The 72,089-nt window shown below is 48.3% G+C and overlaps 1 protein-coding gene across 4 annotated transcripts; it reads right to left on the bottom strand.

The window, feature by feature from the left end:
* Positions 1-60,233: 60,233 nt before the first annotated feature.
* On the bottom strand, positions 60,234-68,534 carry LOC123147218 (alpha/beta hydrolase domain-containing protein 17B). 4 transcript variants are annotated; one of them, XR_006473133.1, is made up of 6 exons: positions 67,566-68,534; positions 67,045-67,081; positions 65,665-65,901; positions 65,524-65,571; positions 64,172-64,364; positions 60,693-60,918 (listed from the first exon to the last, which is right to left on the bottom strand). XR_006473133.1 is itself a non-coding variant. In XM_044566463.1 (5 exons), exons 1-5 carry the CDS (start codon positions 67,871-67,873, stop codon positions 60,508-60,510), a joined length of 1,041 nt encoding a protein of 346 aa, XP_044422398.1. In that variant the 5' UTR covers positions 67,874-68,521; the 3' UTR covers positions 60,234-60,507. The 4 variants fall into 4 exon arrangements, 3 of the variants coding, with proteins under 3 accessions (XP_044422398.1, XP_044422399.1, XP_044422400.1); XM_044566463.1 differs by lacking the exon at positions 64,172-64,364 and having other exon boundaries at positions 60,234-60,918; positions 67,566-68,521; XM_044566464.1 differs by lacking the exon at positions 64,172-64,364 and having other exon boundaries at positions 60,234-60,918; positions 67,580-67,826.
* Positions 68,535-72,089: the final 3,555 nt, after the last annotated feature.

The raw sequence follows: 72,089 nt of genomic DNA, 5'->3' as shown, positions 1-72,089 counted from the left end.
AACACCACAACATAATGGTGTGTCCGAACGTCGTAACCGCACTTTATTAGATATGGTGCGATCTATAATGTCTCTCACTGATTTACCGCTATCATTTTGGGGTTATGCTTTAGAGACAGCTGCATTCACGTTAAATAGGGCACCATCTAAATCCGTTGAGACGACACCTTATGAACTGTGGTTTGGCAAGAAACCCAAGTTGTCGTTTCTTAAAGTTTGGGGCTGCGATGCTTATGTGAAAAAGCTTCAACCTGATAAGCTCGAACCCAAATCGGAGAAATGTGTCTTCATAGGATACCCAAAGGAGACTGTTGGGTACACCTTCTATCACAGATCCGAAGGCAAGATATTCGTTGCTAAGAATGGATCCTTTCTAGAGAAGGAGTTTCTCTCGAAAGAAGTGAGTGGGAGGAAATTAGAACTTGACGAGGTAATTGTACCTTCTCCCTTATTGGAAAGTAGTTCATCACTGAAATCAGTTCCAGTGATTCCTACACCAGTAAGTGAGGAAGCTAATGATGATGATCATGAAACTTCTGATCAAGTTACTACCGAACCTCGTAGGTCAACCAGAGTAAGATCTGCACCAGAGTGGTACGGTAATCCTGTTCTGGAAGTCATGTTACTTGACCATGACGAACCTACGAACTATGAGGAAGCGATGATGAGCCCAGATTCCGCAAAATGGCTTGAGGCCATGAAATCTGAGATGGGATCCATGTATGAAAACAAAGTGTGGACTTTGGTTGACTTGCCCGATGATCGGCAGGCCATAGAAAATAAATGGATCTTCAAGAAGAAGACTAACGCTGACGGTAATATTACTGTCTACAAAGCTCGACTTGTTGCAAAAGGTTTTCGACAAGTTCAAGGAGTTGACTATGATGAGACCTTCTCACCCGTAGCTATGCTTAAGTCCGTCCGAATCATGTTAGCAATTGCCGCATTTTATGATTATGAAATTTGGCAAATGGATGTCAAAACTGCATTCCTTATTGGATATCTTAAAGAAGAGTTGTATATGATGCAACCAGAAGGTTTTTTTGATCCAAAAGGTGCTAACAAAGCGTGCAAGCTCCAGCGATCCATTTATGGACTGGTGCAAGCCTCTCGGAGTTGGAATATACGCTTTGATAGTGTGATTAAAGCATATGGTTTTATACAGACTTTTGGAGAAGCCTGTATTTACAAGAAAGTGAGTGGGAGCTCCGTAGCATTTCTGATATTATACGTAGATGACATATTGTTGATTGGAAATGATACTGAATTTCTGAATAGCATAAAAGGATACTTGAATAATAATTTTTCAATGAAAGACCTTGGTGAAGCTGCTTATATATTGGGCATCAAGATCTATAGAGATAGATCAAGACGCTTAATTGGACTTTCACAAACCACATACCTTGATAAAGTTTTGAAGAAGTTCAAAATGGATCAGGCAAAGAAAGGGTTTTCTCCTGTATGACAAGGTGTGAAGTTGAGTCGGACTCAATGCTCGACCCCTGCAGAAGATAGAGAGAAAATGAAAGGTGTTCCCTATGCTTCAGCCATAGGATCTATCATGTATGCAATGTTGTGTACGAGACCTGATGTGTGCCTTGCTATTAGTTTAGCAGGGAGGTACCAAAGTAATCCAGGAGTGGATCATTGGACAGCGGTCAAGAATATCCTAAAATACCAGAAAAGGACTAAGGATATGTTTCTCGTATATGGAGGTGACAAAGAGCTCATCGTAAATGGTTACGTCGATGCAAGCTTTGGCACTGATCCAGATGACTCTAAATCACAATCCAGATACGTGTTTTTATTAAATGGTGGAGCTGTCAGTTGGTGCAGTTCCAAGCAGAGCATCGTGGCGGGATCTACGTGTGAAGCAGAATACATAGCTGCTTCGGAAGCAGCAAATGAAGGATTCTAGATGAAGGATTTCATATTCGATCTAGGTGTCATACCTAGTGCATCGGGTCCAATGAAAATCTTTTGTGACAATACTGGTGCAATTGCCTTGGCAAAGGAATCTGGATTTCACAAGAGAACCAAGCACATCAAGAGACGCTTCAATTCCATCCGTGATCAAGTCAAGGAGGGAGACATAGAGATTTGCAAGATACATACGGATCTGAATGTTGCAGACCCGTTGACTAAGCCTCTCTCACGAGCAAAACATGATCAGCACCAAGACTCCATGGGTGTTAGAATCATTAGAATGTAATCTAGAGTTTTGACTCTAGTGCAAGTGGGATACTGGAGGAAATATGCCCTAGAGGCAATAATAAAGTTGTTATTTATATTTCCTTATATCATGATAAATGTTTATTATTCATGCTAGAATTGTATTAACCGGAAACTTAGTACATGTGTGAATACATAGACAAACAGAGTGTCACTAGTTTGCCTCTACTTGACTAGCTCGTTGAATCAATGATGGTTATCTTTCCTAACCATAGACATGAGTTGTCATTTGATTAACGGGATCACATCATTAGAAAATGATGTGATTGACTTGACCCCTCTGTTAGCTTGGCACGATGATCATTTAGTTTGTTGCTATTGCTTTCTCCATAACTTATACATGTTCCTATGACTATGAGATCATGCAACTCCCGAATACTTGAGGAACACTGGGTGATTATAAAGGTGCTCTATAGGTGTCTCCGATGGTGTTTGTTGAGTTGGCATAGATCTAGATTAGGATTTGTCACTCCGATTGTCGGAGAGGTATCTCTGGGCCCTCTCGGTAATGTACATCACTATAAGCCTTGCAAGCAATGTAGCTAATGAGTTAGTTACAGGATGTAGCATCACGGAATGAGTGAAGAGACTTGCCGGTAACGAGATTGAACTAGGTATTGATATACCGACGATCAAATCTCGGGCAAGTAACATACCAATGACAAAGGGAACGACGTATATCGTTATGTGGTTTGACCGGTAACGATCTTCATAGAATATGTAGGAACCAATATGAGCATCCAGGTTCCGTTATTGGTTATTGACCGGAGACGTGTCTTGGTCATGTCCTCTATGTTCTCGAAACCGTAGGGTCCGCACGCTTAACGTTCGGTGACGATCGTATTATGAGTTTATGTGTTTTGATGTACCGAAGGTAGTTCGGAGTCCCGGATATGATCACGGACATGACGAGGAGTCTCGAAATGGTCGAGACATAAAGATCGATATATTGGACGACTATATTTGGACATCGGAATGGTTTCGGGTGAGATCGGACATTTACCGATGTACCGGGAGGTTACCGGAACCCCCCGGGAGGTATATGGGCCTTACGGGGCCATAGTGAGAGAGAGGAGAAGGGAGAAAAGGAGGGGTCCCCCCAAGCCCAATCCGAATTGGGAAGGGGGTCGGGCCCCCCTTTCCTTCCTCCTTCCTTCTCTCCTAATCCAAATAGGGAAGGGGGAATCCTACTCCCGGTGGGAGTAGGACTCCCCTTGGGGCGCGCCTACGAGGCCGGCCCTCTCCCACTCCTCCACTCCTTTATATATGGGGGAGGGGGAACCCCATAGACACACAAGTTGATCATTGATCTCTTAGCCGTGTGCGGTGCCCCCTCCACCATAATCCACCTCGATCATATCGTAGCAGTGCTTAGGCGAAGCCCTGTTCCGGTAGCATCATCCTCATCCTCATCAGCCGTCGTGCTGACGAAGCTCTCCCTCGACACTCTACTGGATCGTGAGTTTGTGGGACATCACCGAGCCGAACGTGTGCAGATCGCGGAGGTGCCGTACCTTTGGTGCTAGGATCGATCGATCATGAAGACGTATGACTACATCAACAGCGTTGTCATAACGCTTCCGCTTACGGTCTACGAGGGTACATAGACAACACTCTTCCCTCTCGTTGCTATGCATCACCATGATCTTGCGTGTGCGTAGGATTTTTTTTTTGAAATTACTACGTTCCCCAACACGTTTGGTATTGATTTTCTGCGATGTAAAGAACATGCAAAAAATAGCAACTGGCACTTGGCACTATGTCAATAGGTTAGTACCAAAAAATGATATAAAATGACTAAAAAATGATTATAGAACATCCAAGATTGGTAATATAACAGCATGGAACAATCAACAATTATAGATACGTTGGAGACGTATCAGTGGCGGAGGGAGGGAAGAGGCGGATGTGCTAGGGCTGGGGGCGCTAGCCGGCGTAAATAGCCGGTTACGGCCTCAGGCGGCGACCAGGAACGGGGCCACGCGGCGGTCACACCACGTCGACGGACGAGACGCCTGTCGGACCGTCAGGTTTCCCAGCAAGTCCGTGTGGAGCCACGCCGTCAGGCTGACGTGGCGGGCATGTCTGGGCGCCCCCATATCCGCTCCATATTTGGGCTGGATATAGAGGGTGTCGGTCAGCCCAGATGTTTGAGGAGGTCGTCTGGATCAAAGAATCATGGCTGGGCAGTGACCGGGCGGCTCGTCCAGGTGTATGAGGCGGGTTTGAGAGGTCTGGTTGTAGATACTCTGACGTTCGCAAAACAAATGCATGGGCGTCCGTGTACTTGGTGTGAGTGATCTACACGTGTGTGCGTGTGTCGTGTGAGTGAGCTGCGTGCATGGGCACCCTGCATGGTGTACGCTGTACGCGGGCAACCGTTGTTGTATTTGTACATGGACGGTCGATCTTGTACGCTTGTGGGCGGTTGTATTTGTGGGCGGACGGCCGATGTTGTACATCCATACGCGGTGCACGCGGGTGGCTGTATTCTATGTATGCGGCCGGCCAATGTTATACGCTGTATACGAGGAGGTGAGCATGGTGTACATGTTGAGCGTGTTTGGTTACATTGCCAATCGAGCATGGCTCTAGTGAGCTGGTTTGAGGGGATGCAGGCAAAAAGACCACAGATGCACATAGTTTGGTGTCCTGCATGTATCTTAGTTGTATGAGACAACCATTTTTGGCCCGGTGTTTGGTTGCCCGCATTGCATTAGGCGCACATATGAAATGGTGTTTGGTTGCAACCTGCATAAGGTGTTGTCATCACTTCTAACTACTGGTGACCTTACCACACACAATTTGAACATATAGTACCAGCTAGTTAAACAAATGATAGTTCATCCTAACTACTATCAAATGATAGAACAAATTATTAAGAGCCATTCACTAAATAGGGTATAGTCCATCGGTGTTCCTGCTACCAGATCTTCCTCTTCATCTTCCTCTTATTCTATTTTTGCTTCTGCTTCTGTTGTTGCTGCTACTTCTTCCTCTTCTTCAAATCCTGCACAGACCTCTGTTAAGCCACATTGCCTCTGCCCACTCCAACTTTTTGTTCTTCCAAGCGTCATTATCAAATGCCTCCACACCATGGCCGAAGCTAACTGTAAGTGCATCTAGTGCCCATTAGTGATTTTGGTGTATTGAAGACCTATAGGTTAAGGGACTAATGCGTTTGTTAGTGTACACAGGTCTATAAGTCTATGAGGAGTTAGATATTTCCAGAGAAAGTCTACCCCTAAAAACGAATGTCTTCAACTGAATACTTTGGCTTTCTGAAGACTTTGAAAGTGAAGAATTTGGTGTGATCCTGAAGACTTGATATTTATTCGAGGAATATGAAGCGTGAAGACTTTTGTTTTTGTAGTTTCAATTTCTCTTTCTTGAGTCATAAGAAACACCGTACTGTTAAAGGGGGTCGAGGTAAAACTAAGGAAAAGTTTCCAAGTAATGCTCATATCAAAATCCTACGCCTACCCAATCCTTTCGAGTGAAGCCATTGGAAATCTCATACAGTTCAGTAAATTTCTTCAGTGACAGAGACGAAGATCTTCTGCTCTCTGAGAAAATTGTTCTGACTAAGGAGTTACGAATTCGCCAGTGTGAATTGCCTACAAGTGAGGAACATGATAGCCCTAAGGAATTTGATAGTCAAATTTCCGATCGTTGTTGTGCTATGTGCCAGCTGTCCCAAAATATCTACCCACCTAACAGTCATATCATTGAAGGGCATTTATGTCTTATCATGTCGGCCTGATCCCTAGGCTATAAATAGCCCCCCCTACAACCAGTAGCTGGTTGGCTGCTCCGAGAGAAACTGGCACTTGTCATTGAGAGCATCCCATCCTCCGAGGACTTTGAGCCAAAATCATCAAGTGAGGACAACCCAAAACCCAAAAATCTACAAACCCAAAGTGATTGAGTGTCACTAAAGAGATTGTTCCTGTGTGGAACCGATGCTTGTTACCTTTGAGGACCGTGCATCCTCCAGATGGTTAGGCGTCATGGTGTAGAGCATCCAAGAGGAAATTGTGGATTGCCAAGTGACCGAGTCTATGAAGGTTTGGAAGTCACTTGAAGACTTACCACGAGTGATTGGGCGAGGTTTGTGCGACCTTAGCTCAAGGAGGATACGGTGAGGACTGTGTGTCCGGGACTGTGTGTCATCAGGTTTAAATACCTAGCCGCTCCAACCAGACGTACAACTGTCACAGTAGTTGGAACTGGTCTACCAAATCACTGTCTTCACCGAGCTACTGGTTCTATTTCCTCAACCCTTTCATTTCCTCATTCATATGCTGAAGTACTTGATCATTACCATTTGAAGACTTTGACTCGAGACTTTCTCAATTTCCTCAATCCTATTTCTTCAGTCACCTTGTCTTCAGCCTTCTTATCATGTGTTTACGCTACTTGTACTCTATGCTTGTTTTCATTTCATCATGATGACTGTGCTACTACTCTGTTATGCTTGCATCTGAGTACTTATTCCGCTGCTAAGTAGTTCGTTGCTTAGGAATTTCCTCACCCTGAAATTCCTGAGTGACGAATTTGTAGAAATCGCCTATTCACCCCCCTCTAGTCGATATAACGCACTTTCAGTTGGTATCAGAGCAAGGTACTCCCTTGTAGTGTGTGATCTTGGTTTAACCGCCTGGAGTTTTAGTTATGTCGACCGCAGAAATGAAGAAAGTGGCTTGCCCCATCTTTGACGGTCATGATTATCCCCAATGGAAGGCCATGATGAAGAAGCGTCTCATGGCAATTGGCAGCGAGCTGTGGACGATCACTGAGATTGGTGTTACTGATCTCCACAAGATGGCGGAAGCTGATGGTATTCACAAGTACACTCGACTTGACATCATAGCGAAGGATCTCATCTGCTCCTGCTTATCCCGAAACCAGTTCAGGAATTTTTGTTCTAAGTATCGAGTTGTAATTTTTGAGTTGTAAGTAAATAAAAGTGTGATGATCATCATTAGAGCATTGTCCCATGTGAGGAAAGGATGATGGAGACTATGATTCCCCCACAAGTCGGGATGAGACTCTGGACGAAAAAAAGAGGCCATAAAAAAGGAAAAGAAGGCCCAAAGTAGCACCATGATCTTCATGATAGAGAGTCTCTTATTTTGTCACTTTCATATACTAGTGGAAATTTTTCATTATAGGACTTGGCTTGTATATTCCAATGATGGACTTTCTCAAATGCCCTAGGTCTTCGTGAGCAAGCAAGTTGGATGCACACCCACTTGGTTTCTTTGATGAGCTTTCATATATTTATAGCTCTAGTGCATCCTTTGCATGGCAATCCCTACTCCTTGCATTGACATCAATCGGTGAGCATCTCCATAGCCCATTGATTAGCCGCGTCAATGTGAGACTTTCTCCCTTTTTGTCTTCTCACACAACCTCAATCATCATATTCTATTCCACCTATAGTGCTATGTCCATGGCTCGCGCTCATATATTGCGTAAAAGTTGAAAGAGTTTGAAAAGGCTAAGTATGAAACAATTGCTTGGCTTGTCATCGGGGTTTGTGCATGATGGGAGCATTTTGTGTGACGAAAATGAAGCATGGCCAAACTATATAATTTTGTAGGGATAAGTTTTCTTTGGCTATGGTATTTTGATAAGACATAATTGCTTGATTAGCATACTTGGAGTATTACTATTTCAATGTCAACAATAATCTTGAATCGTGAATCTTTCGAATCTGAACATTCATGCCACAATAGAGAAAAATACATTGAAGAACTTGCTAGAAAGCATTCCACATCAAAAATTCTGTTTTTATCATTTACCTACTCAAGGACGAGTAGGAATTAAGCTTGGGGATGCTTGATACGTCTCCAACGTATCTATAATTTTTTATTGTTCCATGCTATTATATATTCTATTTTGGATGTTTAATGGTCTTTATTTTACACTTTTATATTACTTTTGGGACTAACCTATTAACCCAAGGCCCAGTGCAAATTGCTGTTTTTTGCCTATTTAAGTGTTTCGCAGAAAAGGAATATCAAACGGAGTCCAAACGGAATGAAACCTTTGGGGACGTGATTTTTGGAACAAACGTGATCCAGAGAACTTGGAGTGGACATCAAGAAACGAACGAGGCGTCCATGAGGCAGGGGGCGCGCCTACCCCTCTGGGCGCGCCCTCCCCCTCGTGGGCCCCTCGTGGCTCAACCGACCTACTTCTTCCTCCTATATATGTTCATATACCCCGAAAACATCCAGGAGCACCACGAAACCCTATTTCCACCGCCGCAACCTTCTGTACCCAAGAGATCCCATCTTGGCACCTGAGCTCCGTCGGAGGGGGCAACAATCACAGAGGGCCTCTACATCAACTCCATGACCCCTCCGATGATGTGTGAGTAGTTTACTGCAGACCTTTGGGTCCATAGTTAGTAGCTAGATGGCTTCTTCTCTCTCTTTGAATCTCAATACAAAGTTCTCCTCGATCTTCTTGGAGATCTATTCGATGTAACTCTTTTTGTGGTGTGTTTGTCGAGATTCGATGAATTGTGGGTTTATGATCAAGTCTATCTATGAACAATATTTGATTCTTCTCTGAAATCTTTTATGCATGATTGGTTATCTTTGCAAGTCTCTTCGAATTATCAGTTTGGTTTGGCCTACTAGATTGATCTTTCTTGCAATGGGAGAAGTGCTTAGCTTTGGGTTCAATCTTGCGGTGCTCGATCCCAGTGACAGAAAGGAAAATGACACGTATTGTATTGTTGCCATCGAGGATAAAAAGATGGGGTTTATATCCTATTGCTTGAGTTTATCCCTCTACATCATGTCATCTTACCTAATGTGTTACTCTGTTCTTATGAAATTAATACTCTAGATGCATGCTGGATAGCGGTCGATGTGTGGAGTAATAGTAGTAGATGCAGACAGGAGGCGGTCTACTTGTCGCGGACGTGATGCCTATATACATGATCATGCCTAGATATTCTCATAATTATTCGCTTTGCTATCAATTGCTCGACAGTAATTCATTCACCCACCGTAATACTTATGCTATCTTGAGAGAAGCCACTAGTGAAACCTATGGCCCCCGGGTCTATTTTCCATCATATAAGTTTCCAATCTATTTTATTTTGCAATCTTTACTTTGAATCTATATCATAAAAATACCAAAAATATTTATCTTATCATTATTATCTCTATCAGATCTCACTCTCGTAAGTGATCGTGAAGAGATTGACAACCCCTTTATCGCGTTGGTTGCGAGGTTCTTATTTGTTTGTGTAGGTACGAGGGACTTGCGTGTGGCCTCCTACTGGATTGATACCTTGGTTCTCAAAAACTGAGGGAAATACTTACGCTACTTTGCTGCATCACCCTTTCCTCTTCAAGGGAAAACCAACACAGTGCTCAAGAGGTAGCAATGGACTCCTAATCATCTTTCCTCTAAGCTCCCCAACAGCAAAAACACCTGCTTGAAGTACCTAGAGATGGTCTCCATTGATCTCCTGAACATGTTGTGAATGACCCTGAACCTCTGGTTATGGCCAACAACATGGAGAAGCATGGCCACTTGCTCTTCCAAAGTGGTGTTGATGTTATCGTGTAGCAGCACTCTGCTCCTGAAGGTCTCGACTCTTTTTATTCGAAGCATCCACAAAGCCTCGACGTCATTGCAGTTGTAGATGTAGTTCAGATTTTCGATCCTCTCCTGTTCCCGGATAAACATTGGACCATAGCGGATCGAAGGTCTCCCAACACGATGAACAGCTCTTTGGTGCATGAACATGACCCATGCCTGAATCACACTTATCAGTGTCGCTGCCTGAATTATCAGCCTCATCCGTGCGTCCATAACCTAGTCGACATCGACAGTTCATTTAGTGGGAAATCGATCCTACACCTTGCCTAATGGCCTAACCACCGACCTAACAAAGGGAGGAGGGGTGCTTCTTACCGGCATCCGAGACGAGGACGGCGTAGGGGGAGCCATGGCACAGACAAGGTTGACCATATGGTGGCCAATAGCAAGGGAAGCACCAGATCTACCGCAAACGCCGCCGCTGCCTCTTGCCCAGATCTGAAATCGCAGCCGCTGCCGGTGGTGAGGCAGTAGGGAAGAAAGTGGCTATGGGTGAGCGAGTAGAAAGGGGGTGAGACTAGTTTTGCCGCCTGGACGGTGCACCAGATTTCCCATCCCCCTCGCCCGTGCGACCTCACGCTGCTCTCAGCTTGGCTCGCGAGAAACTGCCGATCCGAGCATTTTCAGCGAGCCATGCTCTGGGCTGCTTTGAGAAGCGTGCGATACAGACCCAACAGTGAAACCAGGCAACCAAACAGACCTCTTCCTTCCCGCGCGGGCCTGGTAGGGCTCGACGCGGGCAACCAAACACGCCCGCTGTGTACGTGAGTCGCATGGTGCTGGGAGTTGCATATGCCCCAATTGATGGAAGAGATATGATGAAAAGAACGTATTTTGATAGCAAAGTATACAAAAATGGCTATGCAAAAAAAAACATGATACATTCTTCAAACCAAACAAAATATGGGCTAACATCATCCTCCAACCAAACATAAAAAATGGCTATCCTTAGCCAGCTGGATGGGATACCCATAACCATCCTACCATGTCCCTCAAACCAAACACAGCCTTAGTTGTCAACTTGTGTTCGGATCACAGCACAAATCGATGGCCAGAGATGTTTCTGTACCTGTGTGCCTCTACGATTTTGTAGGTTCACACGATTGACTGGGGCACATGACAACTCTATTAGAGCGGTCTTTTCAATCAAAATCGTAATATTAATCATTATTTATACTGATTAAGCCGATACGGCGACTCTAGTTGGTCTGTGTGCCCTACAGAAGAATGATGGTAGTATAGATCATGAGAAGTATGTGGGGTCAGAAATGATTTCGACAGAAGAAGGTAAAAACGGTTAACCCAGTCGCCGATTACATAGGAAAGTGTTTGCAGCCGGTGCGCCGGCCGAACGCCGCACCGGACTCGCGCAAGCCGCGCGCGGGATCGATCCAAATCCTGTGGCGCACAACTAACCCCTCGTGATGCACAGGCTAGTCAGGCCACATCTTTTTTTAGAATCATTTAGGCCACGTCTAGGACCCACCCACGCTCCCCATCGCTCACTTTTTTTTATCGATGACCACCAATTCATTGTAGACTTTTCTGCCTTTTTCATGCATCTCTTCTCTCTCTCCTGTTCATCTGCTACCTCGCACCGCATCGCCGGCAATGGCCATCCAATCACCTCCCTGACCGATGACGAGAATTTGCTAGAACCGGCTGATTGATTTTTGCTGGAAGAACCACGGCCGTGTTGTTGCATAGATGAACCATGCATGCCAAATAGATGATGGAACACACGAACATAACTTTTTGCTGGAACCACCTAAGTTTTTTGCTGCAATAGTTGGCGTTTTTGCTCCGGCCGGCATCGATGATTGTGACAACCATTGATGACGAATCGAGACATATGACGGCTGTGTTGGGCCTTTTGCTGCAACTGGTGTCATTTTTTGCTGCTACCATGTTGACAATTGCTACAACCATTCACGAGGACACTGACTGCAGCAATGCCATTTTTGTTGCAAGTGTTGTCGTGTTTTGCTACTACCGATGTTGATATTTGTTACAACCACTCTCAAGGACACAGACGGCGGCGACGGCGAAGATGTCCTTGTTTTTGCTACTAGCAGTGTTGACGTGTTGCATCCGGCATGATATCGAGCTACAACCGGCAAGTCATTTTGCTGGGACCGGTGTGAATTTTTGCTACTATCTGTAACAGCAGGACATTTTTGCTACAACCGGCGAGTTGTTTTATTAGGACCAGTGTGAATTTTTGCTACAACCTGCGATGGCAGGGCATTTTTGCTACAACAGTGAGTAGTTTTGCTGGGACCTGTGTGTATTTTTTATGCTACCGGCAACAACAAATTTTTTTTTGCTACAACAGACAAATCGTTTGTTGTGACCACCCTGATTTTTTGCTACGCACGATGGCGAACTTATTTTGCTACAAATGACGAGTTGTTTTGCTTGGACCAGCGAGAATATTTGCTACGCCGCTGGAACCGGTGATCAGTTTTGTTGGAACCGGCGAGAATTTTCATTGTGACGGGCGACCGGTGAGATTTTTTGTTGCGTCCCGGCGATGGTGAGCCATTTTTTTTGCTGGGACCGACGACATTTTTGCTGCGACCGGCGTGATTGTTTGTCGCTGAGAATTTCTGGTGATTATTTGCTGGGATCGGGGAGATGATTTGCTGGGACTGGCGAGACGGCAAGCTGCGACCGGCAAGACGATTTGCTGGGACCAGCACGGGCCATGTTACAATGAGCTTTTTGTGGGAGGCAACAACGGCGAGTTGCAACAATGATGCATGGCGGCGACGGCGAGCTGGGACGGTGGACGGGCATTCACGGGAGCCGGGGCACCGCGAGTCGACGAGCAAAGCATCGACGCATGGCGACAACAGCGTGTTTGCCGGATGACGAAGTGCTCGCGAGGCGACGATGGCAAGTTTCCACGGCGATGCAAGGCAGCTACGATGAACTGCAAGGTGGACAGGGCATTCATGGAAGCTGGGTGTTGCGAGTCAACGAGCAAAGCTATGAGGCATGGGCATGGCAATGACAGCCCGTTCCATGCGGGCTGAGCACACAGGTTCAGTTTTTGCATGTGTTCAGCGGGTTCAGTTTTATACACGTTCAGTGGGTTCAATTTTGCATGACGAAACCAGATCCAATGTTTACGGAGATGGACGCATCCAATGGACAAGGAAGGACCGGCGGAGCGACTCGGCCGGTCGACCGGCGCAGAGCAGCTCCCGATTACATGGACAAGGAAGGACCGGCGGAGCGACTCGGCCGGTCGACCGGCGCAGAGCAGCGCCCGATTACATAAGACTGATGTTGATAGTTATGTGTAGACTCCTAACAGAGTGAAAAAAGCCAAAAATCTAAAGGCAAAAAATAAAAGAAACTCCAGGATTGAAAGGCTTTGGGGAGATGCCACCACCGACAGTTTGGTGGACCTACTGTGGTAGCAAAAAGGAGGAAATATTTAAGTGGTTGACGACATTGAAGAAAAAAGAGTTTGATAATCTCTAGAAGATGAGCGCAATTAGCGGAGCCCCCGATGGGGCGATTGCGAGGCGACAGAGTACCCCTCGCGGCGATCTCAATCTCGTGAGGGGGGAGGGGTCGGAATCAGTGAAGGGGAGTGGATTTGAGGATCGTGTGGAGGGACAAGGAGATCGTGAAGATCCGCTAGGGCTCCGGGAAGCATGGATCAAAGCGAGGACCGCGGTAAAAAGATACGCGGAAGGGAGAATCGCCAGTAAGAAAAATCGGCAGTGTGGCACAGAAAATCAGGGATTAACATCTGAAGAGGGGCTAGTAAGAATCAAAGAGAAGATTGGGAGGATGCGTTTGGACCTTGGGAACAGATTTCTGGAAGGAAATCATGGCGCAGCGGCAAAAGGTTCAGGTGTGCGGATGCTATCTGATCCTCCAGACAAAGGCAGGGGATGGGATCCATTCTCTGATTCAAATTCGAGGCCAGGTAAAGAAAGAGATCAGGATGTCTCAATCCCCAGGGAGGAAATTCCATGTCCTGACGATGCATCGGGGAGTATAAAGGATCTGGCCGAGGACAAGGACAACAGACACCATACACCTGAAACTTTGTCAACAGAGCACCCATCTGCAATGGCTGGGCAGGATCTCCGCAAGAACAAGGGCCTGATGCACAGTGGCGAAGAGGTCGACTCCAACAGCAAGCTGGGGCTGGGCAGGAGGCCTATGCTCCGTGGGGGATCCTCGTCGGACCATGGTGATCCCTACCGCACTCCTGTCGCCCAAGGAGTGGGAGGCGGCAGGGATGTGAGATATGGACAGCGTGACCAGGTGGTGGCGCCAAGCTTCCCTGTCAACAGGGAGGAACAAGCTCCGAATGTGGTGGAGCTGAACCTGTCCAGGGAAAGGGCGTCCATGCGCTCAAGGTGGATCGCCGTTGGACTGTTCTTCTCGGTGCAAATCTTTGGCATCGGGGGGCTGTTTAACGAGCTCAAAAGCAAGTGGGGCTTGAGGGGGCGCCTCAATTACACCCCGCTCAAGAACAACCGGTTTCTCCTCGAGTTCGAGCGCGAGGGGGACTTCCGGTTCATCCTCAACAATGGTCCCTGGACACATAAAGGTGATGCCTTTCTGATGGTGGAGGTGGACGGGAGCACTAACCCGGAAGCTGTTGAGGTCGCCCACATGCCGATATGGGCGCGAATCTATGACGCCCCACCAATCATGTTCTTCGAGTCGGTGGCCAGGAAGCTGGGCGCAGAGCTAGGTGAGGTCCTAGAGGTGGATGCAGATAGAGAGGGCAGGATTTGGGGCACGTATATGAGGGTCCGAATCAGTCATGATGTTGATGAACCCATACGTAGTAAGCTAGAGTCCCATGATTTTGCCGAGGATAAGTTGTATCGCCTGAATGTAAAATATGAGAGGCTGCCTAGGTTTTGTAGTTACTGTGGCCACTTAGGACACGGTCAGCGCGATTGTAAGCTGCCCGAGGATCTCCAAGAGATGAGGTTCTCGGCAGCAATGCGCTCATCACCTTTTAAGAGGAGTGGTAGTAGAGGTGGAGTCGTAGTTCCTGAGGCTGCCAGCGCACGTCGCTTTCTCCACTTCGATTCAGAGAACCTTGGGACTGCTTGCACAGCCCCTCCAAGACTCGCGGTGGAGAAATACCGCAGTGTGCCTGCGGACGTGCTGGCCGATCCGCTGGTGCAGGAAGCAATCGCGGCAGTGAGCGCGATCAGGTTGGATGCGGGACGGCGTGACTCTGCTGATGGGGGTCCGAAAGCACCCAAAGCTAGGATCCCGAGTGTCACAAATCCAGAGATGGCTGAGGTAAACAGTGACATGGATGGAGTAGGGGTCGTCACCAACAATTCCCCTCTTGGCCATGCTTCTGACACTCCTCTGGAGAAACTCAAGATAGGGGGTGATGAGGTGGACCTCGAGTTTCCACCGGGCTTTGGCCCCAACGCCCTCTTCGCCTTGGGTCCGGCTGTCAACCCTGCACCAACCCAAGCGAACGCGCTGGCGAAGGAACAAACTGCTACTGTTTCTGAATGTGGGAAAGATAGGAACCTGGCAATCACTTCTGACGGCGCCGCGACTGGAGGTGGGCGCGACAAGGTGACCTTTGTGCCTTCAGAAGCAGAGAACATGGCAAAGGGTGGAGATCAGATACAGAGTAGTGAGAGAGTGTCAACACAACAGGGTAAGAGCCAGGGTAAGCTTGCTGCAGCACAAAATACAATCCTAGGTAAGAGGACAGGCAGAGGGAACATAGCATCTACTGAAGAACAGGGGAGGAACGCAAGTACTGAAAATGAGCAGAAAAAGAAAGCAAAAGGACAGCAGGGGGGAACAGGGGAGGAGGAAAAGGGTGGTTTGGATGACCAGGAAGCAGCCGGCCCAGGGGCTACCGGCAAACTGACGGGCGCTAATGGCGGCGCCCGTCAGGTGCCATGACGACCCTAAGCTGGAACTGCCGGGGGCTCGGGCAACCCCGGACAGTTCAAGAGTTAGTATGCCTTGTGCATACATACCAGCCCAAGATCGTCTTCATCACTGAAACTAGGCAATGTGAGAATAAAGTAAAAGCACTGAAGTGGCGGTTAGGATTGAGGCACTGTTTGACACATGATGGGAAGGGTAAAGGTGCTGGAATCGCATTGTACTGGGATGAATCAATAAAAATAAAAGTGTTATCGTATGGACCGAGGTATTTTGATGTGATTATCACTGAACCCCATGGTCCGAAGTGGCGGGGAACCTTTGTGTACGGCGAACCAAGAGGCCAAGATAGGCATCTCTTATGGAATCTGCTCCAAAGTATTGCTCCTAGCTCAAGTGAACCTTGGATGATGATCGGTGACTTTAACGAGACCATGTGGCAACACGAACACAAGTCTCGTGCAATGAGATCTGAAAGGAAAATGTCAAATTTCAGAGATATGCTATCCAGGTGTGATCTCCATGACTTAGGTTACTCTGGCCCAGACTGGACATACGACAACAGACAGCAAGGGGATAGGAATGTCCGAGCTAGACTGGACAGGGCAGTGGCCTCACCATCTTGGTCTGACCTCTTTATAGACCATTGTGTAACTCATGTTTGCTCCACGAGATCGGATCACTTCCCACTGCTACTACAACTGAGCAAACAAAGTGGTTATAAAAATAGACGGCATATGTTCCAGTACGAACAAATGTGGGAGAGGGTACCTTCGTTTCAGCACACGGTTGAGGAAAACTGGAACAGCTCTCGCACAGCAAAAAATCTGGGTGATGTATCAGCAAAACTTGTTGGCATGCGGGAAAAACTGTCAAGATGGAGTCGGAACAGCTTTGGGTCGGTTATACAGAAGTCAAAAATAATCAGAGATAAGGTAAGCAAACTTTTGGAAGAACCTGTGTCCGCTGATCGCGAAAGACGACATAAGGCGCTCGCTTTGGAGCTAGACGAGCTTCTACTGAGAGAGGAGATTATGTGGAAGCAGAGATCAAGGGTAATGTGGCTCAGAGAGGGTGACAGGAACACAAAATTCTTCCAACGTAGAGCCACATGGCGACGGAAAAAGAACTCCATTAGAAAACTGAAGAAAGAGGATGGAAGTTGGGTGGAGAATGTAAAGGATATGCAGCAAATGGCCACGGAATTCTTCAGAAATCTCTATAAGGCGGATGACGGGGTGCAGCCAAACGACATACTTGAACTCCTCAGTTCACGAGTCACTGCTGATATGAACCGCGCCCTGACCAAAGAATTTACAAATGAGGAAATTTCAAATGCACTGTTCCAGATCGGTCCTCTAAAAGCTCCGGGGGCCGACGGATTTCATGCTAGGTTTTTTCAGAGGAACTGGGAGTTAGTGCAAGAAGATGTTATACAAGCTGTGAAAGAATTCTTTAAGTCAGGGATTATGCCACCAGGTACAAATGATACGGTTATCTGTCTCATCCCCAAGGGGAGTGACCCACAAGATCTGAAGGATTATAGACCGATCAGCCTATGCAATGTACTTTACAAGGTGGTGTCAAAATGTCTGGTAAACAGACTAAGGCCTCTTTTGGATGAGATCATCTCAGAGACGCAGAGCGCCTTCATTCCCGGCAGGATGATTACTGATAATGCAACCATTGCCTTCGAGTGCTTCCATAAGATTCAACATAGCAAGAATGGATCGAATACTCACTGTGCGTACAAACTGGATCTTGCCAAAGCTTACGACAAAGTTGACTGGAGGTTTCTTGAGGGAGCAATGCACAAACTGGGCTTCTGCCAAACATGGATTGGGTGGATAATGAGCTGTGTCAAATCGGTGTCATATGCTGTCAAGTGGAATGGCCAACTCCTTGAATCCTTTATTCCTACAAGAGGGCTTCGGCAGGGTGATCCCCTAAGTCCATATTTGTTTCTGCTAGTAGCAGATGGACTAGTTAGTGCCCTCCGTAAGGAGATTGCAGCTAAAAGAATAACCCCCATAAAGGTGGCTAGGGGAAGCCCGGGGATTTCCAACTTGTTGTTTGCTGATGACAGTTTGCTATTTTTTAAAGCTTCACATGAGGAGGCTTTAGTGATAAAGGAGGTCCTTGAAAAGTTCCAACGAGGCACGGGGCAGCTACTGAGTCAAGCGAAGTGTTCCTTACTGTTTAGTGAACACTGCCCAGTGCATGTCCAGGAAAGTATTAAGGATACACTAGGGGTAGTGGCATCATCCTTTGAGAGCAAGTACCTGGGCCTCCCAACTCCGGAGGGTAGGATGAAGGGTGAAAAGTTTCAACCTATTATGGAGAGGTTTGTGAAGAGATGCTCGGATTGGAATGAAAGGTACATGTCTCACGCAGCAAAAGAGGTCCATGTAAAATCGGTTGCTCAAGCATTACCCACCTACCCAATGGGAATTTTCAAGATGAACAAAAGTTTCTGTGAAAAGTATGAGAAACTTATTAGGGACTTTTGGTGGGGTGATGAAGAGGGACACAGGAAGGTGCACTGGATGTCATGGGAACAAATGGTGAAACCGAAGCGGGGAGGTGGAATTGGTTTCCGTGATATGATGTCCTTTAACCAAGCTTTGCTTGCGAGGCAAGGATGGAGATTACTCCAGTATCCGGACAGCCTGTGTGCTAGGGTTCTAAAGTCCAAATATTACCCGAATGGGGAGTTACTAGATACAGTCTTTGCGACTGACGCATCGCCGGTATGGAGAGGAATTGAATTTGGGCTTGAACTCCTAAAAGAAGGAGTCATTTGGAGGATCGGTGATGGCCGGAAAATTAGGATACAGAGAGACAATTGGATCCCCAGGCTTAATGGATTAAAGGCGGCCACATTGATAAGGAATTCACGCCTTCGTTGGGTGAACCAGCTCATTAAACCGGACAGTAATGAATGGAATTCAGAACTCATTCACCAAATCTTCCCTGTTTACGATGCAGAGGCAATCTGTAGGATAAAACTGCCCACCAGGAGGTCTACGGACATCATTGCTTGGCATCATGAAAATACGGGTATTTTCTCTGTAAGAAGTGCGTATAAACTGTCCGAGGAAATCAAAGTGAGGGATAAGGCCCAAGCATCTAGCTCTTCAGGCTCAGCAAATAATAGGAACAGCTGGGACTTGATTTGGAAGTCCAAAATACCCCAGAAAATAAAGATAAATGCTTGGAGAATTGCAACAAATTCTCTGGCCACCATCAAAAATAAAGTCAGGCGCACCTTGGGGAAGATCGCAACTTGTACCATCTGCGGTCAGGAGGATGAAGATGAGTTCCACGCAGTGGTGGCGTGCACAAAAGCTAAAGCTCTCCGGAGTGAGATGAGAAAAGTTTGGGCCTTACCCAAAGAGAAAGAATTCAGGTACACAGGGAGGGACTGGCTCCAATGCCTCTTAGCGAAGTGCGATGAAGACACAAGGGAGAAGCTAATGTTACTGTTCTGGAGAGCTTGGTTCCTACGCGATGACTGCGTTCATGGAGAAGGAAAAGCAAGAGTTTCTGTATCGGTTCACTTCTTGGAGAGGTACAAGGAAGAGATCCACCAGTCAATGTGCGAACTGACAGATGACCGAGGGAAAGGTAGTCTGTTCCCTGAAAAATTAAACACTCCCTCCCAGACTCCGAAGATGATCTGCAATTGGAACCCCCCTCCGGTCGGAGTTTGGAAACTAAATACAGATGCGTCGTTCGTCGGCAATTCAGAGGATACCTGTCTTGGAACGGTAGTCAGAGATCACAGGGGAGATGTGGTCTTGTCAGTCTGCAGGAAGATCAAGGCAAGTGCAGGCCCTGAAGAAGCAGAAGCAGAGGCAATCAAGTTGGGGATGAGCGAGCTATCAAGCTTGTACCAAGGCAAATTAATCATTGAATCTGACTGCCTAACCATGGTGAATCGACTGAAAGCGGAAGGAGTGGACAAATCACAATTACACCACATTGTCCAAGACATCAGGGATCAGATGGGGCTCTTTGAATCCGTCTCCTGGTCGGCAACCAAACGAGAGGGCAATCAGCTAGCACATTCGCTGGCTGCTTGGGCAAGGAAGAACGGCGGATGCAGAGTCATTGCCGGTGTCCCAAGTCAATTAGTTGATCTGTCTCTATCTGAATGTAACCCTGTCTAAAGCCATTAGCTTTGGACTAGCTTTTGGCTTGCCTCAAAAAAAAAAAAAAGGAGGAAATATTTAAGTGTTTTCTAGAAAGGAAAAAAGAAGATAGCATTGCATTAGGGGATGCTTTCAGTCAATCATTGGAGTGGCAAGGGAGTGAAAATACGCTCCTCCGTCTCAGTGTAAGCCGTTCTTGTTGATTGCTTGTTAGTAGTTTATTACCCATAAATTGACCGATGCGTTCCCACCATGCAGCACCAAACACAATCAAATGCCCGTAGTGCCATCATCACGTCAAATCACAATATGACTGGTCCAAGCTAGTACCACGAGACACCTGCTACCTCCGTCCTGACTTATCGGTACCCTTCATATTTTATGTTAAATTTTTTTATCATAAATTTAACTAATAAAATATTAATATATGTTATCAAAAGTAATATGATCGGAAACTATATGTAAATATGAATGCAATGATATAATTTTTTATGACATGAATTAACATTTTATTGGTTAAATCTTTGATAAAATTTGGCACGAAATATAATGAGGACTAATGAAATAGGACAGGATGGTAGTTAGGGATGCAGAGCGGACCGACACGCACGAATCGAAAAAAAGAATGCAAAGTGGACGGCATGCACAAGACCCGTTTGCTTGCATCCCAGCATGTAGCTCAAAACACTTGGGATTGCTTCCTCGGGTTACGATTTTGACCTCTTTGGTTGTCTTGTCTGCACTGAAATCATGGTTTATACGAAACTTGAAGCACCATCCAGTTAGGCCCGTTGGCAACTGTTAAATTGAGTGTGTCCTCACATCCGAGTTCTCGGCATGCAGCGTCGAGTTCATGCGAGCATTCCGGAAAACGGTATTGAGTCACCTCCCGTTGATTCGGTCGCCCAATTTAACCCTATTTGGCTCACCGCTGAAAGTCATGCCACCATTTGACTCCCTTTAAGCTCTTTGTTCTGGGCGGATTCTCCACCGACAAGCAAGTAAGTGGCGTAGCTTTTTCGGGTGGCAGTTATCGGCGACGGCGATTCTTTTACCCCCTTCTCCAAGATGTTACGTGCCAACTCCTTGCCCATCTAATGGTTGTAAGTTAAATCACTCCGTACTCATTCAGCCTTAGATCTATCAGCATGTGGTAAGAGTAGATTTGCAGGTAGGATGGTAGGTTATGTCGTTCTAGTAGCATGCTAGTTTCTGCTTTGCCGGATTGATGATGCTCATATTGTTTTCCATGTCGGTTTCAATGTTTGATAGCAGGCCATGTGTTGTATGATGTTATATCGGTATGGTAGATAGGTAGATGTGGTAGTCTATTGAACTTCATGACCAGTCAATGCTAGTTCGCTAGATGTGCTAGTGTGTTGAGCTTGAAGATCAGTTCATGTGTAGCATGCGTTGTCTTTGTTCAGTAGTCCGGATGCTAACCATCGTAGGACATGAAAAACAATGACCTTAGTTAGGCCATTGTTCCGTCTGAGAGTCAGTTATGTTCCTCCCATGTCGAGGACTTCCATCCGCTATCCGAGCAGATGCATCCTGATTCAGATGTGTTTGAGGGCCCCATTGTGCAACCGTCCTTAGTGGCGTCGATGCTTGTGCCAGCTACTAAAGTTGCAAAGCCACCAATTAGGGCTGGGGGCTGGGAAGGGAACACAATGAAATGGCTAGCTTTCTATCCACATTCGTGCTTAACAAGATTTGTGAGATCATCTCCAATGGGGTGAAGATTGACAAGGGTTCGAGGAGGTGCAGCTCAACTCTATTGCCAAGCAGGTCTTTGAGTTTTGTAGCACATAGGTGACCTCAGCCCAGGTCTACAACCAGCTTAGGAAGTGGAGAGACATATGGATCTCAAGCTCAGAGACCTTAGTGACACACAATGGATTAGGAAACCTTCTTGATCCTATTGAAGGCAGAGGACTACCAAGGCCACGTCTCGATTAGCTAACATAGACTTGTCTCACTTCTCCAACATGCCAAACATGACTAACAATGTTGTCTTTCTTTCTTATGACCAGCCCAAGGACGCAGAGTTCTTCCACACTCCCTTCCATAACTATTGTCAGATGCAAACCATATTCTCCTAGGCTCTGGCTACCGGCAAGAATGCCATGGGCCCAAGTGAGCCCCTCGGTTCACCCATGCATGAGTATCCAAACACCCAGGAGTCGGAGACCATCATTCTTGATGGCACTTGGAAGGCTGGTGTTGGTGACTATCCTGCTCATGAGATAAAGAGAAAGATAGAGAGCTTGATGGAAGAGGATCTCAACGTCTTTAGCAGCGTGACCGATGTCGTGAAGGAGATGGCATCTGCCATCAGGAAGAGCAAGCCCGTCTACGTCCACCCTGTTGGAAATATGCCCTAGAGGCAATAATAAATTAGTTATTATTATATTTCCTTGTTCATGATAATCATTTATTATCCATGCTAGAATTGTATTGATAGGAAACTCAGATACATGTGTGGATACATAGACAACACCATGTCCCTAGTAAGCCTCTAGTTGACTAGCTCGTTGATCAATAGATGGTTACGGTTTCCTGACCATGGACATTGGATGTCGTTGATAACGGGATCACATCATTAGAAGAATGATGTGATGGACAAGACCCAATCCTAAGCCTAGCACAAAGATCGTGTAGTTCGTATGCTAAAGCTTTCCTAATATCAAGTATCATTTCCTTAGACCATGAGATTGTGCAACTCCCGGATACCGTAGGAATACTTTGGGTGTGCCAAACGTCACAACGTAACTGGGTGGCTATAAAGGTACACTACAGGTATCTCCGAAAGTGTCTGTTGGGTTGGCACGAATCGAGACTGGGATTTGTCACTCCGTGTGACGGAGAGGTATCTCTGGGCCCACTCGGTAGGACATCATCATAATGTGCACAATGTGATCAAGGAGTTGATCACGAGATGATGTGTTACGGAACGAGTAAAGAGACTTGCCGGTAACGAGATTGAACAAGGTATAGGGATACCGACGATCGAATCTCGGGCAAGTACAATACCGCTAGACACAGGGAATTGAATATGGGATTGATCGAATCCTCCACATCGTGGTTCATCCGATGAGATCATCGTGGAACATGTGGGAACCAACATGGGTATCCAGATCCCGCTGTTGGTTATTGACCGGAGAACGTCTCGTTCATGTCTGCATGGTTCCCGAACCCGTAGGGTCTACACACTTAAGGTTCGATGACGCTAGGGTTATAAAGGAAGTTTGTATGTGGTTACCGAATGTTGTTCGGAGTCCCGGATGAGATCCCGGACATCACGAGGAGTTCCGAAATGGTCCGGAGGTAAAGATTTATATATGGGAAGTCTTATTTTGGTCACCGGAAAAGTTTCGGGTTTTGTCGGTAACATACCGGGACCACCGGGAGGGTCCCGGGGGTCCACCAAGTGGGGCCACCAGCCCCGGAGGGCTGCATGGGCCAAGTGTGGGAGGGGACCAGCCCCAGGTGGGCTGGTGCGCCCCCCCCCACCAAGGCGCAAGGCGCAAGGGAGAGTGGAAGGGGGCAAGCCCTAGGCTCAGATGGGCCTAAGGCCCACCTAGTGGTGCGCCTCCCTCTCCCCCCCCCCCTTGGCCGCCCCCCTAGATGGGATCTAGGGCTGGCCGCCACCCCTAGGGGTGGAAACCTAGATGGGGGCGCAGCCCCTCCCCTCCCCCTATATATACTTGAGGTTTTGGGCTGCCAGACACACGGATTCAATCTCCTTCTTGGCGCAGCCCTCCCCCTCTCCCTCCTCGTCTCTTGCGGTGCTTGGCGAAGCCCTGCTGGAGTACCACGCTCCTCCACCACCACCACGCCGTTGTGCTGCTGCCGGATGGAGTCTTCCTCAACCTCTCCCTCTCTCCTTGCTGGATCAAGGCATGGGAGACGTCACCGGGCTGTACGTGTGTTGAACGTGGAGGTGCCGTCCGTTCGGCACTAGGATCTCCGGTGATTTGGATCACGATGAGTACGACTCCTTCAACCCCGTTCTCTTGAACGCTTCTGCATAGCGATCTACAAGGGTATGTAGATGCACTCTCCTTCCCCTCGTTGCTGGTTTCTCCATAGATAGATCTTGGTGACACGTAGGAAAATTTTGAATTTCTGCTACGTTCCCCAATAGTGGCATCATGAACTAGGTCTATTGCGTAGATTCTATGCACGAGTAGAACACAAAGTAGTTGTGGGCATTGATTTTGTTCAATATGCTTACCGTTACTAGTCCAATCTTGATTCGGCGGCATTGTGGGATGAAGCGGCCCGGACCGACCTTACACGTACTCTTACGTGAGACTGGTTCCACCGACTGACATGCACTAGTTGCATAAGGTGGCTAGCGGGTGTCTGTCTCTCCCACTTTAGTCGGATCGGATTCGATGAAAAGGGTCCTTATGAAGGGTAAATAGCAATTGGCATATCACGTTGTGGTTTTTGCGTAGGTAAGAAACGTTCTTGCTAGAAACCCATAGCAGCCACGTAAAACATGCAAACAACAATTAGAGGACGTCTAACTTGTTTTTGCAGGGTATGCTATGTGATGTGATATGGCCAAGAAGAATGTGATGAATGATATGTGATGTATGAGATTGATCATGTTCTTGTAATAGGAATCACGACTTGCATGTCGATGAGTATGACAACCGGCAGGAGCCATAGGAGTTGTCTTTATTAATTGTATGACCTGCGTGTCATTGAACAACGCCATGTAATTACTTTACTTTATTGCTAACCGGTAGCCATAGTAGTAGAAGTAATAGTTGGCGAGCAACTTCATGGAGACACGATGATGGAGATCATGGTGTCATGCCGGTGACAAGATGATCATGGAGCCCCAAGATGGAGATCAAAGGAGCTATATGATATTGGCCATATCATGTCACTATTATTTGATTGCATGTGATGTTTATCATGTTTTTGCATCTTGTTTACTTAGAACGACGGTAGTAAATAAGATGATCCCTCATAATAATTTCAAGAAGGTGTTCCCCCTAACTGTGCACCGTTGCGACAGTTTGTTGTTTCGAAGCACCACGTGATGATCGGGTGTGATAGATTCTAACGTTCACATACAACGGGTGTAAGACAGATTTACACACGTGAAACACTTAGGTTGACTTGACGAGCCTAGCATGTACAGACATGGCCTTGGAACACAAGAGACCGAAAGGTCGAGCATGAGTCGTATGGTAGATACGATCAACATGAAGATGTTCACCGATGATGACTAGTCCGTCTCACGTGATGATCGGACACGGCCTAGTTGACTCGGATCATGTAATCACTTAGATGACTAGAGGGATGTCTATCTGAGTGGGAGTTCATAAGATGAACTTAATTATCCTGAACATAGTCAAAAGGTCTTCGCAAATTATGTCGTAGCTCGCGCTTCAGTTCTACTGTTTAGATATGTTCCTAGAGAAAATTTAGTTGAAAGTTGATAGTAGCAATTATGCGGACTAGGTCCGTAAACTGAGGATTGTCCTCATTGCTTCATAGAAGGCTTATGTCCTTAATGCACCGCTCAGTGTGCTGAACCTCGAACGTCGTCTGTGGATGTTGCGAACATCTGACATACACATTTTGATAACTACGTGATAGTTCAGTTAAACGGTTTAGAGTTGAGGCACCGAAGACGTTTTGAAACGTCGCGAAACATATGAGATGTTTCGAGGGCTGAAATTGGGATTTCAGGCTCGTGCCCACGTCAAGAGGTATAAGACCTCCGACGATTTTCTTAGCCTACAAACTAAGGAGAAAAGCTCAATTGTTGAGCTTGTGCTCAGATTGTCTGAGTACAACAATCATTTGAATCGAGTGGGAGTTGATCTTCCAGATGAGATAGTGATGTTTCTCCGAAGTCATTACCACCAAGCTGCTAGAGCTTCGTGATGAACTATAATATATCAGGGACATATATGATGATCCTTGAGATATTCGCGATGTTTGACACCACAAAAGTAGAAATCAAGAAGGAGCATCAATTGTTGATGGTTGGTGAAACCACTAGTTTCAAGAAGGGCAAGGGCAAGAAGGGATACTTCATGAAATGGCAAATCAGGTGCTCTAGTGAAGAAACCCAAGGTTGAACCCAAACCCGAGACTAAGTGCTTCTGTAATAAGGGGAACAGCCACTGGAGCAGAGTTACCCTAGATACTTGGTAGATAAGAAGGCTGGCAAGGTCGATAGAAGTATATTGGATATACATTATGTTAATGTGTACTTTACTAGTACTCCTAGTAGCACCAGGGTATTAGATACCGGTTCGGTTGCTAAGTGTTAGTAACTCGAAATAAAAGCTACGGAATAAACGGAGACTAGCTAAAGGTGAGATGACGATATGTGTTGGAAGTATTTCCAAGGTTGATCAAATATCGTAAGCTCCCTCTACCATCAAGATTGGTGTTTGCGTTGAGCATAGACATGATTGGATTATGTCTATCGCAATACGGTTATTCATTTAAGGGGAATAATGGTTACTCTGTTTATTTGAATAATACCTTCAATGGTCTTGCACCTAAAATGAATGGTTTATTGAATCTCGATCGTAGTGATACACATGTTCATGCCAAAAGATATAAGATAGTAATGATAGTACCACCTACTTGTGGCACTGCCACGTAAGTCATATCGGTATAAAACGCATGAAGAAGCTCCATGTTGATGGATCTTTGGGCTCACTCGTTTTGAAAAGTTTGAGACATGCGAACCATGTCTATTGGTGTATATGCATGAAGAAACTCCATGCAAATGGACCGTTTGGACTCACTTGATTTTGAATCACTTGAGACATGCAAATCATACCACATGGGCAAGATGACTGAAAGCCTCGTTTTCAGTAAAATGGAACTAGAAAGCAACTTGTTGGAAGTAATACATTCTGATGTGTGCAGTCCAATGAGTGCTGAGGCATGTAGTGGATATCGTTATGTTCTTACTTCGCAGATGATTTGAGTAGATGTTGAGTATATTTACTTGATGAATCATGAGTCTGAATTATTGAAAGGTTCAAGTAATTTCAGGGTGAAGTTGAAAGATCGTCGTGACAAGAGGATAAAAGATCTATGATATGATCATAGAGATGAATATCTGAATTACGAGTTTGGCACAGAATTAAGACATTATGGAAATTGTTTCACAACTAATACAGCCTGGAACACCATAGTGTGATGGTGTGTCCGAACATCATAACTGCACCCTATTGGATATGATGCATACCATGATGTCTCTTATCGAATTACCACGATAGTTTATGGGTTAGGCATTAGAGACAACCACATTCACTTTAAATAGGGCACCACGTAATTCCGATGAGATGACACCGTATGAACTATGGTTTAGAGAAACCTAAGCTGTCATTTCTTAAAAGTTTGGGGCTGCGACGCTTATGTGAAAAAGTTTCAGGCTGATAAGCTCGAACCCAAAGCGGATAAATGCATCTTCATAGGACACCCAAAACAGTTGGGTATACCTCCTGTCTCAGATCCGAAAGCAATAAGGGATTGTTTCTAGAATCGGGTCCTTTCTCGAGGAAAAGTTTCTCTCGAAAGAATTGAGTGGGAGGATGGTGGAGACTTGATGAGGTTATTGAACCGTCTCTTCAACTAGTGTGTGGCAGGGCACAGGAAGTTGTTCCTGTGGCACCTACACCAATTGAAGTGGAAGCTTATGATAGTGATCATGAAACTTCAGATCAAGTCACTACCAAACCTCGTGGGATGACAAGGATGCGTACTACTTCAGAGTGGTACGTAATCCTGTCTTGGAAGTCATGTTGCTAGACAACAATGAACCTACGAGCTATGGAGAAGCGATGGTGGGCCCGGATTCCGATAAATGGCTCGAGGCCATAAAATCCGAGAGAGGATCCATGTATGAAAACAAAGTGTAGACTTTGGCAGAACGGCTCGATGGTCGTAAGGCTGTTGAGTACAGATGGATTTTAAAAGGAAGACGGACAATGATGGTAAGTATCACCATCAAGAAAGCTCGACTTGTCGTTAAGATGTTTTCCGACAAGTTCAAGGAGTTGACTACGATGAGACTTTCTCACTCGTAGCGATGCTAAGAGTCTGTTGGAATTATATTAGCGATTACTGCATTATTTATGAAATCTTGCAGATAGGATGTCAAAACATTGTTTCCTCGACGATTTTCTTGAGGAAAGGTTGTATGTGATACAACCGGAAGGTTTTGTCAATCCTGAAAGATGCTAATAAGTATGCAAAGCTCCAGCAATCCTTCTAAGGACTGGAGTAAGCATCTCGGAGTTGGAATGTATGCTTTGATGAGATGATCAAAGATTTTGGGTGTATACAAAGTTTATGAGAAACTTGTATTTCCAAAGAAGTGAGTGGGAGCACTATAGAATTTCTGATGAATATATGTTGTTGACATGTTGTTAATCAGAAATGACGTAGAATTTCTGGAAAGCATATAGGGTTATTTGGAAAGTGTTTTTCAATGGAAAGCCTGGATTAAGCTACTTGAACATTGAGCATCAAGATCTATAAGGATAGATCAAAACGCTTAATGGTACTTTTAAATGAGCACATACCTTGACATGATCTTGAAGATGTTCATGATGGATCAGCCAAAGAAGGAGTTCTTGCCTGAGTATTAAGGTATGAAGTTAAGACTTAAAGCTCGACCACGGCAGAAGAAAGAGGAAGGACGAAGGTCGTCCCCTATGCTTTTGTCATAGGCTCTATACGGTATGCCATGCTAAGTACCGCACCTGATGTGTGCCTTGCCACATGTCTGGCAAGAGGGTACAAAGGTGATCCAGGAGTGGATCACCAGATAGCGGTCAAAAATTGTCCTTGGAGTAATAAGGACATGTTTCTCGATTATGGAGGTGATAAAGAGTTCGGCGTAAAGGGTTACATCGATGCAAGCTTTAACACCTATCCGAATGACTCTGAGTAGCAAACCGGATACGTATAGTGGAGCAACCATTTGGAATAGCTCCAAGTGGAGTGTGGAAGCAGCATTTATAATATGACCTAGAGATTTGCGAAGTACATACGGATCTGAATGTTGCAGACCCGTTGACTAAAACCTCTCTCACAAGCAAAACATGATCAAACCCAGAACTCATTGAGTCTTAATCACATGATGATGTGAACTAGTTTAGTGACACTAGTAAACTCTTTGGATGTTGGTCACATGGCGATGTGACCTGTGAGTGTTAATCACATGACGATGTGAACTAGATTATTGACTCTAGTGCAAGTGGGAGACTGTTGGAAATATGCCCTAGAGGCAATAATAAATTAGTTATTATTATATTTCCTTGTTCATGATAATCGTTTATTATCCATGCTAGAATTGTATTGATAGGAAACTCAGATACATGTGTGGATACATAGACAACACCATGTCCCTAGTAAGCCTCTAGTTGACTAGCTCGTTGATCAATAGATGGTTACGGTTTCCTGACCATGGACATTGGATGTCGTTGATAACGGGATCACATCATTAGGAGAATGATGTGATGGACAAGACCCAATCCTAAGCCTAGCACAAAGATCGTGTAGTTCGTATGCTAAAGCTTTTCTAATGTCAAGTATCATTTCCTTAGACCATGAGATTGTGCAACTCCCGGATACCGTAGGAATACTTTGGGTGTGCCAAACGTCACAACGTAACTGGGTGGCTATAAAGGTACACTACAGGTATCTCCGAAAGTGTCTGTTGGGTTGGCACGAATCGAGACTGGGATTTGTCACTCCGTGTGACGGAGAGGTATCTCTGGGCCCACTCGGTAGGACATCATCATAATGTGCACAATGTGATCAAGGAGTTGATAACGGGATGATGTGTTACGGAACGAGTAAAGAGACTTGCCGGTAACGAGATTGAACAAGGTATCGGGATACCGACGATCGAATCTCGGGCAAGTACAATACCGCTAGACAAAGGGAATTGAATACGGGATTGATCGAATCCTCGACATCGTGGTTCATCCGATGAGATCATCGTGGAACATGTGGGAACCAACATGGGTATCCAGATCCCGCTGTTGGTTATTGACCGGAGAACGTCTCGGTCATGTCTGCATGGTTCCCGAACCCGTAGGGTCTACACACTTAAGGTTCGATGACGCTAGGGTTATAAAGGAAGTTTGTATGTGGTTACCGAATGTTGTTCGGGGTCCCGGATGAGATCTCGGACGTCATGAGGAGTTCCGGAATGGTCCGGAGGTAAAGATTTATATATGGGAAGTCCTGTTTTGGTCACCGGAAAAGTTTCGGGTTTTATCGGTAACGTACCGGGACCACCGGGAGGGTCCCGGGGGTCCACCAAGTGGGGCCACCAGCCCCGGAGGGCTGCATGGGCCAAGTGTGGGAGGGGACCAGCCCCAGGTGGGCTGGTGCGCCCCCCCACCAAGGCCCAAGGCGCAAGGGAGAGTGGAAGGGGGCAAACCCTAGGCTCAGATGGGCCTAAGGCCCACCTAGTGGTGCGCCTCCCTCTCCCCCCCTTGGCCGCCCCCCTAGATGGGATCTAGGGCTGGCCGCCACCCCTAGGGGTGGAAACCTAGATGGGGGCGCAGCCCCTCCCCTCCCCCTATATATACTTGAGGTTCTGGGCTGCCAGACACACGGATTCAATCTCCTTCTTGGCGCAGCCCTACCCCTCTCCCTCCTCGTCTCTTGCGGTGCTTGGCGAAGCCCTGCTGGAGTACCACGCTCCTCCACCACCACCACGCCGTTGTGTTGCTGCTGTATGGAGTCTTCCTCAACCTCTCCCTGTCTCCTTGCTGGATCAAGGCATGGGAGACGTCACCGGGCTATACGTGTGTTGAACGCGGAGGTGCCGTCCGTTCGGCACTAGGATCTCCGGTGATTTGGATCACGACGAGTACGACTCCTTCAACCCCATTCTCTTGAACACTTCCGCATAGCGATCTACAAGGGTATGTAGATGCACTCTCCTTCCCCTCGTTGCTGGTTTCTCCATAGATAGATCTTGGTGACACGTAGGAAAATTTTGAATTTCTGCTACGTTCCCCAATACACCCTTCCATCTACAACATGCCATGGACATGGTTGCCTACAGTCGGCAGGCTTTGAGGGTTGCTCTTAGCCACCTGCTAGACAACATGGCACATTGTTTTGGGCTCATTGGGACGAAAGCGCAACATAGGATCCTCTATCTTGGGACCTGGTTGGGAAAACACTACTACTATTACTAAGGTCTGATAATGGTGACGACATGCATGTTGTTGATGATGATGATGATGTACATTTTGGTAGCTAGGTCTTTAAAACACGGTTTGCGTGTATATTTTGACGAGGTGGTATATACTAACTCGTGATGATGATGGTGAACTAGCGGTGGTAGGGTTACATCCTCTATTGGATGTGGTGGTAGGATGACACCACATTAGTTAGGACGAACTTGTGCTACCTTTTGGATATATGATCATGCATGCCCATGTTGCTTTTGTGGCATATGTTGTGTTGCTTTGCCTGCTGGTTGGATTGTTGATCTTCTATCTTGATAGATGAAGTGGTATGTGTACTCATGAATGGTTTCTGGAGTACATGGTTAATGACAGACACATGTCACGAACAAGTGAACGGTTGCAAAGACACCCCAGCCAAAAATCATGAAATACGGGCAACCAGACGCTGGGGAAATTATTGCCCTAATGCATGGAACCAAAGATACTGCAGAGTATGGCTCAGAGCTTGTTTTTACCTAGTCGAGCTGAATTGGGTCACAGATGCAAAGAGAACAATTTTGATGCACGCAACCAAAGATACTGCAGAGTATGGCTCAGAGCCTGTTTTTACCTCTTCGAGCTGAATTGGGTCACAGATGCAAAGAGAACAATTTTGATGCAGACAACCAAACAAGTATTTGTGTGATGTAAGGTTGTATATGCCAGGAACATTCTGCTAGGATCCTGATTTTCCTGACAATTTTGCTTGCCAAATGTGATTCTTTGGAAGGAAAAGATCACCAGTTATGTTTATTCTGTTTTTGTGAGCTGGTGGAAGACTTTGTTGTTATTTTTAATTAAAGATAAAGAAGTCTTGTACATGACGCCTAACATATTGTTTGTTGTTGTACTCTTTTAACAGAAATTAATCTGCCAAGTAGCCTTTACTTTTTCCAGTCAGCTAGACATATTACATGTTTATATTATACAACTGGGCCTTTTCAATGCAAACGTGACCTGCAATGTGCAACAAGTGCCAGCTAGCCAGCTCAAGTTTTCTCTACAAGTACACTTCCAGGGGACACCATATATGTACTATACACGGGAAAACTTTAAAAAACGAGACATTCAAGATTGAAGCAATCTGATCATCAATCCGTACAGTGATCTGTTTCAAAATATTTTCATGTTTTTTACGCATCGGCACTTATGAGCTCTAACGGTCACGTTGATGAATTATTGACCAAAAGAAAAACTTCAAGATTAACATATTTTAGTATCCATTGAAATCACTGAAAATTCAACCAACCGTGGAAGAAATGCCAAACCCTATTCAGTATTCCTTTCGTCCCATAATATAAAACGTTTTTGTAAGCTATGTTATAGGATGAAAGCAGTAGTAATTTTGGAGAACCTTCAATTCCTTTTTCACTTGGGAAGGGAAGAAGGTACATCAGCTTCAGGAGCAAGTACACCTTGCTTGGTCTAGCTTGAGCTCGCGCCCATTAATGGCGCGCACTCGTCCTTTAACTAATCCGGGAGCAAGAATTAAGACGGCAACTAGAGGAACGGACAGATGGATATATACTCTGATGGAGTGTTTCGGAAGGCTCGGTGATTAAACGCTCCAAACTTATAACCAACTTCTACTTAAAGTCGGAGTACTCTATAGCTAGGCGTGCATTTCGTACGAAAATACAGTGTACGGTGATGCATGAGCCTATGAAACAGCACTTGGTATTAAACACCAATTATTTGATCTCTGCAATCAATCCATCCATCCATGGATACTACCCCTCTCTCGGTTTATCAGGGCGTGCGCGTATCTCTAAGTCGTCAATTTGACCAACCTAATACAAGTTATATATTACAAAAAATATACCAACATAAACTTTGGTGTTTCTATTTTCAATAGGTACAAGTTTGGTGTTATATAGTTTATATTAGGGTGATGAAATTGACAACCTAAATATACACGCAGGACTTGTAAACTGAAACGAAGATAGTAAGTGTGTACGGTACATAGTACGTGCACGTATAGGTCGGTTTAATTAGAGCAAGTATAATAAAGGGTTTATAGTCCACACATATATGACGCTTTTGTTTATATGTGCAAGAAAACGACATGGGAAAATAAAAAAGAGTGGCTCTCATGTAAAAACCTATATCTAATCGTGCTCCTAGATAAATGCAATAAATACGAAGAAATAAAAGAAAAGAAAGTTGAACAATGTACTATTATAATAGCCATCCTTAGGGCACTCCAACACCATATCTCAAGAAAACACACCAAATATCTACGGACATGTCCCGACTTGTCCACGGAAAACTTTAGGAGAGTCAGTCACCACTCGCTGCACCAAATAAAAGCGGACACAACATTTTCATTAACATTTAGGATTATTTTTACATAGCAAAAGTGAATGACCCTGGTATACACTCTTCGTCGGACATGAGCACACCCATGTCCCACGTCCTAAACTACGTCGGACACGGGGCATGTTTGTGTCCCACGTCCTACTCCTTGTCGGAGTCCGTCGTCTGACCGTCGATATAATGCAGGCCACGCGATGGGCATGCCATGCGTCCACCTCAGCCATGATTTCATGGCGGTGCCGCGACAAAAGGGTCTTCCACCACCCACGGTGGGTCCTGGTCATTGGTCGTGGAGGCCGAAGAAGGAAGAAGGGAAGACTTGGTGCGACAGCGGCTCGGGCAGAGGGAGATGGGGCTCGGAGGTGGTATGGGTTTGTGACGTGGTCGGCGGTCTTTAAATAGCGAGCGCCCGAGCAAGCGGAGTGACGTCTTGAATGCACTCGGAGTTGGCATCTCGTTCGCCGTGCTGGCTTGAATGTTGGGCAGGCGGACGAATGGTCGGCCCACTTGAATACGATAGGAAGGTATCCTGTCGACCTGTCTGATCACGTTGGCTTTGGACAAGGATTAACACGGTGCGGAGAGCAAGAGCACGCGACGCGAGCAGCGGGCCGGTGCGTGTGTCTCGATCGCCGCACCAGTGTGAATGCTACAACTTCGGCCGACATTAGCCAGTGACCGGTCAAGTCTGCTCTGAATCAGCATGAACGCAGCGTGAAGAGCGGAGTGGAGGTTGGAGCGGAACTAAAGAGAGGATTTTGTGTGGGCCTGGGTGCTGCACACCAACGAGTTCATCAAATCTTTCTCGTATGTTTGGATCAGACAGTTCGTACATTCTTAACCATCTAACGCTATTTATCAAATGTTCACGAACTGGTCTAGACTGGAATCCCACAAACCTTCAATAAACTTGGAGGAGTCTTAGAGGAGTGTGGACGTTCGGACACCACTAACTTGGTCCCGAATCCAGCATGAACTCATTTTTTTCATTTGTTCCTTTTCTTCTCTCTGTTGAACAAGAGGCAAACGTTTCATGCATATGATTGGATAACCGATGTCTATCCAATTGTTCACACACACGTTCGAATGTGTGCACGAACATTTAACGATGTCCATTGGTGATCTGCGTGGAAGGTGCACTGAGAAACCAGAAGGGTGGCATACCATTGCGCTTAGGGTATCTCCGCGACCGGCAAACCGCTTGCATCCGTTCGGACCGCGTTGTCCGGACCACGGAAGCCATCCAACACCGTTTTGTATCGATCCGTCGAGCGGTGTGGATGTTTTCTCCCGCAAACCGGAACCAAACGGAGGGTGGGTGCGGGAGACCGGATACACGAAACATCGCTCTCTGCCCCCCTGGCCCACCCAAAAGGAAGACGGAGACTGGCTTTTGTAGCATCCCACACTGTTTCCATGCCAAAATCTCCCACTCTTTCTTCCATCCCCTGCCGCTCTCTGCCCAATTCTTGCTCTTTTCTCCTGCCCTCTCCTTCCTTCCGCCGCCCACGCATGGAACCATCAGAGAACTTATCGGAGATGGAGGCGGCGGCGGTGCCGGACTCACCCGAAAGATCAGCGCGGCAACACGACAAACTCGCGGCATCAAAGCGAAGGCCGCAAAGGAGAAGAAGCTCAAGAAGCGGTTGGCTGCCATTGGGCCTGGTGGTGGCGTTGGGCATGGTGGTCGCAGTGGTCATCGCGGACGTAGCCATATGGGCGCGCCCACATTACAGACAACGTCGTGGCCAGAGAATTACAAGTCTATGTACTACTACGCCCCCAAGCAGCTCGAAATCCCCATCGGTAAGGTGCCTTACATCACCGACGTTATCGTGACACCGCTCTTCTTCGAGTTTTCTTCGTCGTAGCTTGTTCGGGCAAGAACGACGGGCGGGGAGTAGTTGGGTGGCGGCACACTATTCGCCGCAATGCCTAGAGCGAGGGAGCCAAAGTGCGATGACCGAGACAGGAAGATACTCGACATGATCCATGACGGAGGCGAAGGAGGAGGAGGGGCCTATGAGGACGGGGTGGTGGAAGACTCGGATCCCACCCAGTCCAGCAAATACCATCAGTAGTAGTCGTACACCCAGATGGCCATGCAGCGGTCCTATACCCAAACGGGCATGGACACACAACAACAACAGCATTGGGCCATCGGATAGCAGCATCCGGAGGGGGAGGACGGCAAGGACGATGATCCCGCTAATACAGCCACGATCCGAAGAAGAAGGGTACAGATAAAACTTCAACATGGGGAGGACGAGCTGTTGTGCGATGCATGGTTGGACACTAGCCTTGATCATGTCCATGGCACAGAGCAAAAGGGCACAACCTTTTGGAACAACATTCGTGTATGGTTCCATGAACACAAGCATTTTGTGTCCTACTCTGACGCGGTCATCCGCAACCATGAATGGAAGTCCCTCAACCATCGATGATACACCATCCAAGAGGCCATGTCCAAGTATTGCAGGCACTTGAAGCATCTCATTTCACGGTGGCCTAGCGGTGCACAAACCACCGAGCAAGTAAGTTGAGCACTAGCCAAACATGCATTCTTTTGTTGCTCACTTGCTGGATATGCAATAGTTTTGTTGCTCACCAGCCGGACATGCATTTGTTTTGTTGCTCACTAGTCGGATATGCATTGTTTTATAGCCTTCTCGTGCTTGTTTGGTGTACAATAAGTTGGAGAAGAAAAACTTCACCGTCATGCATTATTGGTTGAAGTTGAATGGGCGACCGAAGTGGAACCTTTTCATAGCCAAGACCGCTGCCCTTGTCAACTAGAAAAAAGGTGACCCTACCGACCCAACTGAACAACCGCCAAAAAAGGTTAGAAGAAATTTACGGGGAAAGAAGTGTGAGGAGAGGGGGAGGCGAGAAGGTGCGGCGGCCAAGCTAACAGGGAGGTTCGAGGATATCTTGGCGAAGAAGGAGGAGACATGTGTGAAGCGCTTGGGCATTAAGGTGTGGAAAGAAGGGAGAGAGGTTCAAATTGTTATTGGAGGCGACGGACAAGAAGCTCGAGCTCGAAGAGAGGAGGACCATGATAGAAGAGAGGAATGCAGCGCTCGAGGAAAAAAGGTAAAGATCACCGTCAATGCGGAGGACGCCAAGATGTTTTGAATGTGAACTCTTTGGATGCCAACACAAGAATGATCGTGCAACCCATTCGCTATCAGATGTTGCATCGGCAGAAATGTTAGTTAGGAAGAATGAGATTGCACGAATCGATAATCATTGATCATGTGCATGGTGCACATATATAGGTACAGGGTGGACCGGCCTCTACTTGTCTCCCAATATGTACAAATATACGGGGGGGAGATACAACGGTATAAGTACAGACCCTAGTCCTATACATATGCACTGTACAACATACGCTCAACACCCCCCCCCACACACAGTCGAAGCGTCGCCGGAGACACAGAGACTGGACCAAAACTCCTAGAAGATTGGGGTCGGTAGTCCCTTAGTCATGACATCGGCAAACTGCTGAGTCGTAGGAACGTGCAGAACACGAACCTTCCCGAGAGCCACCTGCTCGCGAACGAAGTGAATGTCAAGCTCAATATGCTTCATACGGCGATGATGGACAGGGTTGGCGGCGAGGTAGACGGCGGAGACATTGTCACAATAGACGATCGTGGCCTTGGGGACCACACAGAGCAACTCCTGGAGAAGCTGACGGAGCCAAGAGCACTCAGCAACGGTGTTAGCCACTTCCCGATACTTCGCCTCGGCACTCGAATGAGAGACAGTGGGCTGCCGCTTGGACGACCACGATATCAGCGAAGGCCCGAGGTAGACACAATAGCTTGACGTAGAGTGACGCGTGTCCGGGCAGCCGGCCCAATCAGCGTCGGAGTAGGCAACCATGTCGATGGAGGAGGAAGCTGTCAGGGTGAGTCACATGGTTATAGTGCCGCGTATATACCGAAGAATACGCTTCACAAGAGTCCAATGGGAATCATGCGGGGAGTGCATGTGGAGGCACACCTGCTGAACTGCATACTGCAAGTCAGGCCGAGTGAGGGTGAGATACTGGAAGGCGCCAACGATGGAGCAGTAGAACACCGCATCTGGCGCAGGGGAACCCTCCAAGGCAGAAACCTTCGCCTTGGTGTCAACAGGCGTGGACGCAGTTTTGCAATTAAGCATGCCTGCGCGCTCGAGAAGCTCATGAGCGTACTTCTGCTGATGCAGAAAGAACCCATCGGCATGGCGAACGACCTCAATGCCAAGGAAGTAGTGCAGTGCTCCAAGATCCTTGAGGGAAAACTCATCGCGAAGACGAGCCGTGAGCTGCTGAAGAAGCCCAGGCAAGGATACCGTCAGGATAATGTCGTCCACATAGAGCAGCATGTACGCAGTGGCAGTGCCCTGATGATAGACGAACATAGACGCGTCGGAGCGGGTTGTATGAAACCCAAGCTGATGTAGGAACCCAACCATACGCTGGTACCACGCCCTAGGGGCCTGCTTCAGTCCATAGAGGGACCGAGAGAGCAGGCAGACATGGTCGAGATGCTCGGCGTCGACGAAGCCAGTCGGCTGCTCGCAGAAGACCCGCTCCATGAGGTGGCCATGCAGAAACGCGTTGGAGACATCCAACTGATGCACTGGCCAGGCCCGGGAGACCGCCAGCAGAAGCACCGTATGGATCGTGCCCGGTTTAACGACCGGGGCGAAGGTGTCGGTGAAGTCCACGCCGGCGCGCTGACGGAAACCGCGCACCACCCAACGAGCCTTGTAGCGCTCGAGAGAACCGTCGGGGTTGGTCTTGTGACGAAACACCCATTTGCCACTGATGACGTTGGCATGAGGGGGTCGCGGCACAAGATGCCATGTGCGGTTGCGCTGCAACGCATCAAACTCCTCGCGCATCACGGCGAGCCAATGTGGATCACGGAGAGCAGCGTGGGCAGATGAGGGGATGGGCGACGGTGGAGAGGATGATTTCGACACCGCGCACGTGTACTCATCAACAACATAGCGCGTGCTGGGGCGGTGGATACCGGCGTGAGACCGTGTCACCATGCCGGTGGAAGGCGGGTCGGCTGCGGCGGGAGCAACGGACGGGGGTGGTGAAGAGTCCGTCGCGCCCGGCGTCGCAGCGGAGCCGGCTGAAGTGGCGGGGCCAACCGAGGAGGTAGCACCGGCCGGGGCGGGTCCATCCATATCACCCGGTGGGGGGTAGCCGAAGGGCCACCCAGGGCCATGCAGGGCCGCGCTGGGGGCGTGCAGCCGGGGCCGCGGCGAAGGGGCCCGTGGCGGGGGCCACAACAGAGGGGCCCTCCGCGAGGGGGCATGCCGAGGCCGCACCGGGAGGAGCCGGCAAGAGCCGCGCCAGGGCCAGGAGAGGCCGCGCCGGGGGCTGCACCGAGTCCGCAGCCGAGACACCATCATGGAGCGCCGAGTCTGCTGCAGAAGGCGGTACCTGATGAAAAGGTAAAACCCACTCATCGAAGTACACGTGTCGGGAGGTGTACACACGGTGGGAGATGGGGTCGTAGCACGGGTAACCTTTGGTGTTAGGGGGGTAGCCTAGGAAGATACATGCTACGGAGCGAGGAGCGAGTTTGTGTGGTGTGGTGGAGGCGGTGCTGGGATAACTGTGATAGCCTGGCTTAATAGGGATGATAGACTACTCATATCAATAAGAAATTCCTTCTTTTCCGGAAGCCCATTCGGACAGAACTCCAAAGTTAAGTGTGCTCAGCTTGGAATAATTTCAGGATGGGTGACCGACCGGGAAGTTGCTCCCGGGTGCGCACAAGTGAGGACAAAGTGCGCAGAAAAGACTAGTATTGATCTGTGGGGTCAATCTAGATCCCGCCAGGAGTAACGACCACCGGCGGGTGTGTTCGGGGCATTACAAGTTGGTATCAGAGCCGACCCTCGCGGTTACACAGATGGTTGCGGACAGGTGCGTGGTCATGTTGTTCATGACATTTGTGACCGGCCGTGGCACACGGCATGGCACATGTACTGGACTAGAAGCACAGACGTATGTGCCAAGAGGGAACGTTCATGTGGCCCGACGAGGACATCGGTTCTCTGAGCGGGGGTGTATGTGATAGCTTGGCTTAATAGGATGATAGACTACTCATATCAATAAGGAATTCCTTCTTTTTCGGAAGCCCATTTGGACAGAATTCCAAAGTTAAGCGTGCTTAGCTTGGAGTAATTTCAGGATGAGTGACCAACTGGGAAGTTGCTCCCGGGTGAGCACGAGTGAGGACAAAGTGCGCAGAAAAGACTAGTATTGATCTGTGGGGCCAATCTAGATTCCGCCAGGAGTAATGACCAACGGCGGGTGTGTCCGGGGCGTTACAATAACACAAACATCCGAAGATGCAAAGACCATCGTAGGAAGGAGGGGAACCAAAAAGAAGTTGGTGGGGGTGTAGTTCCAGCGTGGACGACAAGGCCTAATGTTAACTAGGAGAGTGGCGGTGGCGAGGGCACCAGGCCAGAACCGAGGGGGCACATTGGAGTGAAACAACAACGTGCGGACGCAGTCGTTAAGGGTGCGAAGGATCCGCTCGGCGCGGCCGTTCTGCTGAGATGTGTAGGGGCACGTGAGACGAAAAGTGTGTTGGGGAACGTTGCAGAAAACAAAAAATTTCCTATGGTTTCACCAAGATTCCATCTATGAGTTCATCTAGCAACGAGTGATCGGATTGCATCTACGTACCTTTGTAGATCACGCGCGGAAGTGTTCAAAGAACGGGGATGAGGAAGTCGTACTCGACGTGATCCAAATCACCGGAGATCCTAGCGCCGAACGGACGGCACCTCCGCATTCAACACACGTACGGTCAGTGTGACGTCTACTCCTTCTTGATCCAGCAAGGGGGAAGGAGAGGTTGATGAAGATCCAGCAGCACGACGGCGTGGTGGTGGATGCAGGGGGTCACCGCAGCAGGGCTTCGCCGTTATACTGCGAGAGGGAGAGGTGTAGCAGGGGAGAGGGAGGCACCAAGACTCAAGGGTGCGGCTGCCCCCTCCCTCCCCCCTTTATATAGGCCCCCTAGGGGGTGCGCCGGCCCTAGGAGATGGGATCTCCTAGGGGGGGCGGCGGCCAAGGGGTGGAATTCCCCCCAAGCCAGGTGGGGCGCCCCCCCCCCCCACCCTAGGGTTCCCAACCCTAGGCGCATGGGGTGGGCCAAGGGGGGCGCACCAGCGCATTATGGGCTGGTTCCCCTCCCCACTTTGGCCCATGGGGCCCTCCGGGATGGGTGGCCCCACCCGGTGGACCCCCGGGACCCTTCCGGTGGTCCCGGTACAATACCGGTGACCTCCGAAACACTCCCGATGGCCAAAACTGCACTTCCTATATATAATTCTTCACCTCCGGACCATTCCGGAACTCCTCGTGATGTCCAGGATCTCATCCGGGACTCCGAAAAACTTTTGGGTTACTGCATATTCATATCTCTACAACCCTAGCGTCACCGAACCTTAAGTGTGTAGACCCTACGGGTTCGGGAGACATGTAGACATGACCGAGATGGCTCTCTGGTCAATAACCAACAGCGGGATCTGGATACCCATGTTGGCTCCCACATGCTCCTCGATGATCTCATCGGATGAACCACGATGTCGAGGATTCAAGTAACCCCGTATACAATTCCCTTTGTCAATCGGTACGTTACTTGCCCGAGATTCGATCGTCGGTATCCCAATACCTCGTTCAATCTCGTTACCGGCAAGTCACTTTACTCGTACCGTAATGCATGATCCCGTGACCAGACACTTGGTCACTTTGAGCTCATTGTGATGATGCATTACCGAGTGGGCCTAGAGATACCTCTCCGTCATACGGAGTGACAAATCCCAGTCTTGATCCGTGTCAACCCAACAGACACTTTCGGAGATACCTGTAGTATACCTTTATAGTCACCCTATTGTGTTGTGACGTTTGGTACACCCAGAGCACTCCTACGGTATCCGGGAGTTACCCGATCTCATGGTCTAAGGAAAAGATACTTGACATTGGAAAAACTCTAGCAAACGAACTATACGATCTTGTGTTATGTTTAGGATTGGGTCTTGTCCATCACATCATTCTCCTAATGATGTGATCCGGTTATCAATGACATCCCCATGTCCATAGCCAGGAAACCATGACTATCTATTGATCAACGAGCTAGTCAACTAGAGGCTTACTAGGGACACATTGTGGTCTATGTATTCACACATGTATTACGATTTTCGGATAATACAATTAAAGCATGAATAATAGACAATTATCATGAACAAGGAAATATAATAATCATTTTATTATTGCCTCTAGGGATATTTCCAACAGTCTCCCACTTGCACTAGAGTCAATCATCTAGTTACATTGTGATGAATCGAACACCCATGGAATTCTGGTGTTGATCATGTTTTGCTCTAGGGAGAGGTTTAGTCAACGGATCTGCTACATTCAGGTCCGTATGTACTTTACAAATCTCTATGTCTCCATTTTGAACACTTTCACGAATGGAGTTGAAGCGACGCTTGATATGCCTGGTCTTCCTGTGAAACCTGGGCTCCTTGGCAAGGGCAATAGCTCCAGTGTTGTCACAGAAGAGAGTCATCGGGCCCGACGCATTGGGTATGACTCCTAGGTCGGTAATGAACTCCTTCACCCAGACTGCTTCGTGTGCTACCTCCGAGGCTGCCATGTACTCCGCTTCACATGTAGATCCCGCCACAACGCTTTGCTTGCAACTGCACCAGCTTACTGCCCCACCATTCAAAATATACATGTATCCGGTTTGTGACTTAGAGTCATCCAGATCTGTGTCGAAGCTAGCGTCGACGTAACCCTTTACGACGAGATCTTCGTCACCTCCATAAACGAGAAACATTTCCTTAGTCCTTTTCAGGTACTTCAGGATATTCTTGACCGTTGTCCAGTGTTCCTTGCCGGGATTACTTTGGTATCTACCTACCAAACTTACGGCAAGGTTTACATCAGGTCTGGTACACAACATGGCATACATAATAGACCCTATGGCTGAGGCATAGGGGATGACACTCATCTCTTCTATATCTTCTGCCGTGGTCGGACATTGAGCTGAGCTCAATTTCATACCTTGCAACACAGGCAAGAACCCCTTCTTAGACTGATCCATATTGAACTTCTTCAATATCTTATCAAGGTATGTGCTTTGCGAAAGACCTATGAGGCGTCTTGATCTATCTCTATAGATCTTGATGCCTAATATATAAGCAGCTTCTCCAAGGTCCTTCATTGAAAAACTCTTATTCAAGTAGGCCTTAATGCTGTCCAAAAGTTCTATATCATTTCCCATCAAAAGTATGTCATCTACATATAATATGAGAAATGCTACAGAGCTCCCACTCACTTTCTTGTAAACGCAGGCTTCTCCATAAGTCTGCATAAACCCAAACGCTTTGATCATCTCATCAAAGCGAATGTTCCAACTCCGAGATGCTTGCACCAGCCCATAAATGGATCGATGGAGCTTGCATACCTTGTTAGCATTCTTAGGGTCGACAAAACCTTCTGGCTGCATCATATACAGTTCTTCCTTAAGATAACCGTTAAGGAATGCCGTTTTGACGTCCATTTGCCATATCTCATAATCATAGTATGCGGAAATTGCTAACATGATTCGGACGGACTTCAGCTTTGCTACGGGAGAGAATGTCTCATTGTAGTCAACCCCTTGAACTTGTCGATAACCCTTAGCGACAAGCCTAGCTTTATAGATGGTCACATTACCATCCACGTCTGTCTTCTTCTTAAAGATCCATTTATTTTCTATGGCTCGCCGATCATCGGGCAAGTCAGTCAAAGTCCATACTTCGTTTCCATACATGGATCCTATCTCGGATTTCATGGCTTCCAGCCATTTGTCAGAATCCGGGCCCGTCATCGCTTCTTCATAGTTCGAAGGTTCACCGTTGTCTAACAACATGATTTCCAAGACAGGGTTGCCGTACCACTCTGGTGCGGAACGTGTCATTGTGGACCTTCGAAGTTCAATAGGAGCTTGATCAGAAGTATCTTGATCATCATCATTAACTTCCTCTCTAATTGGTGCAGGCACCACAGGAACATTTTCCTGAGTTGCGCCACTTTCCGGTTCAAGAGGTAATACTTCATCAAGTTCTACTTTCCTCCCACTTACTTCTTTCGAGAGAAACTCCTTCTCTAGAAAGGATCCATTCTTGGCAACAAAGATTTTGCCTTCGGATCTGAGGTAGAAGGTATACCCAATAGTTTCTTTAGGGTATCCTATGAAGACGCATTTTTCCGACTTGGGTTCGAGCTTTTCAGGTTGAAGTTTCTTGACATAAGCATCGCATCCCAAAACTTTTAGAAATGACAGCTTAGGATTCTTCCCAAACCATAATTCATACGGTGTCGTTTCAACGGATTTTGACGGAGCCCTATTTAAAGTGAATGCGGCAGTCTCTAAAGCATAGCCCCAAAATGACAGCGGTAAATCGTTAAGAGACATCATAGATCGCACCATATCCAATAGAGTGCGATTACGACGTTCGGACACACCATTACGCTGAGGTGTTCCAGGCGGCGTGAGTTGTGAAACTATTCCACATTTTCTTAAGTGTGTGCCAAATTCGTGACTCAAGTATTCTCCTCCACGATCTGATCGCAAAAACTTGATTTTTCTGTCACGTTGATTCTCAACCTCACTCTAAAATTCCTTGAACTATTCAAAGGTTTCAGACTTGTGTTTCATTAAGTAGACATACCCATATCTACTCAAGTCATCAGTGAGGGTGAGAACATAACGATAGCCACCACGAGCCTCAACACTCATTGGACCGCACACATCAGTATGTATGATTTCCAATAAGTTGGTTGCTCGCTTCATTGTTCCTGAGAACGGAGTCTTGGTCATCTTACCCATGAGGCATGGTTCGCACGTGTCAAATGATTCGTAATCAAGAGACTCTAAAAGTCCATCTGCATGGAGCTTCTTCATGCGTTTGACACCTATGTGACCAAGGCGGCAGTGCCACAAGTATGTGGGACTATCATTATCAACCTTACATCTTTTGGTATTCACACTATGAATATGTGTAGCATTACGCTCGAGATTCATTAAGAATAAACCATTCACCATAGGAGCATGATCATAAAACATATCTCTCATATAAATAGAACAACCATTATTCTCGGATTTAAATGAGTAGCCATCTCGAATTAAACGAGATCCTGATACAATGTTCATGCTCAAAGCTGGTACTAAATAACAATTATTAAGGTTTAAAACTAATCTCGTGGGTAAATGTAGAGGTAGCGTGCCGACGGCGATCACATCGACCTTGGAACCATTCCCGACGCGCATCGTCACCTTGTTCTTCGCCAGTCTCCGTTTATTCCGCAGCTCCTGCTTTGAGTTACAAATGTGAGCAACTGCACCGGTATCAAATACCCAGGAGCTACTACGAGTACTGGTAAGGTACACATCAATTACATGTATATCACATATACCTTTCGTTTTGCCGGCCTTCTTGTCAGCTAAGTATTTGGGGCAGTTCCGCTTCCAGTGACCACTTCCCTTGCAATAAAAACACTCAGTCTCGGGCTTGGGTCCATTCTTTGGCTTCTTCCCGGCAGCTTGCTTACCGGGCGCGGCAACTCCCTTGCCGTCCTTCTTGAAGTTCTTTTTACCCTTGCCTTTCTTAAACTTAGTGGTTTTATTCACCATCAACACTTTGATGTTCCTTTTTGACTTCTACCTCTGCTGATTTCAGCATTGCAAATACTTCAGGAATGGTCTTTTCCATCCCCTGCATATTAAAGTTCATCACAAAGCTCTTGTAGCTCGGTGGAAGCGACTGAAGGATTCTGTCAATGACCGCGTCATCCGGGAGATTAACTCCCAGCTGAGTTAAGCGGTTATGTAATCCAGACATAGTGAGTATGTGCTCACTGACAGAACTATTTTCCTCCATCTTACAGCTGAAGAACTTGTCGGAGACTTCATATCTCTCGACCCGGGCATGAGCTTGGAAAACCATTTTCAGCTCTTCGAACATCTCATATGCTCCGTGTCGCTCAAAACGCTTTTGGAGGCCCGGTTCTAAGCTGTAAAGCATGCCGCACTGAACATGGGAGTAATCATCAGCACGTGTCTGCCAAGCGTTCATAACGTCTTGGTTCTGTGGGACGAGTGCGTCACCTAGCGGTGCTTGTATGACATATTCTTTGTTGAAAGCTATGAGGATGATCCTCAGGTTCCGGACCCAGTCCGTATAGTTGCTGCCATCGTCTTTCAGCTTGGTTTTCTCTAGGAACGTGTTGAAGTTGAGGACAACGTTGGCCATTTGATCTACAAGACATATTGTAAAGATTTTAGACTAAGTTCATGATAATTAAGTTCATCTAATCAAATTATATAATGAACTCCCACTTAGATAGACATCCCTCCAGTCATCTAAGTATAACATGATCCGAGTTGACTAGGCCGTGTCCGATCATCATGTGAGACGGACTAGTCAACATCGGTGAACATCTTCATGTTGATCGTATCTTCTATACGACTCATGCTCGACCTTTCGGTCTTCTGTGTTTCGAGGCCATGTCTGTACATGCTAGGCTCGTCAAGTCAACCTAAGTGTTTGCATGTGTAAATCTGTCTTACACCCGTTGTATGTGAACGTTGGAATCTATCACACCCGATCATCACGTGGTGCTTCGAAACAACGAACTGTCGCAACGGTGCACAGTTAGGGGAAACACTTTCTTGAAATTATTATGAGGGATCATCTTATTTACTACCGTCGTTCTAAGTAAACAAGATGCAAAAACATGATAAACATCACATGCAATCAAATAATAATAGTGACATGATATGGCCAATATCACATAGCTCCTTTGATCTCCATCTTGGGGCTCCATGATCATCTTGTCACCGGCATGACACCATGATCTCCATCATCATGATCTCCATCATCATGTCTCCATGAAGTTGCTCGCCAACTATTACTTCTACTACTATGACTAACATGTTTAGCAATAAAGTAAAGTAATTTACATGGCGTTTCTCAATGACACGCAGGTCATACAAAAATAAAGACAACTCCTATGGCTCCTGCCGGTTGTCATACTCATCGACATGCAAGTCGTGATTCCCATTACAAGAACATGATCTCATACATCACATATATATCATTCATCATTCATCACAACTTTGGCCATATCACATCACAAAGCACTTGCTGCAAAAACAAGTTAGACGTCCTCTAATTGTTGTTCCAAGTTTTACGTGGCTGCAATAGGGTTCTAGCAAGAACGTTTTCTTACCTACGTGATAGCCACAACGTGATTTGTCAACTTCTATTTACCCTTCATAAGGACCCTTTTCATCGAATCCGCTCCAACTAAAGTGGGAGAGACAGACACCCGCTAGCCACCTTATGCAACTAGTGCATGTCAGTCGGTGGAACCAGTCTCACGTAAGCGTACGTGTAAGGTCGGTCCGGGCCGCTTCATCCCACAATACCGCTGAAGCAAAATAAGACTAGTAGCGGCAAGAAAGTTGACAACATCTACGCCCACAACAAATTGTGTTCTACTCGTGCAAAGAGAACTACGCATAGACCTAGCTCATGATGCCACTGTTGGGGGAATGTTGCAGAAAACAAAAATTTTCCTACGGTTTCACCAAGATTCCATCTATGAGTTCATCTAGCAACGGGTGATCGGATTGCATCTACATACCTTTGTAGATCACGCGTGGAAGCGTTCAAAGAACGGGGATGAGGAAGTCGTACTCGGCGTGATCCAAATCACCGGAGATCCTAGCGCCGAACGGACGGCACCTCCGCGTTCAACACACGTACGGTCAGCGTGACGTCTCCTCCTTCTTGATCCAGCAAGGGGGAAGGAGAGGTTGATGAAGATCCAGCAGCACGACGGCGTGGTGGTATATGCAGGGGGTCACCGCAGCAGGGCTTCGCTATTATACTGCGAGAGGGAGAGGGAGGCGCCAGGACTCAAGGGTGCGGCTGCCCCCTCCCTCCCCCTTTATATAGGCCCCCTAGGGGGTGCGCCGGCCCTAGGAGATGGGATCTCCTAGGGGGGCGGCGGCCAAGGGGTGGAGTGCCCCCCAAGCCAGGTGGGGCGCCCCCCCCACCCTAGGGTTCCCAACCCTAGGCGCATGGGGTGGGCCAAGGGGGGTGCACCAGCCCACTATGGGCTGGTTCCCCTCCCCACTTTGGCCCATGGGGCCCTCCGGGATGGGTGGCCCCACCCGGTGGACCCCCGGGACCCTTCCGGTGGTCCCGGTACAATACCAGTGACATCCGAAACTCTCCCGATGGCCGAAACTGCACTTCCTATATATAATTCTTCACCTCCAGACCATTCCGGAACTTCTCGTGACGTCTAGGATCTCATCCGGGACTCCGAACATCTTTTGGGTTACTGCATATTCATATCTCTACAACCCTAGCGTCACCGAACCTTAAGTGTGTAGACCCTATGGGTTCGGGAGACATGTAGACATGACCGAGATGGCTCTCCGGTCAATAACCAACAGCGGGATCTGGATACCCATGTTGGCTCCCACATGCTCCTCGATGATCTCATCGGATGAACCACGATGTCGAGGATTCAAGTAACCCCGTATACAATTCCCTTTGTCAATCGGTACGTTACTTGCCCGAGATTCGATCGTCGGTATCCCAATACCTCGTTCAATCTCGTTACCGGCAAGTCACTTTACTCGTACCGTAATGCATGATCCCGTGACCAGACACTTGGTCACTTTGAGCTCATTGTGATGATGCATTACCGAGTGGGCCCAGAGATACCTCTCCGTCATACGGAGTGACAAATCCCAGTCTTGATCCGTGTCAACCCAACATACACTTTCGGAGATACCCGTAGTATACCTTTATAGTCACCCTGTTACGTTGTGACGTTTGGTACACCTAGAGCACTCCTACGGTATCCGGGAGTTACACGATCTCATGGTCTAAGGAAAAGATACTTGACATTGGAAAAACTCTAGCAAACGAACTATACGATCTTGTGCTATGTTTAGGATTGGGTCTTGTCCATCACATCATTCTCCTAATGATGTGATCCCGTTATCAATGACATCCCCATGTCCATAGCCAGGAAACCATGACTATCTGTTGATCAACGAGCTAGTCAACTAGAGGCTTACTAGGGACACATTGTGGTCTATGTATTCACACATGTATTATGATTTCCGGATAATACAATTAAAGTATGAATAATAGACAATTATCATGAACAAGGAAATATAATAATCATTTTATTATTGCCTCTAGGGCATATTTCCAACAAAGTGGTGCCGTGAGAGGCGAGAAGATGGCGAGTGGCAGCGTTGTCAAACTCTTTGCCGTTGTCAGTCTGGAGGGCGAGGATAGGGCGCCCGAACTTGGTAGTGATGTAGGAGTAAAAGGCTGTGAGGGTGGCGATAACATCGGATTTGCGGCGGAGCGGAAACGTCCACGCAAAATGAGAGAAATCATCAAGTAAAACAAGATAATATAAGAAACCGGTGTTGCTCGCAACTGGAGATGTCCAAACATCACTATGGATTAACTGAAACAGAAAAGAAGAAATAGTGTTTGACTCGCTAAACGGTCGACGAACATGTTTGCCGAGACGGCAAGCATGACAAGTGTGCTCGTCGAATTTATTACATGAAAATGAAAAACTCTTGAGAATCTGGCGAAGGACGGTGGAGTTGGGGTGACCCAAGCGTGCATGCCAGAGGTCGACACCGGCGGCGAGGGCGACGGGGGAGGCAGTGGCGGTGGCGGTGGAGGCGGAGTGCACCGGGTATAAGTCGTCAGGGCTGTCACATTGGTGGAGCACCATCCGCGTACGGGCGTCCTTCACAGAGAAACCAAGGTCATCAAATTCAACGGTGAGAGAATTGTCACGTGCAAGGCGACGAACAGAGACAAGATTTTTAACTAGGTTAGGTGAGACAAGAACATTAGTCATGTTAATAGGCATAGAAGTAGACGGAAAGAAACTATGACCGACATGAGTAATGGGTACGGAGGAGTCATCACCAAAGGTGATGCGGTTCGAAGTGGTGACCGGGAAGGAAGAGGCAAGGTTACCAGGGTGAGACGTCATGTGGGCGGTAGCCCTCGTGTCCATATACCAATCACCGCCACCTCCGTAGTTGGAGGGAAACGGCGCCGAGTGAAGTGCAGCGAGCAGAGCGGGATCCCATGAAGCCGGAGGAAGTGGGTAGCTGCCGGGCTGAACCGGTGCGGGCGGCGGCGTGTAACCGAAGGAGGGGGGCGCCGGCAAAGGCGCATAGCCACCCGGGGCGAAGCCGCCCGGTGCGTGGCCACCCCCACCCGCCTGGTAGGGTGCGGCGGTGAGGTGTGCCTGAGGTCCGGCCGGGTGCGGCCCGAGGATGCCCGGGGCCCGTGGGACCGGCATGTGGTAAGCGTGGACCACGTCGGTCCACGGGTTAGGGCCGACGGCCCAGGGCGGGGAGGGTTGGTGTTGGCGTTGCCCCCCCCCTCCCCCGTACCCCGGCTGCGGATCCTGCTGCTGCTGGGGCGACCGCCGCCCCCTCCCCCATGACGCCTGTTGCGGCGACCGCCGCCCCCGCCCTGCTGCTGTTGCTGAGGAGCGGGAGGTGCGGGTGCAGCGGGCGGGAGGGGGTAGTACCCCGGTGGCGCCGGCGGGCGTGGTTGGGGCGGTGCGGGCTGCGGCTGCCCACAAGATATCCCGGCGGCGAGGGCGGTGTGGTGGACACGGTCCTTAACCATCTTCATCCGGCGTTCCTCCAAGCGTGAATACGCGGCGACAGACTGGAAGGTCGGGTTCGGCAGCAGGGAGAGGTTCGAGGCCACGTTGCCGAAATCCTCATTGAGGCCGGCGATGAGGGTGCTAAGCATGAGCTCGTCCGACACCTTGGCGCCGATGTTGCGTAGCTCATCGGCGAGGCGCTTGAGGCGCATGCAGTAGTCGTTGATGGAGGAATCATCTTGGTGGCACCCGAAAAATTCCTGCTGCAAAAACACAAGACGTTGAAACTTGTTATCGGTGAAGAGATTGTTGATCTTGGTCCACACGGCACACGCGTCGTCATCCTCCGAGACGACCGTGTGGAAGATGTCCGGGAAGACGGTGAGGTAGAACCACCGGATGAGGGAGGCCTCAATGGCCGCCCAGTCCGGATCATCCACCATGAAATCGCCATCCACGGTCCGTCGACGTGCTCGAGGAGGTGGTACTCGCGGAAGACGAGGTTGAAGTAGGTCTTTCACATGTAGTACGAGGAGGTGGACTGGTCAAGCTTGATGGGAACGCGGGTGTGGATGTCAAGTTCACGAACGGCGGTGGCGTCGGGCACGAGTCCGGCGAACGGGTTGGAGTTGCTGAAGTGGGGAGACGCCATGGGAGCAGCGGCAAGGAGAGAGATGCGGTGGCTCGGGTGGGAGGAGGGTAGTGGCGTCGGCGCAGGGTAGGGTTAGGGTTTTAGGACGCGGCGGTGACTTGGGGAGGAAGGCAGCGGCGGCAGAGGAGAAGGCGGCGGCTGCGAGGGGAAGGGGCGCGGCGGCGGCGATGCAAGGGAGGCGGCGGCGGCTGTAGGACGCGGCGGCGGCTGGAGCGGAAGGTGGGAATATGATCGGCATGCTAAACTGATACCATGTTAGTTAGGGAGAATGAGATTGCTCGAATCGATAATCATTGATCGTGTGCATGGTGCACATATATAGATACAGGATGGACCGGTCTCTACTTGTCTCTCAAGATGTACAAAAATACGAGGAGAGAGAGATACAACGGTATAAATACAGATCCTAATCCTATATATATGCAGTGTACAACGTACGCTCAACAAAAAAGATTAGTCGGCGGAGCCGGAGAACGAGGACGTGATGGAGGCGACAGAGGAGGGCGCAGAGGCTGTCTACGCAGCGACGACGGCACATTGATCGGGGAGTACATGACTAGTATTGTCAGTCCGGCGGGATAGTAAATTGCATGGACCGTCGGACTGATGCTGTTTTGGATTCAGGGATTGATCGAGGGTTGCGCTTAACCAACCAAGCAGTAGACCCCCTAAAATACGAGTAGATGAAAAAAATGGTACGTTCCCTAAAAAAAGAAAATGGTATGTTGGCGTTGCCTTTGCTGCTGCTGCTGCCTGACAGGGTTGGCTGGTACGTGGTGGTAGGAGTGATGGAGGAGAGTGCACCGGGTTTGGTAGATGGATCAACCCCGTGGCACTGGCCGGGCAATCCGGACCGAGCCGTACGTCCTTGGCCGCGTCGTGTACACGCTGCGAGTTGTCGCCTCGCCACCGAGAGCGAGCGAGTGGCACACGCAAGAAGAGGAAGCTGGTCGGCGATGACGTCCCGGGCACGGTAGGTCGCGGGCCCTTGTCCCCGGCTCGGCTCCGACACGGCACGAACCGGCCCTCGCACGCATCCGGCCTTCTTCACGTGACGAACCGACCCGCCTCCGCCTCCTCCTCCTCCTCCTCCGCGTTAACCCACAGTACGGTACAGCCGTGCGTGCGCCGAGGAAGGGGATGGGTGGAAGGGGGGAAAACGGAAGGAGCCGTGGCGCCAATTCGTTGCGTGTGGGGGCGCGGCGGTTGCGGCGTTGCTGTCGCAGGGAATGTCACGCCCCGTTGCCCGCGCGCGCCCACGCCGACCGAGGGAGCTCAGCCGCAGCGCAGCGCAGCGCATCCATCGGGTTGGTTGCGGCATTGCTGTTCCGCGGCAGAGACCGCGCGTGTCACCCGTGCGTTATTCACGCCTGTTAATGTGCACATCTTGCTTGCTTGGTCTAGTGCGTGCCTGAGCCTGGATTGGCAGACGCACCGTACCTGTATGGAATACCAGGAGTATATACCATGTACAGTTTCACACCGGATGCATGTAGTTGCTGGTTCAGTCACGGTCGGACCGACAACCGATCAATTATATGGCTACAGGTCCATGGATCCGCCGATCGTTGCAATCCACCCGTCCGTTTCGTCTCAGTTAGCAGGAGATGCATACCGCTAACTACTAGCTAAGGTTGCCACCAACTGACGCGACACGAATCGCATATACTACTCCCTCCGTTCCGAATTAATTGTCTTGGATTTGTCCAGATACAGATGTATCTAGACTGATGTATTTAGACTCATTTTAGTGCTAGATACCTCCGTATCTAGACAAATCTAAGACAAGTAATTCGGAACGGAGGAAGTACTACGTAATTGTATTGGTTCGTTCGTTACACGAATGGCGCTAGCTTAGCAACACCTTTCCTTCCTGGGCGGCCGATGTGGATGGAGCCACGCTTAGCAGTGCCATCGTAGCTACCTAGGTTCATCTAAATGGTCCCGTTGCACGCTTCGAGTGTCTTGTGTGGATGTGCGTATCTCTCTCACTAGAAGCTACACTGCCTAGTAGTACGGTATGTGCTTGTCCGACTAGCATTCCGTAGTCACTACTCACTAGAGATTCTCCAATATGCATGCATGCATGGTGACGATGGTGCTGAATGAGCTCAGTCGGTGGGTCGATCGGTTTGGGAAAGAAAACGAGTCGCACTACGGCACTACCAGCAAGCTTACGTTTAGATGCATGATTGCAGATTACTTAATTTATTATCGTCTTTTGACCACTTTGCTGTGCTGGAGACGGGAGGAGGGTCAAGGTTTTAGGCGGCAGTCGCCCCGATGAGACGAGACGAGACGAGACGCCCAAAAACAAAACAGTGGAATATATGTTGTCGGTGCAGGCCGTTACGAGGGGTGGTGATTTTGTATCGTGGGCTTTGGCCTGCTGTAAGCGCGCTGCCGGCTTCAACTACGTGGGACTGGGCTGCCCCATGCCCCCGCCACCCCTTGGCGCGTTGCAGCAGACTACTGGAGATGGAGTAGTACAATGCCGCACGACTTGGCACCTGGGTACACCTCGCACTCGCACTCGCACTCGCACGCACGCACCGTCACACAGACTCTCTCTCATCTCATCACATGCATGGAGCCTGCGTATAGATTCATCATCCCCACTTCCTTCCTCCAAGCCTAACAGAGAAAGGAAGAAGAGAGCATTGCCATTGCGTGTCGGCTGGAGCTCCATGATTGGCTAGCGACCTAGCTCTCCTGCCCCGCCTGTGTGTGGGCCCAAACCAACAGTGAGAAAGAGTGTGTGTGTGTGTGTGTGTGTGTGTGTGTGTGTGTGTGTGTGTGAAGCATCAACATTCAACAATTGTATGCGACAGGGAGGGAGGGAGGGAGGCGAGGTTAAATTTTCAACGCATCATTGACCAATGCTGCTGCTGTATTTGGGGGAATGGACGGGCCAACCAACCAAGCGGACCGTGCGGCATTGACAAAAATGGCCCATCCAGCACCAAGAAACAAGCTACTATAGTCAGTCGCACGATGGCCTCTCCTCCCTCCGGCCTCGTGTCGGCCGGGGCAACCCAAAAGCACGCAAAAAGCCGCTCCTCACTCGCCAAAACACTATTTATTTATTTATTATCTACCTATACAGTCGGCCGATTGCGTCGGCCGCCTAGCTCAACACGCAATTAACTCGCCGATTACCGATTACGACGACGTGACGTATCATTATCGTCATGATCGATTCATGACACTTTCTTTCTTCTTGAGGCAGTCAGCATATACTCGGATAGGAGTTTGTTCCTTTTCAAACATGGCCCTTCGCCAACACATTTCACAAGTGATCATCATGATTCCTTCCATTCTTTCTAGCACTGCTTTCGTTTACCATTATTTATATCCAACCAACCTGATGAGCACCATCAATGTGTGCACAACATATATACCGAGGTGTGCACCACCATTTGCCACTTAGTTACCGTCCTTGTTTAGTGACGTACTACTACTCGTCATTGTTTACATACATATAAACATTAGGCGAGGCATTCCCTAACCATAAAAAAAAGGAAAACCAGAGCTGATATTTTTTTAGAAAAAGAGGATGACCCCAGGCCTCTGCATCTGGAAGATGCATGCGGCCATTTTATTGATTATTCTCGAGGACCTTACAAAGTAGTACAACAATATGCCTGAATCCGTCATCTTGACAACACATGCCGTTACTCCTAACCATATGATGAAGAGGTGCAAGCTGGGCCAACTACCCAGTCCTCTCACCTAAGCCTAACATCTAAAACCGGAGGCCCCGACCGAGCCACATACCGGGTCCGAGGTACAATCCGGTCCGACACACTCACATGTGTCGTCACCGCCATCTCCCACTGGTCCATCTTCAGAGCATATTGAGGTGCCAACCTTCGCAGGTTCCTCCGACATCAATGTCACCATGACGCCAAACGACGACCACCATCTACGCTAGTCCATCTCCAAGCAAAAGGAGCGCTACCATAGGACGAAGACCGGCGGAGAATAGGTGAAACGCCGCACACATTGCCGCCGCCAAACACCTCACACGCACCGCAAAGTGCCCACCATGCTTCCGGGAACCCCAGGCGACGCCTTCAAGAAGGAGCGCGACGAGGGTACGACGCCGTCGCCCGCAAGGGGAACTAGAGCTTTCGCCCAAAGAAAGATCACAGTGAAAGACAGGAGAGGACCTCGACAAGGCCTCCAAGAAGGGGACCGACGCCCAGAAAGGCGCCGCCATTGTCGTGGCCTCCGCCGACGGCCAAGGGTTTTCCCCGGTCCCGTCCCCATCCCATCCACCCGGCCAAAGACCTGGCCAGGGAAGCGCACGCACCCGAAGAAGGCGTTGGACTTCATCGAAGTAGGCGCGCCAGGTGACAGGGCACCCTGACCCACTGTAGTAGACGTCCACCGAGACCTCGCCGCCCGCACGGCCAAAGTCGCGGACCACCAACACCCACGGCCGTCGCCCGTCGAAGAGGCAACGCCGTCCACACCGCCCGAGGCCGCCGCCACGGCATCCACCCACCGCACACATCCCGTCAAAACATGGAGAACGACCCACACCGCCGCCACCAGGGAGCACCACACCGTGAACACCCAAGCCGGGCAACGAGGCAAGGCCACGCCGGCCAGATACGGCGAATCCGGTGAACCCCGGCCCACCAGCCGCCGGATCGGAGATGGCCCCGATCCCAGGGCCAAGGCGGCCGGATCTGACTGGCGGAGCGACAACGCCGGCGAAGCGGGCGGCGGCGCCCGATGCGGGGTGGAGGGCTCTCCAAAGGTCGAGGCAGGTGCGGGGAAGCCCCCGCCGCTGCCTAACGCCGCGCAGGCAAACCCGACGACGGCTGCCGGCGGCGACGGGGGAGGAGGAGAAGGGAGGCGGGGGACCGGCGGCGCCTAGGGTTTGGCCCCGAGTCGCCCGAGAGCGGACGACGCGGGGGACGGGCACCATTAATTCTATCAAACCAGAGATGAGATGAGACATCACATTCACATTCTGTACAACATAGCTTGCTCACACTAAATAATTAGCTAGGAGTACATCAAACGGTTACACTCGCCACTGTCTTCCTCTTGTAATTGCTCTATTGTTTGTATCTGCATCTGCATCTCTTCTCCATCAGAGGCAGTTTCCCTCTGACACAAAGCTCCCCATGCATCCTGATGGTGACGGGGTCATTGTAAATAAAATACCCAGAGCTAGCTCCACTCTACATTACACCATTCCATAATTGGCCTTGCTACTAATCATTACACTCACGGCACAAAAACATTCCAAAGCTCAGCTCAATCATGCGCTTCTTCGTATAATTCTACATGCTCCAATACTTAATCGGCAAAAGGAACAAGAGATAGAATAAATTAGGTTAAATCCTGTACGGGCGGCATCTAGCGTCGTCGGTGAGCGTATGCCAGGAGTTCTCTCAGGATTCGCCCCGTGTTTGTCTTCGGTGGATCTATTTGAATCTGTCTTCGTCCGTCTGCGTTTCTGTGTCTATATACGTTGAATACTTTTGATCTATGCTTCTTTTCATCGGTGGTTGTTGTTGTGATGTGCTGGTCCTGTTGGTCCTTAGCACAACAACGTCCCGACTATCTACACAACAAGATTTGCTCAGCTCCAATAAGGGAGGGATGATGACGGAGGCGCCCATTTGGCTCGCTTCAGTGATTGTGGTTGCCTCTAGATGGTCTATAGATCTGGATGTAATTTTTCTTATTTCTGATGTTCTTTGTACTGTCATGACTATTGATGAATAGATAAAAAGATCCGCAAATAAAATAAAAACCATACTAGTAACGAGTTATACTGATGCAACATGCCCCCTGCTGCATGTTCATATCTATCCACGTGGGCCCCACAGGTGTAAGGGGACTCCCCAGCTACCCACCCCACCACCACCACTGCACACCCAATGCGCAAATTCAGTGAACCACAGATTTGGCCATAATAATGCAGCTGAGAAAATAAAGCAAAGCATATGCCTTCAAATAAACAAAGCATCCCCACAACAAAATCATGCAAAATTCATGTGCTGCAAGCAAGCAGAGCCAGGCCCAGACGAACGGGAACCCTAACCTGATTTTATTCATGATGATATAGCAGAAAAAAATGCACCTTGATTCTCCTCCCGTTTTTAATTAAAGATAATTTTATTCATGATGATATAGCAGGAAAAAATTCACCCTGATTCTCCTCCCGTTGATAATTTGGAACATGGATTAAACAAACAGCAAATCACGTGATTAGTTTAGTTTAATGCGATCGATGATTAAATAGACGCACCAACCAACCAAAGCAGGCCGCGCAACAGAACAAGATCTGCCAGCCAGGTCGCAAGAATAGACAACAACAGAATCAATCAACTTATATTAATATTTGTGGCCCACGCATGTGTTTGTGGAGCCGAACGCAGACCCTCCCTCCTCTGGCGCTCCCACGGGCGGCAGGGGAGGAAACCCTAGCCGCCGCCGAACCGCGACCCTCTCCCCATCCCTCCCCTCGCCGCCGCCAGGGCGTATCGGCGGGCGAAGCCCGCCCGGCATGGGCGGCGGCGGGGCTTTCTCTCCTTCTCGCGAGGCGGGATCGCCGTGGGGCGATTTACCCTGGCCGGAACGCGGCGTTGTGCGGGACGCTGCGACGCTGGGCTGCCACGGTGGCTGGCGTGGAGGGCTGCACGAGGCGGGCTGCGTGATGGCGGCGCCCGTCGGCGGGATCTGGCGCTCGTCGTCGGCGTTCGTCGTCGGCGGCGGCGGGACTGGCGCTCGCGCTGGTCGGGCTCGCCCCTCGTGGGGAGCCTCGGATCCATGGCGGCGGCCCTGGCTGGTGGTACGCGGCGTAGCTTTCAGCGGGCGGCGCCGGCGTGGGCAGGTGGGCCACTTCCCTGGCCATGTGGATGGCGGGGCGGTGGTGGGCTTCGGCTGCGGCGACGGTTCTTCGCTGGATGTTGGTGGCCATGGTGATGTTCGTCCTCGACCCCGATCTACTCCGATCTGTATCGGATCCGGCCCTTGGTGGCTTCGGCCACCGTTCATGGGTGCTGGCCTTGCAGACCCGGTGGCTGGAAGGGTTCCGGGGGAATCTCTTGGCCGGCGTGGCGGCCACTCCGATGGCAGTGCCTTTGGGTGTTGCTTTCCTCGTTGGAGGCTTCGGAGAGGAACTCCTTTCTTCTACCCCTCCCAGGAGCTCAGGTGAAAATCTCAGACCCCCCTGTTCCAAGCAACGACGACACCAAGGTGGCGTGCTCCTTCCTGAAGGCGTTGCTCGGGGGCTGCTCAAGCGGCGGTGGAAGTGGTGGCGGTTCGGCGTCGACACATGCATTCTGGTCAGCTTCATCCTGGAGGTTGCGGCGACGTAGGCGACGCTCGTCTGGTGGAGCTACTGCCGATGGTCGAGGCATCGTCGGCAGTCTGCGCCATCAGGCTCGGGGTGCTCAGGGGGAAACCTCAGATCTGGGTCTTCCGGATCGGATGATGATGGCGTTTTATCGCTTTCCCTGCTGGGGGCATCGTTTTGGAGCAAGTGCTGGCTGGAGGGATGGTGGAGCGGTGCTTCATCGCACACATTGATGGCGGCGGAGATCGATGGCATGGCGCTGTGGAGACTCGACGTCCGATGCGCGGAGATGGGCTCGCGCAGGAGGAGGTTGCTATCTGGCGTCATGGTGACGTCGATGGCAGAGTGGCCAGACAGTGTAGAAGCCTCAATATGATCTGAAGACCTGTGGAAGATGGCGGCGACGACACACGAGTGCGTCTGACCAGATTGTCCTGGTAGGTGGCTCGGCTGGGGAGTCCGAATGAGTTTCGGCTTCCGGCTTTTGATGTTAGGCTTAGGTGAGTGGTCTGGGTAGTGGCCCAGCTAGCACCCCTTCATCATATTGAATAGGAGTAGCGGCATATGTTGCCAAGATGGTGGATTCAGACACATTGTTGTAATACTTTGTACGGTCCTCGTGAATAATCAATAAAGTGGCCGTATGCATCTCCCAGATGCAGAGGCCGGGGGTCATCCTCCTTTTCTAAAAAAAATAAATTAATATTGTATACATACACCCATGATGACCTAGAAAAACCACACAGTAAAATCGTAATTTGAAGGGCTGGAGAAGCAAAACGGAGCATGCAAACAAGCTAGGGCTTCCATCATCTGGCCCCCACACGTCACACTGGCTGCCGTGCATGGACCAGTGTACTGAGACACTTGAGCTACTGCTAAGAATACTACTGGTACAGCACTAGTAATAGTACAGCGTACTGTAGCTGATATACAGATGAAGAGTGAGTGAGGAGTGAGCATCCATGGCACAATTGTAACTGCCAATCAGTCCAATCCTGTCTTAGTCTCGCCAGGATCTTGGTGCATCGTCATGTTCTGCCATTACGCTAGCCACATACCAGGACCGACTAAAGAATGTGTAGCGCATATAATTAGGTTGGGTTAGTGCCTAGTGGAACCTTGGATGGAATGGAAGGAAAACTAGAGTATACTATATGATTAGGTTGGGTAGATTCTTATGGTGAAAGGTACAGGACAATAGTCCTTGAAGCTGACGCCAATGCATGCCCAGCTCACCACTGGCTGGTGCTAGTGTACCATGCATAAATACGTACAAATATCAACACTAGAAGCCTACGACAATGCCATGTCATATGTGTGTAGTTGCTCACCATTTGTGTACCACCTACGTCTACGTACGTAACCTTGGATGCTCATCTCGTCCCAATTTGAAACAGTGATTGCTCATCGACCGCGATTCTAAACAGTGCACTCTTTTTATGTGGAACAAGCACAAGAGGACTTGGATGAGCAGTGATTCTTGCATTCGATAGGACCGCAGCTCTTGTGCTGCAATCATCATTGCCTTGCCGTGTTGCTTGATCCTGTGTTGTTGGTTCAGTCACGCAGTCTCACATGCCTTGGTTGTAAGGAAGAGGTTGGTTGGTTATTCAGCAGTTGGGTTCGGCACGCATAAGCCCAGTTTCTGAATCTGCACGCATCAATGAGGGGTGCATCATTTCTTTCTTCCATTCATTCATTCAGAGTCGGCCTGCGTGTGGTCCTCCTGGACTGGACTGGACTGGAGTACTGCTACTGCTACTGCTGCACCTTCTGATAATATGTCAGTGCATATATGTTGCCACGGTTTAACCTCGAAATCTTTGTCTTGTCCAAGACACTTTGCCTTAACCTGTCTCGACGACGACCATCTGTCCTGTTCCTGATCCGGGCCTAGATAATGAGACCAGCAGCTGCATTCTGTTACCTGTTCAACAGTCCAGTTCAGGTGTGGCTGGCTACGAACCAGATCCAAACTCAGAGATGTCATGGGTTCATGGACGGGAAACATACCACAAGAGCTGAAATATGGCCAAATCAATCCACAGCATCACGACTGTTCTAAGCTCGACAGCCAACAGCTTATGCCATCATTACACAAACCGGTCGAGCAACTACATGGGAGAATGGGGGACACATGTTTTTCCAACTGACAAATCTACGTTTAGTCCTAGTGGTAGAGCATTCAGAGGGTTAGAAGATATCTCCCGGACCGTTCCTTTTCCTATACAAGCACACGCACACGCACACGCGCATGCACATAGAGATCGGCGTTATCGGCCACAGCAGCAGCACTTGAAGCAGCTGCAGCAGGCTGGGCACTTGAATGCACCAAATGTGAAGCATTTCCTCAGGGCGTGGCAGCAGCTGCAGCTGAGATTGCAGCTCGGTTTGCGAACTCGAATACGGCAGCAACAGTTGGCGGTGAAGGTGGTGGTCGTTGCTGTGTTCACTCGATATGCTGTCTTTGTCGGCTCAAGGGACTGCCGAATCTTCTTCAGCCTCGTTTTCGTTGTCACACTCTCCATTTCACGGATGAACTTGGAGAGGTGGCGGATGAAGTCAGGGTACAGCTCCAGGTTGCAATGACCGCCTCCTTTGATCCATAGTGGATCATACGGCTCCCTTGCCAGTTTCCACAGCTCATTACCATGTGACCAATTCACAACATCGTCATCGGTCCCCTGCAAACGTCAATACGTGCATAATTAACAACAACACTTCTACACACCATCAAGTTGGTGCATACGAAAAACTTAGAGAAAGAAAGTGCACACATAATGGATCAATTCATTACATAAATGGTTAGTCAAAAACAGAAAATCACTTCAGAGAACTATGGGAGCCATTCATGTTTTCCTCATCGGCCTTGACTAAGGAAATGTAGTATTGGCATGTGGGCTGTGGCCCATTAAAATGCTGCCCACCTTGACCACATCAAGCAACACGTGGTACACTCTGATTACGAAGCGGTTTATCCATATACATTTCAAACAAATAGAACTACAAAAGGAAAGTTTTCAAGAATATGACGTTTCAGTTTGAGATGTTCTAACTTTTTTCTGAATCCGATGTATATAGACACGTTTGTTTCAGCTTTGATTGGATTCGAATCACCTATGTGGACTTGCTTTACTAGCAAAGCTGATTCTGCGGCCCTGTTTGTTTGACTTTGATTGGATTCGAATCACATGTGGATTTGCTTCACTGGCAAAAAGCTGATTCACAGAATCAGCTTCGCCGCTTTAGTATACTTCAGGCAATTGCACTGAAAATGGCCTGAATCCAGATTTAGCTTCACTAGCAAAGCTGATTCAAAATAGCTATTTGTTTCAGCTTCTAGATTCAGCTTTGCCAGATTGCCCCTGAATCTCAAACGAAAGAGTTGTTTGTTTCAGATTCTAGACTCAGTTTCACTGGCAAAGCTGAACATGATCCCTGAAGATCAAACAAACAGGGCTTAGCACTCATGGTCCATACTGAAATATCCAAAACATCCTATATTTGTCAACGGATGGAGTATTATTTATACACAAGGGAAAAGTTTGAAAGTAGCAGCTAATTTATCCTCACTGATCTCTCAATTAAGAGTCTTCAGGCACAGCTAAAGATACTACAGCCGCAAGGTTCAAAATATTTTGTAATAACAAGCAGTCCCAGCTAGGAACAGGAATATAGGATGTGAAACCATCTCAGTAAGAGCTATGGACAACACATGCTGATACCACCGATATTGTAGGAGCAATGAAATTAGTCGACTTATAGAGTTGTAGTGATCAAATTATGACTGACAGGCTAAGTGATAGTAAAAGAGCGGAAACTGGGCAGTTACCAATAAAGTGGTGTTGTTCCAGAACCATGGCATTTCTAGTCTTTATTTCTCGAACATGCATTTGATCCGGAACTATGGTATTTCTAAAAAAAAAATCCTGAACACGCATAGTTGTGTATTAGAAGAAAACAACCAAAGAAGGTGCAGCAGTACATGCTCCCTCCATCCCATAACATAAGATGTTATTACAACCAATATGTGTATATCGGTTGTAATAACATCTTGTATTATGGGGAGGGAGTACCACCAAAGGTGGCCTCCGACCAAAACCAAAACCAAAACAGGCAAAAGAAAAAGAAACCTGTAGGAGATAAGTGTAGGAAACAGAAATGACGATACTAGATTGTAGATTTAGTTAGACTTGTACAAAAAGCCTGATTATGTGGCTACACTACACATTTTATTGGGCTCGGCCAAAGAGCAGAATAATGGAAGTCAAGCCATTCAAGGCCTACCAGTGCCTATTATAATTTTACAGCAGACTGAATCAAACCAAATCAGCTCGTAATGTTTATAGAGTGAGTCAGAAGTTAGAACTGCTAACAGCACATCCCGTATCACTAGAGGTGCTGGTGTTCAATGGCCTTTGTGTTTGGATCAGTGTATCAGGTGTCCAATGGCACATCTTAGATCAAACATTCTCTTCTAAAGAACAAGTGTGGGATGTTGGATGGTTACACATTAACCCAAGGCTGTAAGAAGTGTGGGAGTAGTAAACTTTCCTATAAAATTATTGAAGCATGAAGGATGATTCATTTCTCTACATTCCCGCATTCCTTACCTCAATACTTCTGCATGAACATTTATGCAACAGCAACACCCTTTCGATGGGTTATTACATGAATACATGGTCCACATATCACTCAGAGAAGTAGTTGCACTATTTATCAGACTCTGCAACAAGGAGCAGCAATGACAATGCCTAAGCAGAGTGTTCCAAAGTACTAAATGTAGCTTCTCAGAAGATGCTGGAATCTGCAATAAACTGTGCGAGTACACAGCAAGTATTGATATCTATATCTCTACTCCTATAAAAAACTAAATTGGTGATGATGGTTTGTCAGCCGTTTGATCTAACACGCACGGCTGGGATGAAGACAAGCACAATTGGTCCGACCTAGAGCCAGGTGCGTGCATAGGGACATGTCCATGCCACCGTATGTAGCAGATATTTACCCACCTCTGCCACTGCTTAAAATACGGAGGTCCTCGTCCAGATCCCACTGCCACACCATCCCGCAGTTGCCGGATTTGCGCGCGCCCTCGCTGCCATCTGCTCTCCACCATGCCATGTCCTAAATCACCCTAGCTCTCCCTCACAGCATTGCAATCACATGTCTGCTGCCGTGGAAGGCGACCCGCTCCCAATCGCAGCGGCACAACGACCTGGAACCCACTCCTACAACCGCTTCTGCTTCTTTAGCATGCTCTAATGCGGGCCTCTGTTCCTCCCCAAACAGCCATTAAGACACGTTCAATGTCACAATATGAGTCACTAATTTGGTTGGTTTGTGCGGGTGAAATCGGTGATTAGGTGTCGAGCTGCACCGAAATGGATGCTGGTGTAGTATAATGTGGTTGCACCACGAGAGCCTCTCGGTCAAGAGGTGGTATGTAGCCTAGCGTGGGCGAGATAGCTGTAGGGCTGAGCGCACCAGATCACGCAATCTCCTGAATGTAACTACGGCTGCAGTTTGGCTTGATTCGATGTGTTTGATTTCAGTAAGCCTCCTATGGAAATATTTTTTGTTCCTTCTTGGAAAGCATCATTTTCCCTTTATGTAGCAAAAGGCTGAAACAAATCGGTTCATTAAGCTCTGGAAAAACAAAGAGAAATGTTTGCACACCTCAAATCTGTACATTATGGATGTTCATATTCTTCAATTTCAATTTAGCTAAAACTCATACTCTGGTTATCAATGCTCGGTTGATATACACGTGTTGTCAAATCGTCCAAGTTTCTGTACAAGTTTCAGTTGATTAAATGTATTGATATATATTCTGACATGTTTAACATAGAGCTGCTGGATTTTATACCAACAGAATTGCAAGATAAATTTAATGGAAAATGGCTCACTTGTCTTAATGCATAATAAACACATTACCAAGCTTATGAAGAATTCATTTTAATCACATCTGACTGAAACTTGGAGAGCATCTAGTGCCCTCATGTTCCCTTCTCTGTTCTTTTATATCGACTGGTTTCTTCATAATTCAGTTCCAATTGCTAAAGGTGGCTGCGGTGGCTGCAAGTTGCACTTGCTGTTTCCACATTTTCTGACCTTTAGGTCCACTGACCTGAGAGTAAATCAGGTGTTATTAAATGAAATAATCGGTGTGATACCCCAACGAAATAGTCTGCTTCTTGTGAATTGACTCTGCGCAGGCATTTGAAGTTGAACCAGATGGGTCGTGGTGTACTCTAGATGACTATGTTACTGAGATCAGGGTACTAAACAGCATGGCCAAATGCTGGTGACAATATATAGTTCCTCACCACTTGTATACTAGCAGAAGATTAAGATGAGCTAAGAAAACAACACTGATAGGCAAAGACAAGAATGGGTCTGACTTGATGTCGCCATAGGAGAGGCATGTGTGTACTTTCCAGTAGATGTGTCTATATGATAGGTATACTTTTTAGTGCTGTTTGGCTACTTGCAAAACTGTTTTAGCCTGTGGCTACAACATGTAAAGGTCCTTATTTGGGTCTCATCCTAAAAATGGGAGCTGGGAATTTCCTTGTGACTTGTGAGCCTAATTTTTAACATGATTTAGAATAATTATTTATTTAGCAAATTTTAACATGAAATAATTTTGTTATAAACACATTTAATTTATACATGATATACATGATATTTGGTTCTTCTGGACAACCCAGATGCAGACAAAGGAGATTCGAAAGTAAGCGTTCAATTTTTTTCTTTCCTGATTGGATTAGTTTTATACTGCTCTCTTTTGAGAGGATTATTAATGTGTAGCGGAACAAGGGAAATAAATCTGAAGTGAGACAAAACATATCTTAAATGAAAAAAAAAGTGTAACATACTCCCTCCGTCCGGTGAAAAGTGTACATCTAGAAATTTTAGGACAAATTATGGAATGGAGTAAAAAATGCATTGGGAAGATGCAAGCCACCATCTCTCTCCTCTTTAATTACCCAACCCCCAATGAGCTAAGTGCATGTAGAAATTAAGAAGACTATGTATAGAATGCTATTGGTCTTGATTACCGTGTGATGAAAGAAAATACTTTAAAGTGCATTGGGAAGATAGAAGTACACTCTTTTGTGGACAAATTTTAAACCCAAACGTACACTCTTCACCCGACGGAGGGAGTAGGATGTTAGAAAGAAAAAACTACATTATAATGTTTTCCTGTGGGCACAAGTTGATTCTATTCTAGATCCGTTAAAATGCAGGGGCACTTTGCTAGTTTTTTTAGTAAAGAGACTTACATGAATAACAAGCACTGGGCATTTCACCTTCTTTATTTTTTTGACATTCTGCAAGAATAAGTTAGCTGGACGTTAGTAAAAGCTACTCTAAAGGAACAAAAGGTACAGACCGAAATGGAATAATCAATTAGAGATGCTTACTTTGTAAATGTCGAAGCAAAAAGTAAAGTTCACATGGCAAACAACACGGAGGCCTGACAGTATAGCACTGTGAAGAACCACACCACGCAATCTTGGTAAACGAGATGCTAAATGCAATGTGGGCCCACTCCCAACAGATTGTCCATACAGGATAAGCTCTTCCTGGCTGATTCCATACTCGGTTTCTAAGCACTGGTAAACTGCTTCAATATCTGCATATGTATTCTCTTCACTTGGCTGCACTTGAAAAGACAAGCATAAAAATCCTTCCACAAAAACGCATTCCTTGAGGGAGAAGAGAAATATGGACATGCGCATGCTCAGTGGAAATGCCAATTAGGTAACAGTAATTCAAAGTGAAAGTGCCATATGATTTAGCTCAAATAAGGAAATACAGGATTCAGAGACATTAATATCTAGTAACTCCCAGTAGGGCAATTTTTTTTTTCAAATACCACCACCTGTAGCATTTTGTTTGTTCCTTTATCTTGATGATAGTGGAACCTGGTCCATGTTGGATAGTATGGAACAAAAAAAAGGAAAATTCTCACTTCATTTGAATGCAGGGCCCCCAAAATAGACAGCAGAAACAATCAACATAAGGCTAGTCATAGTGGGAGTAACTTAGCTAGTAACATAACACATCCCAAACAAGTTTGCTTATGTGGCACCTAGTTAATGAGGAGAGAGGTGTTTGGAGTAACATATTATGTTACCATCACATAGCGCTTCCCAAGAAATGTTGAGTCTATAAGCTAATAAATGCAACCATATATGATACTACTTCTATGACACTTTGCACTATGAAGGTAGTAACATAGACTAGTGTCATATGTATGACACTAGTCTAAGTTACTCCCACTATGACCAGCCTAACATGTTCTCCGTTTCAATGGATAAAGCCGCAATAAATGAACTTGAGTAAATGCATAGATAGTTGATACAGACATTTCTATATGTCCTTTAGGATAAATGTATAAAAGGCATGCTCAAATTACTGTTTAGCCTGAAGTTTACAATGGCATGCGTGGCTGAGGACAAAAGTTGCAGACATATAAAAGGTTTATAATGGCCATGATATGACTGGAAGGCACCAGTCGGGGGCATGGGCCAAACCTTCTTCAGTTGAGTTGTAGAAATGCAGCCTGTTCTTGGAAACTGAAACTGAACCACATTTCTCGAGGTATCTTAATTAATTCAGGTTGTTGGTAGTAGTACTATCATCCATGCCTACATTAGTCAAGTAAGGAAACTAAAATTTACCCCATGGCATCTAAGCAACCTTATATGCAGTAAGTATTCACCAAACAATGAACCCGCAGTAGAGTCGACGGTAAAATTGAGATTAAACGTTACTGTAAATGAGTAACTAGTTATTACCTTGCCAGTAGATGCTCCGTACCCCGAGTAGTCATATCTGCAGTTATAAAATTAAAAAGTAAATCACGTCAGGCTTTTCTGCACAGCAAATCTTGTGTACCTCCAGACCACGTTGAAATTGCAACAGAAGAAGAAAAAAAACTGGCGAAAAAAAAACTGGCATGGTTGTAACTGAGGAGGATTCAAGATCAGCTAATCGGACTGATTATTATATACATGTAGTACTACTATTTAGAGAATCGTCAGGCACTGCTTTCCTCCCACTTAATAATAAATAGTATATACTGTACTAGTTTGGTTGCAGATATCCCGTCCCGTGTTCCCGCAAAACATCTGCCCCAATAACCAAATCTACTTGATGTCGTACGTACCAGCATTTGTGATAGGAAATGCAGGACTGAAAAAACATGTCAAATAATAATTCCTACTCCCTCCGTGTAGAAGAGAAGCAGAAAAAAGTAGGATCCTCCTAGAGAAGAGAAGAGAAGAGAAGCGAAATCACAGCACAATGCACCACTAACCCCATCAGATTGACCTTGAGATTGACCTTGAGCTGCACAAAGAGATCGTAGAGCTGTCCGAGGTCGGCGGCGTTGCCGTGGGAGTAGAGCAGGGTGAGGCGCGCGCAGGGGTTCCTGAGGTAGAAGGCGACGACCTTGGTCCCCCTGGTGGTGTCGAGGAGCAGCACATCCAAGGCGTTGTCCCGCGGGACGCCCGAGGCGACGAGGCGGCCCGTGGCCTCGTCCTTGCGGAGGGCGTAGGTGGGCGGGTCCGGCGGGAAGAAGGCGAACCTCGCCGCGAGACTGGACACCGAGCACCCCGAAAGCATCGGTGGCAGCGCTCAGTCATCGACAGGCGGCGGCGGTGCTGCTGCTCATCAGAGGGAACCTCTCCCCTCCCCTCCCCTCCTCCTGTTTCACTTCAAACGATCAAATGGATCGAAAAATTTCCCCAACTTGGGGGCGAACGGAAAGGATCAAAGAAATAATCCCCAACTGGGGGATTTATAGGTGGTGGAAAAACTAAGAGGAACCAGGGGTGGGTGTGGATCTTCTTCCCCAAGGGACTTGTTCAGCGACAGTAGAAGCCAAATCGACAGAAGATCAAGAAGAAATTGGCTCGCCGCCCCCCAGGGGTATCCCCCGAAGCCCGTTGTTTGGTGGGATGGGGTGGGAGGTTTTACGAGGGTTTAGTGCATTGTGGGCGGCTGGGAAATGGCGAATGCGAGCAGCAAAGAGGGAGGAAGGGGAGAACGAGGAGGAAGAAGAAGAAGAAGAAGAAGAGCAAGGGGCGGGGCGGGGCGGGTGTGGACCAGTAGGAGGGAAGAGCTCCGCCTCAGGCCTCAGCCACGCTGCCACTGCCATTTATTACTCATGCTGCACAGAGACAGAGGGAGGGTGGTGGGCTGGTGTGCGGTGTGTGCGTGCGTGCGTGCGTGCGTGCGTGAGAAAGAGGGCTAGAGCCAGAGGGTGAGGACCAGGCAGGGCAGGCGAGGTGATGAAATGAAACTGGAACAGGGCAGCGGAAAGCGTAGGCGATCCCCACACCTTTGCAAAACATGTTCTTCCTTTCTTCACATGTTCTCGCAGCGGGGATGCGATTTTGTCACGCCGCACGCACGCACGCACGCACGGATGGACGCAAGCAAATAAACGGCGTCTTCTTCTTCTTTTACATCACAGTACTTTCTTTTTTCTCAGAATAATACATCATACTTTCTTTCCTTTCAGGTGATGAAAATGCCGCTTTGCTAAATCCATATGCGCTTTGCACATAGGCCCGTCTGCGAGTTTCATTCTAGTACTCCTTCTATATCAAAATAAATGTTCCAACTTTCTACAATTTTATACTAATAAAGTTAATACGTAAAAACTATATTTCTATCTCTACTACTCCATCCGTATATTTTCATCTCTGTTTATATCTATCTCTATCTGTATTCTATCTATATCTATATCTTAAAGGAGGTGATATTTTTGGTTTCATCTTACTTTGTTTGGTCCCGCTTCAATTAATTTTACATACGCTATTTGGTTTCGTTACTTGCCACCCGTTTTGGCCCAACGGAGGAAGCCCATCCGACGGCGCACTGTGGCTCAGATCCGAAGAAAAATAAAATTGTTAATGGGAGGGTTCGATCTCATAACCTGTCAACCGGCAACGCACAGTTTGTCCAATTGACCCAGCTAGAGATATGAGTCGATTTTTTTCTCCCGTTGAGTATATTGATTATTAGAAAAGACGAGATAGACTAGGATTTATTCTGACTTATTTTGTACTCCAAGTAGATCATTATACTCGTATATATATGCCCACAAGACTCAAGCAATACAACGAACAATTATTCCATCAATCTCTCTCTATCCCTTCTAACATGGTATCAGTAAACCCTAGCCGCCGCCGCTTCCGCATCCGCGCGCCGCCCCTGGGGCGGTCGGCCTCCATGACCGTTGTCGGGGGCCGCGTCGCCCGTACTTAGGGTTCGTCCGCCGGTCGTGTTGGTCGGCCGCCCTAGAGAGTCTTTTTCCCGAGCCCTTGCTTCGGGTTTTTCGCTCTGTTGCCGGTCGTTTTGATCGGCGTTTTTATTTTTGTTCTCTGATCTAATCTTGATCGGTTTGCGTCGCCCGCCGCCGCCGTCGACCCCCGTGCGTCTCTACCCCAACCCCGGTGCGACCAACCGGCCTCTCCCGCGCCGACCGTCACCGCCCTACTCTGACCGGGAAACCTGCATCGCCCGACCCGGCTATCTCGCGTCATGCACCGACCAATCATAGCCGTCGCTCGCGCCCCGACCCGCCCATCGATCCATGTCACCCACCTCCGCCGCGTCTGCACGGCGGCCCGACGGTCTACCTTGCCGACCTTGTCCCCGGCTGCGTCGGGCCGACTACGCCAGTCTCGTCGGCTGCCTCAGCTCGGGCCCCGCTGCTACGTTGGTCGCTCGGGCCTCGCTGCCCGGACGCCGGCGCTGCCTTGGCAGCCCGGGTGCCGGTGCTGACGCGCTCGTCCGCACGACGTCATGCGCCGTCCGTCGTCGCCGGCTTCATCCCGGACTCCGCCGCAACCACGCCTCCATCGAGCGGCGTCCCTGATCTCGCGCGCGATCGGCTTGATCACCCGCTTGTCGCCATGATCCGTCTCACCTACGCCGTGCGACCGACCTGGCCCGTCGGTTACGCGTGCCTCCGCAGGTCCCGTGAAGATCGCCCCGAGTACCGCGTGCCTCTCCGCCGATCCAGGATCGGCCTGCCGCTGTGTCGCCCCGTCGGGCCGCAGTGCCGCCGCCCCGTGGTTCTCCTCACAGCTGCATCGACTCGTGCGTCGCCGTTGCGTCGCCCCTTCGGGCCGTAGTGCCGCGATACGCTGATAGAGGCAAAGGTGTCCCGTCTTTCGATGAGATGGTGGCTATCATTTTGGAGGAAGTCGACTTTGACGATCCGACTACGAACGTGCGAGGACGTCGCGCCTTAGCAATCGTTAAACCAACTCTGAGAGGTTATTGACCACGCCAGAGCACGATCAACCTGACCACGAAGGTCTGTTTCCTGCAGACAAACGAAGAACAAGCAAGAAACTAAAATTGCAATATGGATATTGGGAATATAAGAGGAAAGCTTTATTGATCAAGGTGGGGGTCTGTGACGTCTTGGTCTGGTCGTTGAACACAAACGAAGTACGCAAAGTTGCAGCTATGGCGAACTTTTAATCTAAACAAAACCCAAAGTCTAAACGATGCCCTAAGGGCTATTTATATGGAGGAGAGAGGGGGGAATTTCGTGGCCCTTGGAGGAGGGTCCGAAACCAACCCTAACTCTTGTTTCCCCACACATACGGACTTTAAAAACTGCCTATAATCAAGTATTTCGAAATTACATGGGACCGGCCCAAAAATAAGGTGACGCAGCACCTAGAATAGCCTCTGGATGAAATTTATGAAGTGGCATCTTGTATATTTCGCCCAAGGCTTCATGCACTCATTATGGTGGCTTCAAAGTCCTGGAATCATCACTTGTAACTCCGTTCTTGTTCCCCTTGCGCATGCCATCATCTTCATGTTTGAACTTGCTCCAAGGTTCATCTTTCTTGTCCAAGCTAGGCCCTTCATTTGTAAGCAAAACAAATGTATCCAATTTAGGCAGCATTATATTCTCATGAACATTAGAATCATTACCAAGAAACGAAAGTACCTGATAATTCAATTGGCGTGCACGAGCTCTAGTAATTGGTCCAGTATGTATAGCAGCAGGGGCTATGGGTGTAATAATGGTATTGATGTCCTCATCATACGCGGTCCGCGCCGCCGCCCTGAGGCCATCCCCGCGGTTGCACCGACCCACGCACCGCCGCTGCGCCGGCTCCTTCGGGCTGTAGCGCCGCGGCCCGCGGTCCCTACTGCCGCCCCGAGGTCTTCGCGTTGTTGTCCTGACCTGCCCGCCGCCTCTGCGTCGCCCCTTCAGGTTGTAGCACCGCGGACCGCAGTCCACTCCGCCATCATCGCGTGTCGACCTCCCGTGGTATGCGCCGCGCCGTCTCCCTTGGCGTGGGAATGCCACCGTCCACGTCGGTCTTCGTCACGTTGTCAGGGTTCTTCGCCTACTTCGAGCACCGCCGCCGCGCTCCTAACCTAGTCGCCGTCGCCGCTCTTCTTTGGTCGTCGCTGCCGCTACCCCCGTAGTCGCCGTAGTCGCCCGTCCACCTCCTTTGTCTTCGTCCAGCACCAGCCCATCATCAGCGTCGCCGTCATATACCCCGACCACTTCGTCTACTCCGACCACCTTTGGTGACATTGGCCCCGCGCCGATGGACGCCGCAATCATCGTCGAGTTCTTCTCTGCTGGCCTCTCCGACTTCTTCAACATGGTGTACAGCTCGTGCAGGTCCCTTGTCTATGGATGCCCGATGCTGGCAACACCGATGAGTGTCTTCATCCACGACATGTCCCCGGGCCTAGCAAGCCTGGTCGGCGCTTCGTCAACTTCGTCTTCGTCCGTCTACGCATGTGCGGTGCTGGCAACACTGATGCTTGCCTTCATCCATGATGTGTC

The sequence above is a fragment of the Triticum aestivum genome, chromosome 7A (genome assembly GCF_018294505.1).
Source record: "Triticum aestivum cultivar Chinese Spring chromosome 7A, IWGSC CS RefSeq v2.1, whole genome shotgun sequence".
Taxonomy (NCBI): domain Eukaryota; kingdom Viridiplantae; phylum Streptophyta; class Magnoliopsida; order Poales; family Poaceae; genus Triticum; species Triticum aestivum.
This window is presented reverse-complemented; position numbering and strand designations above follow the sequence as displayed.

Coding starts and splice junctions, on each gene's coding strand:
- LOC123147218 (XM_044566463.1), bottom strand. CDS start 67,873: ATGCTTTCGGGGTGCTCGGTGTCCAGTCTCGCGGCGAGGTTCGCCTTC. Junction 65,572..65,664: donor TTTGCTTCGACATTTACAAA/GTAAGCATCTCT, acceptor TTATTCTTGCAG/AATGTCAAAAAAATAAAGAA. Junction 60,919..65,523: donor GCCCAGTGCTTGTTATTCAT/GTAAGTCTCTTT, acceptor TGACGTTTGCAG/GGGACCGATGACGATGTTGT.